General features: G+C 44.0%; 2 protein-coding genes across 2 annotated transcripts in view; one reads left to right on the top strand and one right to left on the bottom strand.

The window, feature by feature from the left end:
* The window catches only part of LOC106604330 (teneurin-2), a 276,175-nt gene extending 239,443 nt beyond the window's left edge, over positions 1-36,732 (top strand). Inside the window, 14 exon segments of the mRNA XM_045717935.2 lie at positions 1,327-1,481; positions 2,884-2,985; positions 3,238-3,411; positions 3,648-4,288; positions 6,798-6,973; positions 16,637-16,872; positions 17,278-17,574; positions 18,287-18,844; positions 24,573-24,842; positions 25,167-25,577; positions 32,803-32,913; positions 33,199-33,466; positions 33,785-33,915; positions 35,839-36,732. Coding sequence (XP_045573891.2) covers positions 1,327-1,481; positions 2,884-2,985; positions 3,238-3,411; positions 3,648-4,288; positions 6,798-6,973; positions 16,637-16,872; positions 17,278-17,574; positions 18,287-18,844; positions 24,573-24,842; positions 25,167-25,577; positions 32,803-32,913; positions 33,199-33,466; positions 33,785-33,915; positions 35,839-36,576 — 4,268 coding nt within the window. The 3' untranslated portion in view covers positions 36,577-36,732.
* Positions 36,733-45,281: 8,549 nt separating this feature from the next.
* LOC106604334 (uncharacterized) lies at positions 45,282-63,508 on the bottom strand. The gene is made up of 3 exons (XM_014198872.3): positions 63,342-63,508; positions 53,259-53,609; positions 45,282-45,953 (listed from the first exon to the last, which is right to left on the bottom strand). Exons 2-3 carry the CDS (start codon positions 53,587-53,589, stop codon positions 45,850-45,852), a joined length of 435 nt encoding a protein of 144 aa, XP_014054347.1. The 5' UTR covers positions 53,590-53,609; positions 63,342-63,508; the 3' UTR covers positions 45,282-45,849.
* Positions 63,509-72,089: the final 8,581 nt, after the last annotated feature.

Genomic DNA, 72,089 nt, shown 5'->3' with positions numbered 1-72,089 from the left:
GATGTTTTTCATCAGCAGGGACTGGAAAACTGGTCAGATTGAAGGAATGATGGATGGTGCTAAATACAGGGAAATTCTTGAGGGAAACCTGTTACAGTCTTCCAGAGATTTGAGACTGGGACGGAGGTTCACCTTCCAGCAGGACAATGACCCTAAGCATACTGCTAAAGCAATAGTCGAGTGGTTTAAGGGGAAATATTTAGATGTCTTGGAATGGCAGAGTCAAAGCCCAGACCTCAATCCAATCTGTACATCGGTCTGTATATCGGTCTGTATATCAGTCTGTATATCGGTCTGTATATCGGTCTGTATATCGGTCTGTATATCGGTCTGTCTGCCTGTCTGTCTGCCTGTCTGTCTGTGTGTGTGTACATCATAGTTATATTTAGGGTGGTGTGTTTTCAAGACAATACACAACTGTCTGTCTACTTATCTGTCTGTCTGCCTGCTATGGACAGATTGACACCACTGACACACAACACAACTGTCTGTCTGTCTGTCTGTCTGTCTGTCTGTCTGTCTGTCTGTCTGTCTGTCTGTCTGTCTGTCTGTCTGTCTGTCTGTCTGTCTGTCTGTCTGTCTGTCTGTCTGTCTGTCTATCAGCTATGGACAGAGTGACACCACTGACGGGTGAAATGGGAGCAGGAGATAAATGCATCATATCAGTCTTTACTTTCCAAAGACATTTGATCAACTTGCTGGTGAACAGAAAGTAGAAAATGCAAGGACACAGGGTTACCCTGAGGGACTTTGGAAAGTAATGGCAAACAGAAAGTAGAAAATGCAAGGACACAGGGTTACCCTGAGGGACTTTGGAAAGTAATGGCAAACAGAAAGTAGAAAATGCAAGGACACAGGGTTACCCTGAGGGACTTTGGAAAGTAATGGCAAACAGAAAGTAGAAAATACAAGGACACAGGGTTACCCTGAGGGACTTTGGAAAGTAATGGCAAACAGAAAGTAGAAAATGCAAGGACACAGGGTTACCCTGAGGGACTTTGGAAAGTAATGTTACAAGGTCAATACTCATCATCACATAACTTACTAATTACCAAGTTGTTCCATCTTATAAAATAACATTTATTGGCCTAATGTATTTATTTTGTACCCACTTATGTATTAAGGTGAATTAAAACGTCCTCCTTCCCCCTCCCAGGTATTGCTGTGGATAAGATTGGTCTGATGCAGTGTGTGTGTGTGTGTGTGTGTGTGTGTGTGTGTGTGTGTGTGTGTGTGTGTGTGTGTTGTGTGTGTGTGTGTGTGTGTGTGTGTGTGTGTGTGTGTGTGTGTGTGTGTGTGTGTGTGTGTGTGTGTGTCTCTCTCCAGGTATTGCTGTGGATAAGAATGGTCTGATGTATTTTGTGGATGCCACTATGATCCGTAAGGTTGACCAAAACGGGATCATCTCCACTCTACTGGGCTCCAACGACCTGACCGCAGTACGACCACTCAGCTGTGACACTAGCATGGACGTCAGCCAGGTAGGGAGAGAGGGAGGGAGGAACTTTATTTGGTTGGAGCCAAAAATATGTAAGTGTCCATTTAAATCAGTTTGGAACGTTGAAAACAGGTTGAAAACAACCTGATCTGGTTTACATGCAATGAACGCTTTGTTTTCGGTCTCCTGTAAAATTCTGAAAATACACTACATTACCAAAGGTATGTGGACACCTGCTCGTCGAACATCTCCTAACAAAATCATAGGCATTAATATGAGTTGGTCCCCCCTTTGCTGCTATAACAGCCTCCACTCTTCTGGGAAGGCTTTCCACTAGATGTTGGAACATTGCTGTGGGGACTTGCTTCCATTCAGCCACAAGAGCATTAGTGAGGTCGGGCACTGATGTTGGGCGATTAGACCTGGCTCGCAGTCGACGTTCCAATTCATCCCAAAGGTGTTCGATGGGGTTGAGGTCAGGGCTCTGAGCAGGCCAGTCAAGTTCTTCCACACTGATCTCGACAAACCGTTTCTGTATCGACCTCACTTTGTGTCCAGGGGAATTGTCATACTGAAACAAACTGTTGCCACAAAGTTGGAAGCACAGAGTCATCTAAAATGTAATTGTATGGTGTAGCGTTAAAATTTTCCTTCACTGGAACTAAGGGGCCTAGCCCAAACCATGAAACAGCCCCAGACCATTATTCCTCCTCCACCAAACTTTACAGTTGGTGCTATGCATTCGGGCAGGTAGCCTTCTCCTGGCATCCGCCAAACCCAGATTTGTCCATCTAGACTGCCAGATGGTGAAGCATGATTCATCACTCCAGAGTACGTGTTTCCACTGTTCCAGAGTTCAATGGTGGCAAGCTTTACACCACTCCAGCCAACGCTTGGCATTGTGCATGGTGATTTTAGGCTTGTGTGCAGCTGGTCGGCCATATAAACCCATTTCATGAAGCTCCAGATTAATAGTTATTGTGCTGAAGTTGCTTCCAGAGGCAGTTTGAAACTCAGTAGTGATGTTGCAACCGAGGAAAGCTCTACGCGCTTCAGTACTTGGCGGTCCCGTTCTGTAAGCTTGTGTGGCCTACCACTTCACAGCTGAGCCGTTGTTGCTCCTAGACGTTTCCATTTCACAATAACTGCACTTACAGTTGACCGGGGCAGCTCTAGCAGGACAGAAATTTGACAAACTGACTTGTTAGAAAGGTGGCATCCTATGACATTGCCACGTTGAAAGTCACTGAGCTCTTCAGTAAGGCCCTTCTACTGCAAATGTTTGTCTATGGAGATTGCATGGCTGTGCGATTGATTTTATACACCTGTCGGCAATGAGTGTGAGTGAAATAGCCGAATCCACTAATTTGCAGTGGTGTCCACATACTTTTTGTTATGTCGCTTTTGTGATCAACCCTGGATTTGTTTGTTATTTTGCTTATCAGGTGCGTCTGGAGTGGCCTACAGATCTGGCAGTAAACCCCATGGATAACTCTCTGTATGTACTGGAGAACAACGTTGTACTGCGCATCACTGAGAACCACCAAGTGAGCTTTGCTTCCATATCAATTATTGCCATATAAGCAGTTATTACGATTAAACAACTGTCGTAATATAATCAGTTATCACGATATAATCAATTATCACAATACAAGCAGTTATCACGATATAAGCAATTATCACGATATAATCAGTTATTGCAATACAAGAGGTTATCGTGACTTAAACAAAATCATGATGCTATTATCATATATGTATTATTTTAATATCTGTATCTTAAATAACATTATTTCCCCCAGGTGAGCATCATAGCAGGACGGCCCATGCATTGTCAGGTTCCAGGTATAGACTACAGCCTGAGTAAGCTTGCCATCCACGCTGCGTTGGAGAGCGCTACAGCCATCGCCCTGTCTTACACCGGAGTTCTCTACATCGCTGAGACGGACGAGAAGAAAATCAACCGCGTCAGACAGGTACAACACCTTTGTTGTTAAACATTAAAAAGTAGCTTTACCTTACTGCATTGTTGGGTTTGGAGTTTGCAAGAAAGACATTTAATTGTACTTGTGCACGTGACATTAAAACTTGAAACTTCACTTTTCTGTCCTCCATCTCTTTTCTAAAACATTCTGTCTTTCCTCTTCCTTGTCTCATCTCTGTCATTCTCTCTCTCTCGTTTGTTGTCTTTCCCCCCTTCCCTCTCTCTCAGGTATCCACTAATGGCGAGATGTCTCTGCTGGCCGGCGCCACGTCAGACTGCGACTGCAAGAATGATGTCAACTGCAACTGTTTCTACGGCGACGACGGCTACGCGCCCGACTCCGGCCTCAACTCCCCCGCCTCGCTCGCCGTCTCACCCGACGGAACGCTTTTCATTGCCGATCTTAACAACATACGCATCAGAGCCGTACGAGCCAATCGACCCGGCCCGTCAGCCTCGGGGGCGGGATCAGGATCGATGATGGGACAATACGAAGTTGCGTCGCCACGGGAACAGGAGCTCTACGTGTTCAACGGTGATGGTCAACATCTACAGACCGTGAGTCTGGTCACAGGAGAACCGTTATATAACTTCACCTACGGGCCAGACAGAGAGCTAGCCATGGTGGTGGACAACTGCAACAACACTGTCAGGGTGAGAAGGGAGGGTCTGGGCCAGGGGGGGAGTTCTGGCCTCCTCAGACTGGTGTTACTGCCAGAGAACCAGGTGGTGACCCTGGGTCTGGACCCTGCTGGGGGGTTGAGGAGTGTCTCAACCCAGGGACAAGAGGTGGCCCTACTGGGGTACTCTGAGAGTACAGGACTACTGGCCACCAAGGCCGACGAGACCGGATGGACCACCTTCTACCAGTGAGTGGGATGTGAGGGTGGGGTGTTTTTATGCATCTGTCAAAAGCGGACACTTCAGCAGCACTCAGGGTCACATATTAGCTGCATTGCCTGGCACACATCGAGCTAGGATTTGTTTACAGTCCACTGCTGCCCCCTGGAGTTAACTTCTGTCACACAAGTGTCTGCTTCAGTCAGAGCTAACAGAACTGACAGGTGTTAGAGGTCCATAGAGGTTTGCTTTTGTCACTGCACACACACCCATACACACACTTTCTGCTGAGACCTGCCATGTTAAGAGAAATCCACGGAGACCAGCTATTCCCAGCTCCTCTGTACAAGTAAGCTGTGAGAGGAGAGGAGAGGAGAGGAGAGGAGAGGAGAGGACTGAAAATGACAACTCTGAAATCACATTAATTAAGGACTATTTTGTCACTAGTTATCCCTATCTTCCCAGGTGGGACAGTGAGAAGTAACCTCTATATGTCTCTCTCCTCCAGGTATGACAGTGAGTAGTAACCTCTATATGTCTCTCTCCTCCAGGTGGGACAGTGAGAAGTAACCTCTATATGTCTCTCTCCTCCAGGTATGACAGTGAGAAGTAACCTCTATATGTCTCTCTCCTCCAGGTGGGACAGTGAGAAGTAACCTCTATATGTCTCACTCCTCCAGGTATGACAGTGAGAAGTAACCTCTATATGTCTCTCTCCTCCAGGTGGGACAGTGAGAAGTAACCTCTATATGTCTCACTCCTCCAGGTATGACAGTGAGAAGTAACCTCTATATGTCTCTCTCCTCCAGGTATGACAGTGAGAAGTAACCTCTATATGTCTCTCTCCTCCAGGTGGGACAGTGAGAAGTAACCTCTATATGTCTCTCTCCTCCAGGTGGGACAGTGAGAAGTAACCTCTATATGTCTCTCTCCTCCAGGTGGGACAGTGAGAAGTAACCTCTATATGTCTCTCTCCTCCAGGTATGACAGTGAGAAGTAACCTCTATATGTCTCACTCCTCCAGGTGGGACAGTGAGAAGTAACCTCTATATGTCTCTCTCCTCCAGGTATGACAGTGAGAAGTAACCTCTATATGTCTCTCTCCTCCAGGTGGGACAGTGAGAAGTAACCTCTATATGTCTCACTCCTCCAGGTGGGACAGTGAGAAGTAACCTCTATATGTCTCTCTCCTCCAGGTATGACAGTGAGAAGTAACCTCTATATGTCTCTCTCCTCCAGGTATGACAGTGAGAAGTAACCTCTATATGTCTCTCTCCTCCAGGTATGACAGTGAGAAGTAACCTCTATATGTCTCTCTCCTCCAGGTATGACAGTGAGAAGTAACCTCTATATGTCTCTCTCCTCCAGGTATGACAGTGAGAAGTAACCTCTATATGTCTCTCTTCTCCAGGTGGGACAGTGAGAAGTAACCTCTATATGTCTCACTCCTCCAGGTATGGCAGTGAGAAGTAACCTCTATATGTCTCTCTCCTCCAGGTATGACAGTGAGAAGTAACCTCTATATGTCTCTCTCCTCCAGGTGGGACAGTGAGAAGTAACCTCTATATGTCTCACTCCTCCAGGTGGGACAGTGAGAAGTAACCTCTATATGTCTCTCTCCTCCAGGTATGACAGTGAGAAGTAACCTCTATATGTCTCTCTCCTCCAGGTATGACAGTGAGAAGTAACCTCTATATGTCTCTCTCCTCCAGGTGGGACAGTGAGAAGTAACCTCTATATGTCTCTCTCCTCCAGGTATGACAGTGAGAAGTAACCTCTATATGTCTCACTCCTCCAGGTATGGCAGTGAGAAGTAACCTCTATATGTCTCACTCCTCCAGGTATGACAGTGAGAAGTAACCTCTATATGTCTCTCTCCTCCAGGTATGACAGTGAGAAGTAACCTCTATATGTCTCTCTCCTCCAGGTGGGACAGTGAGAAGTAACCTCTATATGTCTCTCTCCTCCAGGTATGACAGTGAGAAGTAACCTCTATATGTCTCTCTCCTCCAGGTATGACAGTGAGAAGTAACCTCTATATGTCTCTCTCCTCCAGGTATGACAGTGAGAAGTAACCTCTATATGTCTCTCTCCTCCAGGTGGGACAGTGAGAAGTAACCTCTATATGTCTCTCTCCTCCAGGTGGGACAGTGAGAAGTAACCTCTATATGTCTCTCTCCTCCAGGTATGACAGTGAGAAGTAACCTCTATATGTCTCACTCCTCCAGGTATGACAGTGAGAAGTAACCTCTATATGTCTCTCTCCTCCAGGTATGACAGTGAGAAGTAACCTCTATATGTCTCTCTCCTCCAGGTGGGACAGTGAGAAGTAACCTCTATATGTCTCTCTCCTCCAGGTATGACAGTGAGAAGTAATCTCTATATGTCTCCTCCAGGTATGACAGTGAGAAGTAACCTCTATATGTCTCTCTCCTCCAGGTATGACAGTGAGAAGTAACCTCTATATGTCTCTCTCCTCCAGGTATGACAGTGAGGGTCGTCTGGCCAATGTAACCTCTATATGTCTCTCTCCTCCAGGTATGACAGTGAGGGTCGTCTGACCAATGTAACCTATCCTACTGGCATGGTGACCAGTCTGCACCGGGAGATAGAACGTTCCATCAACATTGACATAGAGAGCTCCAGCAGAGACGATGACGTCACCGTTATCACCAACCTGTCCTCTGTGGAGGCCTCATACACCGTGGTGCAAGGTGGGACATACACACACATGCATACACACACATGCATACACACACCCCACAGTTTAAGGGACACACACACATACACACACACCATGGTTCAAAGTGAGATACATCATATTAGTATCAAATCAAATGTATTTATTTATTTGTTTGTCACATGTGCCGAATACAAAAAGTATAGACCTTACTGTGAAATGCTTACTTACAAGCCCTTTACCAACAGTGCAGTTCAAGAAGAGTTAAGAAAATATTTACCAAATAGACTAAAGTAAAAAATAATAATAATAAGTAACACAATAAGAATGACAATAACGAGGCTATATACAGGGGGCACCGGTACCGAGTCAGTGTGTGGAGGTACAGGTTAGTTGAGGTAATTTGTACATGTAGGTGGGGGTGAAGTGACTATGCATAGATAATACACAGTGAGTAGCAGCAGTGTAAAAAAGGGAGGGGGGGTCAATGTAAATTGTCCGGTGGTGATTTGTATGAATTGTTCAGCAGTCTAATGGCTTGGGGGTTGAAGCTGTTGAGGAGCCTTTTGGTCCTAGACTTGGCGCTCCGGTACCGCTTGCCGTGCGGTAGCAGAGAGAACAGTCTATGACTTGGGTGACTGGAGTCTCTGACAATTTTCTGGGCTTTCCTCTGACACCGCCTAAAATATAGGTCCTGGATGGCTGGAAGCTTGGCCCCAGTGATGTGCTGGGCCATACGCACTACCCTCTGTAGCGCCTTACGGTCAGATGCCGAGCAGTTGCCATACCAGCAGGTGATGCAACCAGTCAGGATGCTCTCAATGGTGCAGCTGTAGAACCTTTTGAGGATCTGGGGACCCATGCCAAATCTTTTCAGTCTCCTGAGGGGGAAAATGTTGTGTTGTGTCCTCTTCACGACTGTCTTGGTAAGTCTGGACCATGATAGTGAAAACCACGGTCAAGCTGTAACTTCAAGCTGTAACAACGTTCCAATTAGACTACAGACTGCTGTGTTAAGTCAGCAATGTCTCAGAGTATTAATGGTTGTCTATCTATACAGAGCTCCACTCCAGGGTAGTAATTGGAGAGAAGTTATTCATCTAGTGGGAACAACAAGAGTTATCTAAGGCGTGTGTGTGTGTGTGTGTGTGTGTGTGTGTGTGTGTGTGTGTGTGTGGGTAAATGTTTGGTTCTGAATGAAAGTTGAAAATACGTATTTTTCAGGCGTTGAACATACAGTTCCAGTCAAAAGTTTGGACACACCTACTCATTCAAGGGTTTTTCTTTATTTTTACTATTTTCTACATTGTAGAATAGTAGTGAAGACATCAAAACTATGAATTAACACATATGGAGTCATGAAGTGGCCTCCCTGTGGCTCAGTTGGTAGAGTATGGTGTTTGCAACACCAGGGTTGTGGGTTTGATTCCCACGGGGGGGCAGCATGGGGGGAAAAAAAATAAAAATGTATGAAATGAATTGAAATGTATGCATTCACTACTGTAAGTCGCTCCGGATAAGAGCGTCTGCTAAAATGATGTAAATGTAATGAAGTAACCAAGAGCCACCCTTTGCCTTAATGACAGCTTTGCACACTCTTGGCATTCTCTCAAACAGCTTCATGAGGAATGCTTTTCAACAGTCTTGTAGGAGTTCCCACATATGCTGAGCACTTGTTGGCTGCTTTTCCTTCACCCTGCTGTTCAACTCATCCCAAACCATCTCAATTGGGTTGAGGTCATGTGATTGTGGAGGCCAGGTCATCTGATGCAGGACTCCATCACTCTCCTTGGTCAAATAGCCCTTACACAGCCTGGAGGTATGTTTTGGGTCATTGTCCTGTTGAAAAACAAATGATAGTGCCACTAAGCGCAAACCAGATGGGATGGAGTATCGCTGCAGAATGCTGTGCTAGCCATGCTGGTTAAGTGTGCCTTGAATACTAAATAAATTACTGACAGTGTCCCCAGCAAAGCACCATCACACCTCCTCCTCCACCACTTCACGGTGGGAACCACACATGCAGAGATCATCCGTTCACCTAGTTTGAACCAAAAAACTCAAATTTGGACTCATCAGACCAAAGGACAGATTTTCACTGGTCTAATATCCATTGTTCGTGTTTCTTGGCCCAAGCCAGTCTCCTCTTCTTATTGGTGTCCTTTAGTGGTGGTTTCTTTGCAGCAATTTGACCATGAAGGCCTGATTCACACAGTCTCCTCTGAACAGTTGATGTTGAGATGTCTGTTACTTGAACTCTGTGAAGCATTTATTTGGGCTGTAATCTGAGGCTGGTAACTCTAATGAACTTATCCTCTGCAGCAGAGGTAACTCTGGGTCTTCCTTTCCTGTGGCGGTCCTCATGAGAGCCAGTTTCATCATAGCGCTTGATGGTTTTTGTGACTGCACTTGAATAATCTTGACATAGTTCTTGACATTTTCCAGATTGACTGACCTTCATGTCTTAAAGTAATGATGGACTGTCCTTTCTCTTTGCTTATTTGAGCTGTTCTTGCCATAATATGGACTTGGTCTTTTACCAAATAGGGCTATCTTCTGTATACCACCCCTACCTTGTCACAACACAACTGATTGGCTCAAATGCATTAAGAAGTAAAGGAATTCCAGAAATAACGTTTAACAAGGTACACCTGTTAATTGAAATGCATTCCAGGTGACTGCCTCATAAAGCTGGTTGAGAGAATGCCAAGATTGTGCAAAGCTGTCATCAAGGCAAAGGGTGGCTACTTTGAAGAATCTGAAATATAAAATATATTTTGATTTGTTTAATGAACACTTTTTTGGTTACTACATTATTCCATATTTGTTATTTCATAGTTGTAATGTCTTCACTATTATTCTAAAATGTAAAAAATAAAGAAAAACCCTGGAATGAGTAGGTGTACGTTTGACTAGTACTGTATATATTTTCTAGACAATGAAATCAGGTTGATTTTTGGTTCTGAATAAAAGTTGACAATATGTCATTTTTAGATGTCTATGTTTGGGCCAAATCAAGGATGGTCCTGACTGGACGAAGTCTGAACCAAACATAGACGTCTATGATTGGTGTCATGGGCGTCGTAAGGATAGGACCAAGGCGCAGCGTGTAAAGTGCTAATACTTAATTTATTTGATGAAAACTCTTAAACAAAATAAACAAATGATGAAAAACAGTTCCATAAGGTGCACAGGCTATACAGAAAATGACCATCCACAAAACACAAGTGAAACAAACCCCAACTAAATTTGGCCTCCAATTAGAGGGAACGACAACCAGCTGCCTCTAATTGGAGGTCCTACCAAAACCCCAACATAGAAATAGAAAACTAGATTTAAACATAGAAATAGAACCTAAACCAAAAACACCGAAACACACAAAACAAACACCCCCTGCCACGCCCTGACCAAACTGCAATGACAAATAACCCCTTTTACTGGTCAGGACGTGACAATTGGTTCAGATTTGATCCGGACTGAACCAAAAAACAGACGGAAATCAGGGCCGGTCCAGATTGCACCAAAAAAATGATTCCTTTCCAGACAGGACCAAAACAAAAATGTCCAAAAGGAGTCAGCATCGGTCCGTGCTTACTGAGGTATAGCCAACAGCAGGGATGTGCAATTCCAGTCCTCTGGGGCCAGAGTGGTGTCAGGCCCACCATTTGTAAAACAGGCTGTTGTAATGGCTTTTTTAGTCCTGATTCCTGTGACTAATCAATTTGGCTATTTAAGCTGTGAGTATCAGCTACCCAACTTTATCCAGAGGAGTGCTCCTGAGCCTATTTGCAATGTGTTTACACAGTGGGAAATACAGAAGTATGTTCTATTTCACTATGATCAGCTCCTAAAAAATGTACAGATACAAACTTCAAACCGCTGATCATGATCGTTTAGACCACGGGATGAAACTCCTGGACAGTAGCCTGATTATCCATATTGTCAATTTTACTTTGAACTGTCCTGTTTTTATTATATGCTGTTTAACATGTTAGCACATTTTTTTTATTTGGGTGCCATTTAGGTTAGGCCATTTGATCAGAGAAACCTGCATGGTGCAAAAAGTGTCTCTCATTACATGATCATACATTTTATCTCCAGTCTGTAGGCTATAGAAAAGGTTGCATTCTCTTTTGTACCATAATGCTATATCTGTTATAATTTATGTCAGTGGTGGAAAAAGTACCCAATTGTCATACTTGAGTAAAAGTAAAGATACCTTAATAGAAAATGACTCAAGTAAAAGTGAAAGTCACCCAGTAAAACACTTTAGTAAAAGTCTAAATGTATTTGGTTTTAAATATACGTCAGTATCAAAAGTAAATGTAATTGCTAAAATATACTTAAGTATCAAAAGTAAAAAATTCCTTATATTAAGCAAACCAGACTGCACCATTTTCTTGTTTTTTTTTCATTTACAGACAGCCAGTGGCACACTAGAACACTTAGACATCATTTACAGACAGCCAGTGGCACACTACAACACTTAGACATAATTTACAGACAGCCAGTGGCACACTACAACACTTAGACATTATTTACAGACAGCCAGTGGCACACTACAACACTTAGACATAATTTACAGACAGCCAGTGGCACACTACAACACTTAGACATTATTTACAGACAGCCAGTGGCACACTACAACACTTAGACATTATTTACAGACAGCCAGTGGCACACTACAACACTTAGACATTATTTACAGACAGCCAGTGGCACACTACAACACTTAGACATAATTTACAGACAGCCAGTGGCACACTACAACACTTAGACATTATTTACAGACAGCCAGTGGCACACTACAACACTTAGACATCATTTACAGACAGCCAGTGGCACACTACAACACTTAGACATTATTTACAGACAGCCAGTGGCACACTAGAACACTTAGACATCATTTACAGACAGCCAGTGGCACACTACAACACTTAGACATCATTTACAGACAGCCAGTGGCACACTACAACACTTAGACATCATTTACAGACAGCCAGTGGCACACTACAACACTTAGCCATAATTTACAGACAGCCAGTGGCACACTACAACACTTAGACATCATTTACAGACAGCCAGTGGCACACTACAACACTTAGACATCATTTACAGACAGCCAGTGGCACACTACAACACTTAGACATCATTTACAGACAGCCAGTGGCACACTACAACACTTAGACATCATTTACAGACAGCCAGTGGCACACTACAACACTTAGACATCATTTACAAACTAAGCATTTGATTTGTAGTGAGTCCGCTAGATCAGAGGCAGTAGGGATGACCAGGGATTTTCTCTTGACAAGTCTGTGAACTGGACCCTTGTCCTGTCCTGCTAAGCATTCAAAATGTAGTTAAAATTACATAATTTTCTTTAGGAATGTAGTAAAGTAAAATTATTCAAAAACATAAATAGTAAAGTACAGATACAAAAAAACGACTTAAGTAGTAGTACTTTAAAGTATTTTTAATCAAGTACTTTACACCACTGATTTATTTTAGATCTTTTTTTGACGGGACGTTGGTGGAGCTTCGCAGCGATGTGTCTCTCCCACAGCTCCTTGGAGAGGCGCGCTGGGACAAGACAGTCACTGCCTTTGACAAAGTCGGCACTGCTTATTACAGGGCGGCATCAGCGCTCACCTAAAAAGCCCATATGCCACTGGTTGAAAGAAATTGTCATTGTTGTCGGGCAGAATTCTGTGAAGTTTTATGTGTTGTTGGTGACTTGGTCAGTCAATCTGCCGCAATAGGCTCAGCCTAATCCTGCCTAGTGAGCGGGCTGGCCTTGTCTCTATCTTTGTGTGTCTCTGTGTGTGTGCGTGTGTCTCTGTGTGTGTACGTGTGTGTCTCTGTGTGTGTGCGTGTGTCTCTGTGTGCGTGTGTGTGTATGTTTGTGCGTGTCTGTGTGTCTGTCTGTGTGTGTCTGTCTGTGTGTGTTACATGTATTACAGCACAGTGTTCTGGTCTGCTGTGCTGAGACACTGGTTTTAACAGCTTGCTTTGCTCCCCCCTCTCTCTTTCTCTTTCTCGCTTTCTCTCTCTCGCTCTCTCTTTCTCTCACCTTTCTTTCTCTCTCTCATCTCTCTCTCTCTCTTTATCTCTCACCTCTCACTCTCTCTCTCTACCTCCCGCTCATCTCTTTCTCTTCCTCCCTCTCACCTCTCCCTCTCTCTCTACCCCCCTCTCTATATATATATATATATTCACTTCAATTCAAGGGACTTTATTGGCATGGGGAACATATGTTAACATTACCAAAGCAAGTGAAGTAGATAATATACAAAAGTGAAATAAACAATAAAAATGAACAGTAAACATTACACTCACAGAAGTTCCAAAAGAATAAAGACATTACAAATGTCATATTATGTATATATACAGTTTTGTAACGATGTACAAAAGGGAAAATAAATAAGCATAAATATGGGTTGTATTTAAAATGGTGTTTGTTCTTCACTGGTTGACCTTTTCTTGTGGTAACAGGTCACAAACCGTGCTGCTGTGGATGGCACACTTTGGTATTTCACTCAGTAGATATGGGAGTTTATCAAAATCGGGTTTGTTTCCAAATTCTTTGTGGATACGTGGAATCTGAGGGAAATATGTGTCTCTAATATGGTCATACATTGGACAGGAGGTTAGGAAGTGCAGCTCAGTTTCCACCTCATTTTGTGGGCAGTGTGCACATAGCCTGTCTTCTCTTGAGAGCCAGGTCTGCCTATGGCGGCCTTTCTCAATAGCAAGGCTATACTCACTGACTCTGTACATAGTCAAAGCTTTCCTTAAATTTGGGTCAGTCACAGTGGTCAGGTATTCTGCCACTGTGTAGTCTCTGTTTAGGACCAAATAGCATTCTAGTTTTCCCTGTTTTTTTGTTAATTCTTTCCAATGTCTCAAGTAATTATCTTTTTGTTTTCTCGTGATTTGGTTGGGTATAATTGTGTTGCTGTCCTGGGGCTCAGTGGGGTCTGTTTGTGTTTGTGAACAGAGCCCCAGGACCAGCTTGCTTAGGGGACTCTTCTCCAGGTTCATCTCTCTGTAGGTGATGGCTTTGTTATGGAAGGTTTGGGAATCGCTTCCTTTTAGGTGGTTGTAGAATTTAACAGCTCTTTTCTGGATTTTGATAATTAGCAGGTATCGGCCTAATTCTGCTCTGCATGCATTATTTGGTGTTCTATGTTGTACATGGAGGATATTTTTGCAGAATTCTCATGCAGAGTCTCAATTTGTTGTTTGTCCCATTTTGTGGATTCTTGGTTGGTGAGCGGACCCCAGACCTCACAACCATAAAGGGCAATCTGTTCTATAACTGATTCAAGTATTTTTTGCCAGATCCTAATTGGTATGTCAAATGTTATGTTCCTTTTGATGGCATAGAAGGCTCTTCTTGCCTTGTCTCTCAGATCGTTAACAGCTTTGTGGAAATTACCTGTGGCGCTGATGTTTAGGCCGAGGTATGTATAGTTTTTTGTGTGCTATAGGGCAATGGTGTCTGGATGGAATTTGTATTTGTGGGCCTGGCGACTGGACCTTTTTTGGAACAACATTATTTTTATCTTACTGAGATTTACCGTCAGGGCCCAGGTCTGGCAGAATCTGTGCAGAAGATCTAGGTGCTGCTGTAGGCCCTCCTTGGTTGGTGACAGAAGCACCAGATCATCAGCAAACAGAAGACATTTGACTTCAGATTCTAGTAGGGTGAGGCAGGGTGCTACAGAATTTTCTAGTACCCTCGCCAATTCATTGATATATATGTTGAATAAGGTGGTGCTTACGCTGTATCCCTGTCTTACCCCATGGCCCTGTGCGAAGAAATGTGTGTTTTTTTGCCAATTTTAACCGCACACTTGTTGTTTGTGTACATGGATTTTTTAAAGTCGTATGTTTTTCCCCCAACACCACTTTCCATCAATTTGTATAGCAGACCCTCATGCCAAATTGAGTCCAACGCTTTTTGGAAATCAACAAAGCATGAGAAGACTTTGCCTTTGTTTTGGTTTGTTTGTTTGTCAATTAGGGTGTGCAGGGTGAATACGTGGTCTGTCGTACGATAATTTGGTAAAAAGCAAATTTGACATTTGCTCAGCACATTGTTTTCACTGAGGATATGTACGAGTCTGCTGGTAATGATAATGCAAAGGATTTTCCCAAGGTTGCTGTTGACGCATATCCCAAGGAAGTTATTGGGGTCAAATTTGTCTCCACTTTTGTGGATTGGGGTGATAAGTCCTTGGTTCCAAATATTGGGGAAGATGCCAGAGCTAACGATGATGTTAAAGAGTTTTACTATAGCTAATTGGAATTTTTGTCTATATATTTGATAATTTCATTGATGATACCATCAACACCACAGGTATTTTTGGGTTAGAGGGTTTTTATTTTGTCCTGTAGTTCATTCAATGTAATTGGAGAATCCAGTGGGTTCTGGTAGTCTTTAATAGTTGATTCTAAGATTTGTATTTGATCATGTAAATGTTTTTGCTGTTTGTTCTTTGTTATAGAGCCAAAAAGATTGGAGAAGTGGTTTACCCATACATCTCCATTTTTGATAGATCATTCTTCGTGTTGTTTGTTTAGTGTTTTCCAATTTTCCCAGAAGTGTTTAGTCTATGGATTCTTCAACTACATTGAGCTGATTTCTGACGTGCTGTTCCTTCTTTTTCCGTAGTGTGTTTCTGTATTGTCTCCCTCTCATCTCTCTCTCTCTCCATTTTCATCACAAATACATTTTTCAGATAGAGAGAGGGTAGTCTACTGCAGAGTTGACAGAAAGCCATCTCTGTGTGTTTGAAGTGTTGGTAAAACGCTGCCTGGAGGTTTATAACAAATTGGCTTTATGGATTATTGCCGTTTATGGTGGTGGCTCAAAGGCTGTGTGTGTGTATGTGTGTCTGTATGTTTGCGTGCATGCATGTGTGTGTGTGCGTGTGAATTTCCACTTTCGCTTGTGTGTGTGTGCATGCAACAGTGCGTGTGCATGATCCCCTGCCTTTTTCAAATGAAATAAAAGACTCTTCCGCTGCGTCGGCCAGACAATCACTGTTATCTTATCTTCAATCACGTTGTTATCAGGCTGCTGTTCTTTATGCCTCCGATAGAGAAGAAGAATGGGCCCTCAATCCCCCTGTCGCTTTCCAGAGGCTACGCCACATCAGACACTATCTTTCCAGAGGCTACGCCACATCAGACACTGTCTTTCCAGAGGCTACGCCACATCAGACACTGTCTTTCCAGAGGCTACGCCACATCAGACACTGTCTTTCCAGAGGCTACGCCACATCAGACACTGTCTTTCCAGAGGCTACGCCACATCAGACACTGTTTTGTGTATATGTTTGTGGGTGATAGAAATGCTGAAATGACAGAGTGACAGATTATTCATTTAGCAAGGTTGCAAGCTGTTCTATAAACCAGACGCAGATTTACTTATATTATGGTTCACTCTGAGTGTGGAGTTTGCTGATCAGAAACGATACTGACAAGTTGCCAAACAAATCATACAACAAATTGTTCTTTTTTTTGTTCAGGGAAGGAATTCTGCTTGTGAAGGGCAACAGAAATCCATTTCAATTTAATCTGCGACTTGATCTTTTTTCAGCATATAAACATAACACAGGAAGATGCCAGCAGAGGAGCCAAATCATATAACTCCCTTCTCTCTCCTTGTCCGCATCGCCCCCTACAGACCAGGTGAGGAACAGCTACCAACTGTGTAACAACGGCACCCTGCGGGTGATGTATGCCAATGGGATGGGTATCAGCTTCCACACTGAGCCCCACATCCTGGCCGGGTCGGTCAGTCCTACAATCGGCCGTAGGAACATCACACTACCCACTGACAACGGACTCAACTCCATCGAGTGGCGGCTCCGCAAGGAACAGACCAAGGGGAAGGTCACTGTTTTTGGCAGGAAGCTGAGGGTGAGCTGAGATAACCTCACTTCCTTTCTGTGTGTAATTTAGTCATTAGAGATGACATCACTTACTCAGTCTACAGAGATTATATCACTGACTGTGTAAAGATGACGTCACTTACTGTGTGTAGAGATGACATCACTGACTCTGCCTACAGAGATGACATCACTGACTATGTGTAAAGATGACATCACTCACTCTGCCTACAGAGATGACATCACTTACTCTGTGTAGAGGTGACATCACTGACTCTGTGTAGAGATGACATCACTGACTCTGTGTAGAGATGACATCACTGACTGTGTAGAGATGACATCACTGACTGTGTAGAGATGACATCACTGTCTCTGCCTACAGAGATGACATCACTGACTCTGCCTACAGAGATGACATCACTCTATCTTCTTCCAGGCACATGGTCGTAACCTCCTCTCCATCGACTTCGACCGCAACACTCGGACGGAGAAGATCTATGACGACCACCGCAAGTTCACGCTCCGCATCATGTACGACGCGCAGGGCCGGCCCGCCATGTGGTTGCCTAGCAGCAGCCTGGCAGTGGTGAACGTGTCGTACTCGACCACGGGTCAGCTGGTGGGGCTGCAGAGGGGCAGTATGAGCGAGAGGACAGAGTTTGACCCTCAGGGACGTATTCTGTCACGGTCGTTCATAGACGGCAAGGTGTGGAGCTATAGTTACCTGGATAAGGTGAGGACATATTACTGTCTGGTACTGCTACTATTACTGGTACTGGTACTGCTAATGGTAGTGGTACTGCTACTGGTACTGCTAATGGTACTGCTAATGTTACTGATACTGCTACTGGTACTGCTACTATTACTGGTACTGGTACTGCTACTATTACTGGTACTGGTACTGCTACTATTACTGGTACTGGTACTATTACTGGTACTGGTACTGGTACTATTACTGGTACTGGTACTGCTACTATTACTGGTACTGCTACTATTACAGGTACTGGTACTATTACTGGTACTGTTACTATTACTAGTACTGCTAATGGTACTCTACTGCTACTGTTACTGCTACTGTTACTGGTACTGCTACTGCTACTGTTACTGCTACTGTTATTGGTACTGTTACTGCTACTGTTACTGGTACTGGTACTGCTACTGCTACTGTTATTGGTACTGCTACTGCTACTGTTACTGGTACTGGTACTGCTACTGTTACTGGTACTGGTACTGCTACTGTTATTGGTACTTGTACTGTTGATCTTATCTGTGTGGAGCTATAGCTACCTAGATAAAGTGAAGCACCTGTGAGACATTACTTACTGTACAGGCAGCAGGAATAGCAATGACAAGCTGATTGAGAGAAGTGAAAAGTGCATAAAATGATGCTAGTGATGATGACTTATGTTTCCTCTCCACTTCTCTCCCTCCTTCTCTCTCTCCAGTCCATGGTCCTTCTCCTGCAGAGCCAGAGACAGTACATATTTGAGTTTGACACCTCGGGGCGCATAACAGCCGTCACCATGCCTAGTGTAGCCCGCCACACCATGTTCACCCACGTCTCTATCGGTTACATCCGCAACACCTACAACCCTCCAGAGAGCAACGCCTCCATCATCCACGACTTCAGCGAAGACGGCCGCCCCAAGGCCACCCACTACCTCGGCACCGGCCGACGTGTCCTCTACAAGTACGGCAAGCTGGCCAAGCTAGCTGAAATCCTCTACGACAGCACCACGGTGACGTTTGGTTATGACGAGACGGCTGGGGTTCTGAAGATGGTGAACTTACAGAGCGGCGGGTTCTCCTGTACGATACGTTACCGTAAGATGGGTCCGCTGATCGACAAGCAGATCTACCGGTTCAGTGAGGAGGGGATGGTGAATGCTAGGTTTGATTACACGTACCACGACAACAGCTTCCGTATCGCTAGTATGAAGCCAGTCATCAGTGAGACTCCTCTGCCTGTGGACCTCTACCGCTATGACGAGATCTCTGGAAAGGTGGGTAGATGACTACACTACTAACCCTAACCCTAGCTCCACCCACAACCCTAACCCTAGCCTCAACCCTAACCCTAACTTCAGACCGGTCGGATGTACAACAGGTCAGAAAGTTGCAATAGGCCCATGCAACCCAAGGTTTGATACCAGCATAAACAGATGCACCCTTAACCTCTTGGGGCTAGGTGGGACGCTAGCGTGCCACCCGTGGTGCACTCCATCAACAGCAGGTGCATTTCAAGAGCGGCAAATTTGAATCCAAATAAATGTCAAAATTCAAATTTTTCAAAAATACAACTATGTTACACCATTTGAAAGATAAACATCTCCTTAATCTAACCACGTTTTACGATTTCAAAAAGGTTTTACGGCGAAAGCATAAATTTAGAGTATGTTAGGACAGTACATTTACAAGAGTTGTGTGTAATGTTTTGTCAAGTCAAAGACAGGGTCACCAAAACCATAAAACCAGCTAAAATGATGCACTAACCTTTTACAATCTCCATCAGATGACACTCCTAGGACATTATGTTAGACAATGCATGCATTTTTAGTTCTATCAAGTTCATTTTTATATCCAAAAACAGCGTTTTACTATGGCATTGATGTTGAGGAAATCGTTTCCCTCCAATAACCGGCAGTCAAGTCAGCGTCAGAAATTAAATAATTAAAATTAGAAAACATTGTTAAAATATTATATTGTCATTTAAAGAATTATAGATTTACATCTCTTGAACGCAATCAACTTGCCAGATTTAAAAATAACCTTACTGGGAAATCACACTTTGCAATAATCTGAGCACTGCGCCCAGAAAAATACGCGTTGCGATACAGACTAGACGTCATGTTGGGGAGATCTAAAATCGAAAATACTATGTAAATAATCCATTACCTTTGATTCTCTTCATCAGATGTCACTTCCAGGTATCACAGGTCCATAACGAATGTAGTTTTGTTCAAAAAAGCTCATCATTTATGTCCAAAAATCTCCGTCTCGTTAGCACATGATGTAAGCCAGCCGGACTTCTCGTCATGAACGAGGGGAAAAAATATATTTCCGTTCGTTCAAACATGTCAAACGTTGTATAGCATAAATCATTAGGGCCTTTTTTAACCAGAACATGAATAATATTCAAGGTGGACGAATGCATACTCTTTTATAACGTATTGGAACGAGGGTACCCAACATGAAGTAGCGCGCCAGGTGTCTAATGGGACATCACCGTTCCATGGCTCTTGTTCGGTCAGATCTCCCTCCAGAAGACTCAAAACACTTTGTAAAGGCTGGTGACATCTAGTGGAAGCAATAGGAAGTGCCAAAATATTCCTAAACCCCTGTGTTTTTCAATGGGATAGGTTTAAAGTCAATACAACACATCAGGTATCCACTTCCTGTCAGAAAATGTCTCAGGGTTTTGCCTGCCAAATGAGTTCTGTTATACTCACAGACACCATTCAAACAGTTTTGGAAACTTTAGAGTGTTTTCTATCCATATATAATAAGTATATGCATATTCTAGTTACTGGGTAGGATTAGTAACCAGATTAAATCGGGTACATTTTTTTTATCCAGACGTGCAAATGCTGCCCCCTAGACCCAACAGGTTAAACCTAACCTTCAACCCTAACCCTAACTTCAACCCTAGCCTCAACCCTAACCCTAAACCTAGCATCAGGTCCATATCTTGGTTTAACCCTAACCCTAGCTTCAACTCTAACCCTAACTTCAACCACAGCCCTTACCCTAACCCTGTCCACATCCCAGTTTAACTCTAACCTTAAGCCTCAAGATTAACCCTAGCTTAATGTCCACACCCCAGTTTAACCCTAACCTTAACCTCAACCCTAACCCTAACTCTAGCTTCCTTTCCACGTCACAGTTTATTCCTAGCTCTAGCCTCAATCTTAACCCTAACTCCAGCCACAACCCAAACCCTAACACTAGCTCCAGCATCAACCCTAACACTAGCTCCAGCATCAACCCTAACACTAGCTCCAGCCACAACCCTAACACTAGCTCCAGCTCCAGCCACAACCCTAACACTAGCTCCAGCTCCAGCCACAACCCTAACACTAGCTCGAGTTCCAGCCACAACCCTAACACTAGCTCCAGCCATAACCCTAACACTAGCTCCAGTCTCAAACCTAGCTCCAGCTCCAGCCATAACCCTAACACTAGCTCCAGCTCCAGCATCAACCCTAACACTAGCTCCAGCTCCAGCCACAACCCTAACACTAGCTCCAGCCACAACCCTAACACTAGCTCCAGCCATAACCCTAACACTAGCTCCAGTCTCAAACCTAGCTCCAGCTCCAGCCATAACCCTAACACTAGCTCCAGCATCAACCCTAACACTATCTCCAGCTCCAGCATCAACCCTAACACTAGCTCCAGCCATAACCCTAACACTAGCTCCAGCTCCAGCATCAACCCTAACACTAGCTCCAGCCATAACCCTAACACTAGCTCCAGCCATAACCCTAACACTAGCTCCAGCTTCAAACCTAGCTCCAGCTCCAGCATCAACCCTAACACTAGCTCCAGCATCAACTCTAACACTAGCTCCAGCTCCAGCCACAACCCTAACACTAGCTCCAGCCACAACCCTAACACTAGCTCCAGCTCCAGCATCAACCCTAACACTAGCTCCAGCTCCAGCTCCAGCCACAACCCTAACACTAGCTCCAGCTCCAGCCACAACCCTAACACTAGCTCCAGCATCAACCCTAACACTAGCTCCAGCATCAAGCCTAACAATAGCTCCAGCCACAACCCTAACACTAGCTCCAGCCACAACCCTAACACTAGCTCCAGCATCAACCCTAACACTAGCTCCAGCATCCACCCTAACACTAGCTCCAGCCACAACCCTAACACTAGCTCCAGCTCCAGCCACAACCCTAACACTAGCTCCAGCTCCAGCCACAACCCTAACACTAGCTCCAGCTCCAGCCACAACCCTAACACTAGCTCCAGTCTCAAACCTAGCTCCAGCTCCAGCCATAACCCTAACACTAGCTCCAGCTCCAGCCACAACCCTAACACTAGCTCCAGCTCCAGCCACAACCCTAACACTAACTCCAGCCACAACCCTAACACTAGCTCCAGCCATAACCCTAACACTAGCTCCAGCTCCAGCATCAACCCTAACACTAGCTCCAGCTCCAGCATCAACCCTAACACTAGCTCCAGCATCAACCCTAACACTAGCTCCAGCCTCAAGCCTAACACTAGCTCCAGCATCAACCCTAACACTAGCTCCAGCTCCAGCCATAACCCTAACACTAGCTCCAGCATCAACCCTAAAACTAGCTCCAGCTCCAGCCACAACCCTAACACTAGCTCCAGCCACAACCCTAACACTAGCTCCAGCATCAACACTAACACTAGCTCCAGCTCCAGCCACAACCCTAACACTAGCTCCAGCCACAACCCTAACAATAGCTCCAGCCACAACCCTAACACTAGCTCCAGCCTCAAGCCTAACACTAGCTCCAGCTCCAGCCATAACCCTAACACTAGCTCCAGCTCCAGCCACAACCCTAACACTAGCTCCAGCCACAACCCTAACACTAGCTCCAGCCACAACCCTAACACTAGCTCCAGCCACAACCCTAACACTAGCTCCAGCCACAACCCTAACGCTAGCTCCAGCCTCAAACCTAGCTCCAGCTCCAGCCAGAACCCTAACACTAGCTCCAGCCACAACCCTAACACTAGCTCCAGCCACAACCCTAACACTAGCTCCAGCTCCAGCCACAATCCTAACACTAGCTCCAGCCACAACCCTAACACTAGCTCCAGCCACAACCCTAACACTAGCTCCAGCCACAACCCTAACACTAGCTCCAGCCTCAAATCCTAGCTCCAGCCACAACCCTAACACTAGCTCCAGCCATAACCCTAACACTAGCTCCAGCCATAACCCTAACACTAGCTCCAGCCACAACCCTAACACTAACTCCAGCCACAACCCTAACACTAGCTCCAGCCACAACCCTAACACTAGCTCCAGCCATAACCCTAACACTAGCTCCAGCCATAACCCTAACACTAGCTCCAGCCACAACCCTAACACTAACTCCAGCCACAACCCTAACCCTAACACTAGCTCCAGCTCCAGCCACAACCCTAACACTAGCTCCAGCCTCAAACCTAGCTCCAGCTCCAGCCACAACCCTAACACCAGCTCCAGCCACAACCCTAACACTAGCTCCAGCCACAACCCTAACACTAGCTCCAGCTACAACCCTAACACTAGCTCCAGCCTCAACCCTAACACTTAGCTCCAGCCACAACCCTAACACTAGCTCCAGTCTCAAACCTAGCTCCAGCTCCAGCCAGAACCCTAACACTAGCTCCAGCTCCAGCCACAACCCTAACACTAGCTCCAGCTCCAGCCACAACCCTAACACTAGCTCCAGCCACAACCCTAACACTAGCTCCAGCCACAACCCTAACACTAGCTCCAGCCACAACCCTAACACTAGCTCCAGCCTCAAACCTAGCTCCAGCTCCAGCCACAACCCTAACACTAGCTCCAGCCACAACCCTAACACTAGCTCCAGCCACAACCCTAACACTAGCTCCAGCCTCAAATCCTAGCTCCAGCCACATCCCTAACACTAGCTCCAGCCATAACCCTAACACTAGCTCCAGCTCCAGCCACAACCCTAACACTAGCTCCAGCTCCAGCTCCAGCCACAACCCTAACACTAGCTCCAGCTCCAGCCACAACACTAGCTCCAGCCACAACCCTAACACTAGCTCCAGCTCCAGCCACAACCCTAACACTAGCTCCAGCTCCAGCCACAACCCTAACACTAGCTCCAGCCACAACCCTAACACTAGCTCCAGCATCAACCCTAACACTAGCTCCAGCTCCAGCTCCAGCCACAACCCTAACACTAGCTCCAGCTCCAGCCACAACACTAGCTCCAGCCACAACCCTAACACTAGCTCCAGCTCCAGCCACAACCCTAACACTAGCTCCAGCTCCAGCCACAACCCTAACACTAGCTCCAGCCACAACCCTAACACTAGCTCCAGCATCAACCCTAACACTAGCTCCAGCCACAACCCTAACACTAGCTCCAGCCACAACCCTAACACTAGCTCCAGCCTCAAGCCTAACACTAGCTCCAGCTCCAGCCAAAACCTAACACTAGCTCCAACTCCAGCCTCAACCCTAACACTAGCTCCCCAGCCTCAAGCCTAGCTCCAGCTCCAGCCTCAACACTAGCTCCAGCTTCAATCTCAACCCTAACACTTGCTCCAGCCTCAAACCTTTTTTTGTGGTGCTCCCGAGTGGCGCAGCGGTCTAAGGCACTGCATCTCAGTGCTAGAGGCATCACTACAGACCCTGGTTTGATTCCAGTCTATATCACAACCGGCTGTGATTGGGAGTCCCATAGGGCAGCGCACAATTGGCCCAGTGTCGTCCGGGTTAAGGTTTGGCCAGGGTAGGCCGTCATTGTAAGTAAGAATTTGTTCTTTACTGACTTGCCTAGTTAAATAAAGGTGAAATAAAAATTTAATAAAAACCCCAACCCTAGCTTCAACCTCAACCCTAATTCAAACTCAACCCTAACCCTAACAACCAAACCCCTTGCAGGATGTCAGTTACAGTTGATAGATTGAGCATAAATCACCTATACTGGATTAAAGTGGGACCTAGACCCTCTGTACAATATTTTACTTAACTCTTAACTCTTATCTTGGCTACAGGTGGAACACTTTGGGAAGTTTGGTGTGATCTACTATGACATCAACCAGATCATAACCACGGCTGTGATGACCCTCAGCAAGCACTTTGACACCCACGGGCGCATCAAGGAGGTGCAGTACGAGATCTTCAGGTCTCTGATGTACTGGATGACAGTGCAGTACGACAGTATGGGACGCGTGGTGAAGAGAGAGCTGAAGATAGGACCGTACGCCAACACAACACAGTACCGCTATGAGTATGACGGGGACGGACAGCTCAGCGGGGTGAAGGTAGGAGATTTGACGTTACCAGTGAGATACTAGTCCTGCAGTAGTTGAGCACCAAATCACAATCCTAGAAGATTACTACAGAAACTTTAGCCTTGATTAAATGCTGTTGTTCTTTGCAAATACACACAGTATGGTATTCCTTTTCACTTTACACTTCACTTTTTGATTTTCCTATGTTGACTTACCTGACTTAAGCCCTTGGCTTCTATAAGGAGCATGGGCCATTGATTCTGCTACGCACCTGTGTTATTAAAGAGTTGACTTATTAAAGAGTTGACTTCAGGTGTGTTTTTAAAGAGTTATTTTCATTGTCTATGCCTCCAGGTGAATGACTGGTCCACGTGGCGCTACAGCTACGACCTGAACGGTAACCTGCACCTCCTCAACCCCGGGAACAGCGCCCGCCTCACGCCGCTCCGCTACGATCTCCGAGACCGCATCACGCGCCTGGGCGACGTGCAATACCATCTGGATGAGGATGGCTTCCTGAGCCAGCGAGGCTCGGATGTCTTTGACTACAACTCCAAGGGCCAGCTCCTCAGAGCATATAGCAAGCTACCGGGAGGCTGGAATGTCCAGTACCATTATGACGGACTGGGAAGGAGAGTGTCCACTCGGACCAGTCTGGGACAACACCTCCAGTTCTTTTACGCTGATCTGAACCACCCGGCTAGAGTCACACATATATTTAACCACTCCAGCTCAGATATCGCTTCACTGTACTATGACTTGCAGGTAGGCTACCAAATTGTTAGGGAAAAGTGTGTTCATCTACAGGCTACATGTGATAAATACTGTTCATCGTGATTGTGTTATAATTTTGTTATTGTTGTGATATAATCATGTTTTTGTGATGCTATCGTTACGTTATGGTGACGTGACTGTCTGTGAGTTATGGTGATGTGACCAGGGCTTAATTTGTCAATCGTGAGGTGCCGGAACAAAAAGTGAGCATTAGAGAGGGGTGACCTGGGGAGTTCTGAGGTACCAGAACACATGAGAAAAAAATCACTTCATAATAAAGCATTGCATGCATATCATCACATTTGCGTAGTGGCATAGAGCAGTAGAGTAGGCACTTACAGAACTTGCACACATGGGAAACATTTTTAGTAGCTTACAGTCCAGAAAAATGTTGGCCTTTTATAAACGCATTTCATGCAATTCTACTTAATTTTAGATGACTGGAGACTGTAGCAGAATCTTTTTTAATACCACACAAATTAGAAAAATGGCAGGCTACTTTGACACCGACAAAAACGACCTTGTCTTGAATTGGCTTTTGGTAGCCAAAAACGACCTTGTCTTGAATAGGCTTTTGGTAGCCTACAGCACAGTCTTTTCAGCAGGAGCCCTAACACTAGCTTTGCTTCCCAACCTGTTTTCCCTCGATTGTATTTGAAATATTGCGAAAGGCTTGCTTTGTCTGCGTGGTATTTTTTCACTGACAGATTTGTATTTCAATTTATCAGGGATGTTGCAGTTCCTCATTCTAGTGTGGCAGACCAGAGGGTTTGATCAAGACGTTAGCCCTGTCGAGGAGGGGGCGGTCGTCAGTGCGATGTACGTCTCCCTTCTCGATAGGGTATCCGCTTTCCCATGCTTCGCCTCTGACCTGTGCACAACAGAAAAAGAGAAGCGAGGAAGTGACAAGAACCACCTTGTGACTCGATCGTTTGTGTCCTTTCCCGTGGCCATCTAGACCAGGGGAGAATGGTCTGTGACCATGATGAAGTGGGTGCCCAACAGGTAATACTTAAGAGTGTCTAGCCCTGTGCTCCCATATCGCAGTCTGCACCAGCATCGGTACCTGGAAATTGGGAGTCATGAGAATCGCATGGGAGCACAGGACTTCCTTCAGTTGCATAAATGCCACTTCGGGCTCATCCGACCACTTCACTGTTTCCGGGAGGCGGGCCCTGGTCAGATCAGTAAGGGGGAGGCTATAGCCGCAAAGTTGGGGATAAACCGGCTATCGTATCCCACCAACCCCAGGAAGGACTTTACCTGTGCCTTGGTGCAAACCGCCTAGACCTTCCTCTCCTGGGGCTTGACGTTCCCCCGTACGATCAAATACCCCAGGTATTCCACCTCCTCGAACCCCAGCTTGCATTTCTTAGATTCGCTGTCAACCTGGCTTCCCTGAGCGCGTCCAGTACAGCCTGGAGGTGATCTTCCCAACCTTGGCTGTGGATGATGATGTCATCCAAATAGGCCGCTGTGTACTGTTGGTGGGGTCGGATGACTTGGTCCATCAGGCGCTGGAACGTGGGCGGGGCTCCATGGAGACCAAACAGGAGGACCCGGTATTGGTATAAGCCGTCCTGTGTCGAATGCCGTCTTCTCCCGGGAGGAGGCTGCCAAGGGTACCTGCCAATATCCCTTGGTCAGGTCCAGGGTGCTGATGAACCGGGCCTTTCCCAATCGGTCGATGAGCTCATCCAACCTCGGCATGGGGTAGGCGTTGAACAAACTGATGTCGTTCACCCCCCGGAAGTCATTGCAGAAACGCAGACTACTGTCCAGTTTGGGCACCAACACGATGGGGCTGCACCATGCGCAGCGGGACTCCTCGATGACTCCCCGCCTCCGCATAGCCTCCACCTCCTGCTTCACAGCCTTTCTTCGGGCCTCGGGGATCCGGTATGGCCTCTTTCATACCATTTCTCCGGCCTGGGTGCGGATGTATTGTTCAATGAGGGTCGTTCGGCCCGACTTCTCGGAAAACACGGCGGTGTTCTGATCGAAGAGCTCCTGGAGCGCTTGCTTCTGAGCCGGTCTAAGGTCCTCATTGCTCGGGACCAGTCGACGTTCCGGGTTTTGACCACAACGCGGCCAAGGCTGTCCTCACAGTCCACCTTTTCTATAGGTTCATGTGGTAAATCTGTTGGGGTTTCCGTCTCCCCGGCTGCCGTACGCAGTCATTTATGGGTCCCAGCTTCTCTGTCATCGTACGTGCCATGTTCACAGGAAGTTACTTTCTGTGGTGGAGATTAAAACTAGCACCTTGTTACCCACATGGAACTCTTGGGGTTGGGTACCCCAAATGTAGACCTTGGCTTGGGTGCACTGGGCCTTCTCTATATGTTCCCTTACCACTGGCTATATGTCTGTCATACACTCCCTCATCGACTCCACGTGTTCCACCACGCTGCGTAAGGGGGTCGGCTGGGCTTCCCACACCTCCTTGGCGAGATCCAGTAGGTCGTGTGGTCTCCTCCCATAGAGGAGTTCAAAAGGGGAAAACCCAGTGGAGGCCTGTGGCACTTCTTGGATTGAGAACATTAGGTGGGGTAGTAGCTGGTCCCAGTTCTTCCCGTCCCGCTCGATGACCTTCCACAGCATTTGTTTGATCGTCTTATTGAACCTTTCGATGAGCCCATCCCTCTGCGGGTGAAAGACGGATGTCCGGATCTGCTTTGTCTGTAGGAGAGCACACAAATCTTTCATTAGACGGGACATGAACTTGGTACCTTGGTCGGTCAGGATCTCGTTTGGGATGCCCACCCGGATGAAGAGGTGGAAAAACTCGCGGGCGATTCCCTTGGAGACTGCTGCCTTAACCTCTCTTGGGCAGGTGACACACTATTCAACAGCCAGTGAAAAATCAGAGCGCCAAATTCAAAACAAGAAAATGTCATAATTCAAAGTTCTCAAACATACAACTATTTGCCACCATTTTAAAGGTACACTTCTCCTTAATGTAACCACATTGTCCGATTTCAAAAAGGCTTTACGGCGAAAGCATAAAGTTAGATTATGTTAGGACAGGTACAACACAAGAAAAACCACACAGCCATTTTCCAAGCAGTAGAGGGGTCACAAATACCAGAAATTCAGCTAAAATTAAGCACTAACCTTTGACGATCTTCATCAGATGACACTCCTAGGACTCAATGTTAGACAATACATGTATGTTTTGTTCGATAAAGTTCATATTTATATCCAAAAACAGCATTTTACATTGGCGCATGATGTTCAGAAAATATTTTGCCTCCAATACTGCCGGTGAATCAGCACAACAATTTACAAAAATACTCATCATAAACGCTGATAAAATATTAAACTGTTATTCAAAGAATTATAGATAACCATCTCCTTTATGCAACCGCTGTGACAGATTTCAAAAAAGCTTTACGGGGAAAGCAAACTTTGCAATAATCTGAGTACAGCACTCAGAAACATACACCAGGCAATAAAGATACCCGCCATTTTGGAGTCATCTAAAATCATAAATAGCATTATAAATATTCACTTACCTTTGATGATCTTCATCAGAAGGCACTTCCAGAAATCCCAGGTCCACAATAAATGTTGTTTTGTTCGATAAAGTCCATAATTTATGTCCAAATACCTCCTTGTTGTTTGCGCGTTCAGTAAGCTACTCCAAATGTAGGAAGCGCGCCCAAATTTCACGACTAAAAGTAAAAAAAGTTATATTTACGTTCGTAGAAACATGTCAAACATTGTATAGCATCAATCTTTAGGGCCTTTTTAACATAAAACTTCAATAATATTCCAACCGGACGATTCCAATGTCTTGAAAAACGTTTTGGAACACCTCATCACGTGAACACGCGCCACAAAACTCATGTCATTTTCTGAGTCACCAACTTCCCGGCCTTCTTGTTCGCTCTCTGTTCACTGAAAAAGCCTGAAACTAGGTTCTAAAGACTGTTGACTTCTAGTTGAAGCCTTCGGAAGTGCAAAATGAACCCTAAGTCACTGTGTGTTAGATAGGCAATGACTTGAAAAGACTACAAGGACCAGATTTCCCACTTTCTGGTTGGATTTTTCTCAGGTTTTTGCCTGCCATATGAGTTCTGTTATACTCACAGACATCATTCAAACAGTTTTAGAAACTTCAGAGTGTTTTCTATCCAAATCTACTAATAATATGCATATTCTAGTTCCTGGGCCCAAGTAGTAGGCCGTTTAATTTGGGTACGTTTTTCATCCGGCCATGAAAATACTGCCCCTACCCAAGAGAGGTTAAGGGAAATGGCTTCAGGATATCGGGTGGCATAATCTAGTATACCATGATATACTGGGACGTTTTTACCAGGGGGCCCACTATGTCCATGTTGATGCGTTCAAACAGCACTCCAATGATCAGTAGGGGAACCAGCAGGTTCTGGAAGTGTGCTTTTGGGGCGGTGATTTGACACTCCGGGCAGCTGCGGCAATTGACTTCCATGGCCTACCTCATCCTGGAACAGCGGAACCGGGCGGTGATCCTTTCCCAGGTCTTCTCCATTCCCAGGTGCGCCCCAACAACTGGGTGTGGGCCAGCTGAATAATGGTTCCGACGTACCGACGGGGCAGCAACAGCACCTCTCAGACTTCCCCCTTTTCGTGCGACACCTGATACAACAGATTATTTTTTATTTGGAAATGGGGGTATCGCCAGTCACTCACCCCCGGAAGAAGCTGGCCATCCACTGCTATCACTTTCCACTAAACGGTCCCACTGAGCAGTCCCAAACTGTCCCCTCAGAGGGCTCAGGGCAGTTGTCTTGCCGGGTCCCTCGAAATCGAGGAGGGGGAGTATAGGGGTCCTCCGGTTGTTCACCAGGTGTGGATGGTTCTGGCGCCCCCTCGGACCCCGACTCTGGGTCTGTCGACACGCGGTTGGCAACCGCATGCTTCCGGGCCGCGCAGGCGATGGTCCACCTCTGCTCTCGTCGGTCGCCAGCTCTTACTTTTTTCCCCAGCTCGTGCCTCCACAATGCTGAGAACATCGGACAATCTCATCCCACGAGGAGGGGTACCGACAACTCAGGTACGGCACCCACCACCATCTGGCAGCTCCCTTGTGGCGTCACGATGGTGGCCTGCCCAGTCGAATACCTCTTGGTTTCACCGTGGACACAGGAGACGGACATCTCCTCACCACGGTCAGTCGGATGGGCCAGCAGGCATGCTTGTACGAGCGTTACCACACTCCCGGAATCCAACAGAGCCTGGGTGTCACGACTGTCGACTTTCACGGGGACCATGGGTGCTGGTGGTTCGCTGTGGGTCCAACAGGAGGTGAAGTAGTTTACTGCATTGCCCGACTCATCTCCGGGGCCTCGACTCCTCTCGACTCGGGCAATTTCATGCAAGGTGTCCCCTGGCGCTACACTCAAAACACCTCCTTTAGTCTTCTCCCCTGGCTGTCTCTCCGTAGGTCTGCAGTCCTTTAGCCCGGCTGACTGTTGGATTGTACGGTGGTGGGGTCGTCCTTCCATGTCCTCCGACAGCTCCCGGACTTGGCCTGCATCCCCTTCAGCAGGGCCTCGGTATTCTGGTGCGGCTCCCAAGAGATCCTCCAAGGTCTGGGGTGTGTGTAGGCTCGCTGCCCTCTTCATGTCGCGAGGTAGTGCCTGTAAGAAGTGATCCATGACCAATTTATGTCGATAACGGGGAGGGTGGCTACGTCGGTTAGGAGCCATGCCCTGGTGATGCGCAGTAGGTCGCTCATCTGTGCTCGGGAGGAAGATTCATGGACAAGTTGGGCCCGATGGGCTAGGCTGTACCCCGTGGCGGCTGAGTACCTCCCTCTTGAGACAGTCGTAGTTAGCCACCTGTTCGGTGTTTAGGTAATAATACACATTTTGGGTGTCTCCGGACAGGAACGGGGCCAGCAGACTTGCCAACTTTGCCTTGGAAAATCCTTCCCGTAGTGCTATCCGTTTGAACGTGCAGAGGTAGGTCTCGATGTCCTCATCCTCCGTTAGCTTGATTAGAAACGGATTGGGATTCGGTCTGTGTTTCTCCTCACAGCTTCCTGATTTCCTCAAGCATGTAGACATTCTGTAGACACTGTTCTTCCAGCGTTCGTTCCTGAATGTCCTGTGGCGCTTGTTGGGCCCGAACGAACTGAGCTATCAACTCATCAATGCTGATACTACCTAAACGTCAACCCTGGTCTGACCACGTTGTCAGATTTGCCCTCAATCTCCACCACTTGTGGCAGACCAGGGGGTTTGATCAAGATGTTTACACAGATTAGACACAAGTGTGATACCTCAGTTTCAAGGGTGTTTATTTAAAACATTAAAGAAAAAGAAAGAAACCAGTCTCCTCCAAGAGACCTCTTCTGGATTACCGCGTTCTGGGCTCCAGGGAAAGCTGTCTCCTCTGGGGTAGAACACCGAGCCCTTTGGTTCTAGTAGACCGTGAGGACATCTATCCAGTAGATGTAACCTCTTACTACCTCCAACCCTCCCGTGTGCTGCCCTCCTGACAGCTTTATGGGACCTGTACGGCTGGTGATCAATCAGCCCCTTGATTACTCACCAGCCTCAAATCAGCCTGAATTAGTCCTGGCCGGAGGACACGTCGAGACCTGGCACATCCAGCAGAGGGAGCCACAGACGCGTAATGTAGACTCTGTCTGTCACCAGGCCTCGACTAGTCTCCCCCTGGTGGCTTGTCCGCGGTACACCACACTAGCTATGTGAGAGGTACTGGCGCACTTCTCACACAGCCACGGCCACGCGTTGGTCTGAAACATAGGTTACAATGTTGCACAAACCATAAATCCGGGCCGGCCCAAACCAAATCAACTCTTAGAATATTAGGTCCGGGCTTAAAATCAACTGTTTCACATCACGTTTTTTGTGGGGGCAAGAGAATTAATAAAGATGCAACTCAAATAAACTTTGATCACTTTTATTAGAATGTTTACATGCAAAAAGTTTAAATAATTTTTCATGCCAGGAGAGGTACCGGATCCGGCCAAATAGATTCCGGAACAAAACAGTCCAAAATGAAAAGGTGCTGGATCCTGTTCTGGCAGGATCCGACTCAAATTAAGCACTGGACGTAACTGTCTGTGAATTATGGTGACGTAACTGTCTGTGAGTTATGGTGACGTAACTGTCTGTGAGTTATGGTGATGTGACTGCCTGTGAGTTATGGTGACATGACTGTCTGTGAGTTATGATGTAAAACCCGTACTGCTTCCCCTCAGGGCCATCTGTTTGCTATGGAGGTGAGTAGTGGAGAGGAGTATTACATCGCCTCAGACAACACAGGAACACCACTGGCTGTCTTCAGCAGCAATGGACAAATGATCAAACAGGTAATCATGATGACAGTAATAAAAATACTATTAATGATTATTATTTTTGTTGCATGATTGTTAAATATCTCAAGGCCCGTTATCCACATGTTTAGATAAGAAAAGATAAATTGGTACTTGATGTCCAGAGAGGTAAATTTGATTGTTCAAATTAAAAATACAAAAACTGACCAAGTAACCCAACTTTGTCTTTCCTAATTGCCCCAGAGGGGATAAACTTGTAGTGAATTGAAGTGAAAGATGAATTGAAGTGAAACATGCGCCTGTGTTTGCTGTGACCTCCAGGTGCAGTACACAGCGTACGGGGAGGTGTACCTGGACTCCAACCCAGAGTTCCAGCTGGTGGTTGGGTTCCATGGCGGTCTCTATGACACCCTGACCAAGCTGGTCCACTTCACCCAGAGGGACTATGACGTCCTGGCAGGCCGTTGGACCTCGCCAGACTATGCCAGCTGGCCCAAGATCGGCAAGGACCCTGCACCCTTCAACCTGTACATGTTCAAGAACAACAACCCTCTCAGCGATTTGTTGGACATCAAGAACTACGTCACAGGTAGAGCGTCTTTGGATCCTTGAAAGCGCTTTATAAAACACATGCATTATCGTTATTACAGGTAAAGGAGAGAGAGCTGAGTGGGGGCGTTGTGTTATCATTGTCACTGTGTATTGTAGTTCTCTTTATTTGTCATTTAGATTCGAAGATCATCCCAAAAAATACATACAATATTTTACTACACTTAAAATATGTTCCCTAATACTACGCAGATTATTATAGCATTTTCAAACTTCTTAACATTTTCTAATATTTCTATGACTTGCTAGCTAGCATTATTAAAAATATTTTTTTTACTATGTTGTCTTTGCTCCCCAGACGTGAAGAGTTGGCTGGTGATGTTTGGTTTCCAGCTCAGTAACATTATTCCAGGGTTCCCCCGTCACACCCTCTACTTCGTGGAACCTCCCTTCGAGTTGCAGGCCAGCAAGGACTGTGAAAACGGACAGGTGAGAAGGCCTGGGACAGCCAACAGCTCCATTGCACTGATTCTACAGTGACGGAAAAAAGTATTTGATCCCCTGCTGATTTTGTACGTTTGCCCACTGACAAAGAAATTATCAGTCTATAATTTTAATGGTAGGTTTATTTGAACAGTGAGAGACAGAATAACAACGAAAAAATCCTGAAAAACACATGTCAAAAATGTTATAAAATGATTTGCATTTTAATGAGGGAAATAAGTATTTGACCCCTCTGCAAAACATGACTTAGTACTTGGTGGCAAAACCCTTGTTGGCAATCACAGAGGTCAGACGTTTCTTGTAGTTGGCCACCAGGTTTGCACACATCTCAGGAGGGATTTTGTCCCGCTCCTCTTTGCAGATCTTCTCCAAGTCATTAAGGTTTCGAGGCTGACGTTTGGCAACTCGAACCTTCAGCTCCCTCCACAGATTTTCTATGGGATTAAGGTCTGGAGACTGGCTAGGCCACTCCAGGACCTTAATGTGCTTCTTCTTGAACCACTCCTTTGTTGCCTTGGCCGTGTGTTTTGGCTCATTGTCATGCTGGAATACCCATCCACGACCCATTTTCAATGCCCTGGCTGAGGGAAGGAGGTTCTCACCCAAGATTTGACGACGGTACATGGCCCCGTCCATCGTCCCTTTGATGCGGTGAAGTTGTCCTGTCCCCTTAGCAGAAAAACACCCCCAAAGCATAATGTTTCCACCTCCATGTTTGACGGTGGGGATGGTTTTCTTGGGGTCATAGGCAGCATTCCTCCTCCTCCAAACACGGCGAGTTGAGTTGATGCCAAAGAGCTCCATTTTGGTCTCATCTGACCACAACAGTTTCACCAGTTGTCCTCTGAATCATTCAGATGTTCATTGGCAAACTTCAGACGGGCATGATTATGTGCTTTCTTGAGCAGGGGGACCTTGCGGGTGCTGCAGGATTTCAGTCCTTCACGGCGTAGTGTGTTACCAATTGTTCTCTTGGTGACTATGGTCCCAGCTGCCTTGAGATCATTGACAAGATCCTCCCGTGTAGTTCTGGGCTGATTCCTCACCGTTCTCATGATCATTGCAACTCCACGAGGTGAGATCTTGCATGGAGCCCCAGGCCGAGAGAGATTGACAGTTCTTTTGTGTTCTCTTCCATTTGCAAATAATCGCACCAAAAGTTGTCACCTTCTCACCAAGCTGCTTGGCGATGGTCTTGTAGCCCATTCCAGCCTTGTGTAGGTCTACAATCTTGTCCCTGACATCCTTGGAGAGCTCTTTGGTCTTGGCCATGGTGGAGAGTTTGGAATCTGATTGATTGATTGATTCTGTGGACAGGTGTCTTTTATACAGGTAACAAACTGAGATTAGGAGCACTCCCTTTAAGAGTGTGCTCCTAATCTCAGCTCGTTACCTGTATAAAAGACACCTGGGAGCCAGAAATCATTCTGACTGAGAGGGGGTCAAATACTTATTTCCCTCATTAAAATGCAAATCAATTTACAACATTTTTGACATGCGTTTTTCTGGATTTTTTTGTTGTTATTCTGTCTCTCACTGTTCAAATAAATCTACCATTAAAATTATAGACTGATCATTTCTTTGTCAGTGGGCAAACTTACAAAATCAGCAGGGGATCAAATACTTTTTTCCCTCACTGTATGTTAACCAGAATCTGACATTTTCGGCCTGTGAGCTAAATGAGGCCTGCTATTACAGAACAATGGTCCTCTATCTTCCTCTGAGAGCCGGGTGAGACATTGAAGATACTGTGGGATCACTAATATGAACCTTCAATGATTACAGTGAAATCTGGACATTAATAGATGAGAATAACTGTAAACCAGACAGTATAAGTGTATCCTCGTCTGCATTCTTCTGCTTTACCATTGACTTTTTACCCCTCTTCTACCCCTCTCTCTCCTGTAGCTGATAACGGGGGTGCAGCAGGCAGCGGAGCGCCACAACCAGGCCTTCATGGCCCTGGAGGGACGGCTCCTTAACAAGGACCCCCACGACCGCCGCGACAAGCCCGGACACTGGTTCGGCACATCAACACCCATCATCGGCCGGGGAGTGATGCTAGCGCTGAAGGAAGGACATGTGGTGGCGGCAGTTAGCTCCATGGCAACCGACGACAGCCGGAAAGTGTCCTTAGTCCTCAATGGCGCCATCTATCTGGATGGAACGCACTACACGCAGGCCGGACATGACTGTCACTTCTTCGTTAAAGTCGGTTCGGCCGATAGTGATTTACTGGCGCTGGGGCTGACCAACGGACGCAAGGCGCTGGAGAGCGGGATCAACGTGACTGTGAGCGGGAGGTCGCGGCGCGGCGCCACAGTGGAGTTTTCGGTGCCGTCGTTAGCCCTCAGCGTGCGGTATGGGCTAGCACTGGACGTGGTGGATGAGGAGAGGGTGAGGCTGCTGGAACTAGCCCGGCAGAGGGCCCTGGCTGGGGCCTGGCTGAGGGAGCGGCAGAGGGCCAAGGATGGGAAGGAGGGGAGCCGGCTGTGGACGGAGGGAGAGAAGCAGCAGCTGCTGACCGCGGGGAGGGTACAGGGGTATGACGGGTATTATGTTTTACCCGTGGAACAGTACCCAGAACTGGCTGACAGCAGCACCAACATCCAGTTCCTGAGACAGAACGAGATGGGCAAGAGGTAACAGCACTCCTGGACTGGGATGGAGGACTTGCTGACTCTTTCTCTCTCACTGACTCTCCTCCCCTTCTCCTCCTCATCCCTTTCATCTTCTCACCCTAGTTACTAGTTCCTTCCTCTCTTCGCTCCCCCCCCCCCCCACCTTCTCCCCCTTTCCTCTCCAACCCCGCAGAAAATAAACCAACAAATGAGGTTTCTCACTGAACGCTGCAGGGACTTTTGAAAAGAAGAATATACTCAACTTTTTTTGTTGTTACTTTTACTGCCAAGGGCAAAACATCTAACATTTAGACAGAAGTTTATTTAATTTGTTGTTGAAAACAAACTGTGGAGAAAGGCACTCGTGAACCTTGAAAAACAAACTGTTGCTTAATAACTAAGATTCCCGTTTTTAAAAAAGAAATCGATATTTTCACCCATATTTTTGGGGACTTTGAGGGCGTAATGACAGACTCTGAACTGATGGTGGCGCTGTGTTGTGCTGGGTGCTCTGGTAAGGGCCTGCACCTGAAATTAACTTGTAGATCAAAGGGACCAATAGGGAGGCAGAGCCACCACAGGGCCCAGCGAATCACAACACTGATCAGAAGAGATCAGCAACAAGCACCGCAGCGTCACGTAAACGGAGTAAAACTACTAGTCATCAGTCTCAGGCCTCCATTTGTCCACAAAACTGTTCTCAGCTATTGCAGCAACATATCCTAGCAACCAATACTCACACCACTGAGATCCTTTAACTCATAAAGACTTCAAACAAAAGAAAACAAACTTTTTAGACACAAAGTTCGAGGGAGAAAAAAAATATTGTGAAAATGTATCAGAATGTGTCCATATGTGTCAGACTACTACACTACAGTTCAGACTACTATACTACAGTTCAGACTACTATACTACAGTTCAGACTACTACACTACAGTTCAGACTACTATACTACAGTTCAGACTACTATACTACAGTTCAGACTACAACACTACAGTTCAGACTACAATACTACAGTTCAGACTACTATACTACAGTTCAGACTACAACACTACAGTTCAGACTACTATACTACAGTTTAGACTATTACAGTACAGTTCAGACTACTATACTACAATTCAGACTATTACAGTACAGTTCAGACTACAACACTACAGTTCAGACTACTATACTACAGTTCAGACTATTACACTACAGTTCAGACTACTATGCTACAGTTCAGACTACTATACTACAGTTCAGACTACTATACTACAGTTCAGACTACAGTTCAGACTACAACACTAAAGTTCAGACTACTATACTACAGTTCAGACTACTATACTACAGTTCAGACTACTACACTACAGTTCAGACTACTACACTACAGTTCAGACTACAGTTCAGACTACTACACTACAGTTCAGACTACTACACTACAGTTCAGACTACTATACTACAGTTCAGACTACTACACTACAGTTCAGACTACTACACTACAGTTCAGACTACTACACTACAGTTCAGACTACTATACTACAGTTCAGACTACTACACTACAGTTCAGACTACTACACTACAGTTCAGACTACTACACTACAGTTCAGACTACTATACTACAGTTCAGACTACTACACTACAGTTCAGACTACTACACTACAGTTCAGACTACTACACTACAGTTCAGACTACTATACTACAGTTCAGACTACTACACTACAGTTCAGACTACAGTTCAGACTACTACACTACAGTTCAGACTACTATACTACAGTTCAGACTACAGTTCAGACTACTACACTACAGTTCAGACTACTATAGTACAGTTCAGACTACTATACTACAGTTCAGGGTGTTACGTATAGTAGCGGTAGAAGCAGTAGTTGTGTATGTTTCAGTCGCAGTACAATTGTGAAACTTTCACCAAGGCACTTCTGTACAGAAACAATCTAAAAACACCTACCATACACTAAGTCCAGAATACATACAGAACTAGTATTATCAAAAGTTATTTATATTATTTTATTATTTGTACATGTATTTATTATTCGTAGTACTAAATGACAATCATGAAGGGAGTCACTAGTTTTATCGAAGAGGACTTTACGTTTATTTTATTTTGTAAACTATGTAAGAAATGTTCAATATGTTTTTTTTTTGTATTCATTTAAACATTTGCTCCCAGAGCAAATAATAGTCACACTCCAAAATAATGGTTTATGTAAGAAAGTGTTTACAAAAAATAAAAAAAATAATTATAATTTAAATGAAGTCTTTAAAACTGTGAACCTGTTTTTTGGAAATATATCTGGATGTACAGTGTATAGACTTACCTTTATGCAGCAGCAGCACAGTAGAATATTGTTCAGAATATCCAGTTTTAAATTTCTATTGAGGAAGTGGCTTGTAATGTGCTAACCTTTAGCTGGTATTACCTACTCTAGAGTTGTGTGACTCTAATCATATCTATTATCCCAATATCTACAATATCAATCCCCAGTTTGTTGTTTTCCACTGTTATTGGTTTTGTTTTGATGCAGAGATATTGCTGTTCTAGATCCCAAAAAGCGTAGAAGCGGATTGATTCATGTCACTGTGAAGAGGCTCGTTCAGTACTGGATGTCATAATGTACCAAATCAGTATTATTGATTTATTAATAATAATAATAATAATAACAACAAGGAAGGAATAACAATGATTCTTATACACTGAAAAGAGACTCTTCTGAGAAACTTATCAATAAAAAGTAATTGTTTACTTCATTCATTGGCGTCAAGTTTTATTTTCCTCTTTACTGGGGGCCCATACTTGCAAACATGATCAAATAAAATGTTATTGGTCACATACACGTGATTAGCAGATGTTATTGCAGGTGTAGCGAAATGCTTGTGCTTCTAGCTCCGACAGTGCAGTAATATCTAACAAGTAACATCTAAAAAATTACACAACATATACCCAATACACACAAATCTAGTAGGAATGAATTAAGACTATATACACATATGGACAAGCGATGTCAGAGCAGAACATACTAAAATACAGTAGAATAGTATAGAATACAGTATATATTTATGAGATGAGTAATGCAAGATATGTAAGCATTATTAAGTGAATGAGATAGCGTAGAATGGTATAGAAAACAGTATATACACATGAGATGAGTAATGCCAGATGTAAACATTAAGTGACTAAGATACCGTAGAATAGTATAGAATAGAGTTGAAGTCGGAAATTTACATACACTTTAGCCAAATACATTTAAACTCAGTTTTTCACAATTCCTGACATTTAATCCTAGTAAAAATTCCCTGTCTTAGGTCAGTTAGGATCACCACTTTATTTTAAGAATGTGAAATGTCAGCTTAATAGTAGAGAATTATTTATTTCAGCTTTTATTTCTTTCATCACATTCCCAGTGGGTCAGAAGTTTACATACACAGAATTAGTATTTGGTAGCATTGCCTTTAAATTGTTTAACTTGGGTCAAACGTTTCAGGTAGCCTTCCACAAGCTTCCCACAATAAGTTGGGTGAACTTTGGCCCATTCCTCCTGACAGAGCGGGTGTAACTGAGTCAGGTTTCTAGGCCTCCTTGCTTTAGGATTGAGGTTAAGGCTTTGTGATGGCCACTCCGATACCTTGACTTTGTTGTCCTTAAGCTATTTTGCCACAACTTTGGAAGTATGCTTGCTTCAATAAAGGTCATTTGTAAAGTGACTATGCATAGATAATAAACAGCGAGTAGCAGCAGAGTGTCAATGTAAATATGTAAATAATCAGGGTGGCCATTTCATTAATCAGCAGTCTTATGGCTTGGGGGTAGAAGCTGTTAAGGAGCTTTTTGGTCCTAATCTTGGCGCTCAATTTTTTGGGCCTTCCTCTGACGCCTAGTATATAGGTCCTGGATGTCAGGAAGCTTCGTCCCAGAGATATACTGGGCCGTATGCTCTAGCCTCTGTAGCGCCTTACAGTCAGATGCCGAGCAGTTACCATACCAGGTGGTGATGCAGACGGTCATGATGCTCTCGCTGGTGCAGCTGTAGAACTTTTTGAGGATCTGGGGACCCATAGCAAATCTTTTCAGTCTCCTGAGGGGGAAAGGGTGTTGTCATGCCCTCTTCACAACTGTCTTGGTGTGTTTGGACCATGATAGTGATGAGCTTTGTGGGTACTATGGTGTTGAACGCTGAGCTGTAGTCAATGAACAGCATTCTCACATAGGTGTTCCTTTTGTCCATGTGAAAAAGGCAAGTGTGGAATGCGATTGAGATTGCGTCATCTGTGGATCTGTTGGGGCGGTATGCGAATTGGAGTGGGTCTAGGGTTTCCGGCATGATGGCGTTGATGTGAGCTATGACAAGCCTTTCAAAGCTCATCATGGCTACCGACGTTAATCAATTAGGCAGGTTACCTTTGCTTTCTTGGCACAGGGACTATGGTGGTCTGTTTGAAACATGTAGGTATTACAGACTCAGTCAGGGGCAGGTTGAAAATGTCAGTGAAGACACTTGTCTGTTGGTCCGCGCATGCTTTGAGTACACGTCCTGGTAATCCGTCTGGTCACGTGGCTTTGTGAATGTTGACCTGTTTAAAAGTCTTGCTCACATCGGCTACAGAGAGCATGATCACACAGTCGGCCGGAACAGCTGGTGCTCTCACGCTTGCTTCAGTGTTGCTTGCCTCAAAGCGAGCATAAAAGGCATTTAGCTCGTCTGGTAGGCTCGCGTCACTGGGCAGCTTGCAGCTAGGTTTCCCTTTGTAGTCCGTAATAGTTTTCAAGCCCTAACCACATCTGACAAGCGTCAGAGCCGGTGTGGTAGGATTCAATCTTAGTCCTGTATTGACACTTTGCCTGTTTGATGGTTCGTCTGAGGGCATAGCAAGATTTCTTATAAGCGTCCGGATTAGTGTCCCGCTCCTTGAAAGCGGCAGCTCTAGTCTTTAGCTCGATGCGGATATTTCCTGTAATCCATGGCTTCTGGTTGGGATATGAACGTACGGTCACTGTGGGGACGACGTCATCGATGCACTTATTGATGAAGCCGGTGAATGAGGTGGTATACTCATCAATGCCATTGGATGAATCCTGGAACATATTCCAGTCTGTGCTAGCAAAACAGTCCTGTAGCGTAGCATCCGCGTCATCTGACCACTTCCGTATTGAGCGAGTCATTGGTACTTCCTGCTTTAGTTTTTGCTTGTAAGCAGGAATCAAGAGAATAGAATTATGGTCAGATTTGCAAAATGGAGGGTGAGGGAGAGCTTTGTATGAATCTCTGTGTGTGGAGTAACGGTGGTCTAGCTTTTTTCTTCCTCTGGTTGCACATGCTGGTAGAAATGAGGGAAAACGGATTTCAGTTTGCCTGCATTAAACTCACCGGCCACTAGGAGCGCCACTTCTGGATGAGCATTTTCTTGTTTGCTTATGGCCTTATACAGCTCGTTGAGTGCGGTCTTAGTGTCAGCATCTGTTTGTGGTAAATAGACGGCTACGAATAATACAGATGAGAACTCTTGGTAGATAGTGTGATCTACAGCTTATCATGAGGTATTCTACCTCAGGCGAGCAATACCTCGAGACTTCTTTAATATTAGACATCGCGCACCAGCAGTTACTGACACACACCGCCGCCCCTTGTCTTACCAGAGGTAACTGCTCTGTCCTGCCGATGCACAGAGAAGCCAGCCAGCTCTATATTATCCATGTCGTCATTTATCCTCATCCTCATCTACTGCTGTAGTCTAAATCACGGTGGTTACACAAGACTCGCCAGTCAAGGTCACAGCAGCCCAGTGTGACTCCCCAGCCAAGGTCACAGCAGCCCAGTGTGACTCCCCAGCCAAGGTCACAGCAGCCCAGTGTGACTCCCCAGCCAAGGTCGCAGCAGCCCAGTGTGACTCCCCAGCCAAGGTCACAGCAGCCCAGTGTGACTCCCCAGCCAAGGTCAAAGCTGCCCAGTGTGACTCCCCAGTCAAGGTCGCAGCAGCCCAGTGTGACTCCCCAGCCAAGGTCGCAGCAGCCCAGTGTGACTCCCCAGCCAAGGTCGCAGCAGCCCAGTGTGACTCCCCAGCCAAGGTCAAAGCTGCCCAGTGTGACTCCCCAGTCAAGGTCGCAGCAGCCCAGTGTGACTCCCCAGCCAAGGTCACAGCAGCCCAGTGTGACTCCCCAGCCAAGGTCGCAGCAGTCCAGTGGTATAAATAGACTCAGATCTATCCTGGAACCAATTACTAACCATAGAGATCTATAACACACTCAACCTCTGCTACAGCAAGCACAGTAAAACACACAGACACACCCACAACTGACTAACTGAACACAGACCAGAGTGAAAGACACCAGACAATGTTGACTGTTTTGGGAGTAATTTATTCTTAACGCAAGATTCTCATGTTAGGCAAAGGCATCTACATAACAAACATTCACTTTTTTATGTTTCATGTTCTCTCCTTCAAGGAATGAGAATATTAAAAATAACATAGCAATCAAATCATAATTTCTAGATCCTGGAAGAGTAACAGGAAAAAAACATTGCAAGCATTGAACAATATTACATGTAATCAAACATTCAAATATTTATTGTCATCGTCTTTAAAAAAAAAATGCATTCAATGCCAGCTCATAGGATTCATCCTAAGACAAACAGGAAACCACAGTAGCTGTTGTGCAAACATAACGGAGAGGACAGTTCAAGCTTCAGCATGGTACAGCGGGGGGTCAGGGGGTTGGCAAGGGGCACTGCAGCTTACTGGCATGTAGTGGTCTAGGTAGCCATGACGGATATGGTGTAGAGAGTCATTTGTTAGGGTGGTATAGGGTTTAGGGAATATGGGGTGGTATGACTAGAGGTTTGTTTGGGAGGAGGGAGGCAGGAGAAGTACCTTACAGAGGTAAGATGTTAAAGTGCCCAGGAGAGAGAGAGAGTGCATGGTGCGTGTGTTCGTTTGTGTATCATCTACAGTAGAACGCCTGAGATATGAGTGCATATTGTGTGTGTGGTGTTTGAGAATGAATTTGTGTTCCACAAGAAGCAACATCTACAGTACAGTGCCTGAGATTTAGGGAACATATAGTAGCTAAACTGCTACAGAGGGGTTAAGTCAGGTGTAGGAGCACTATGATAGATGCATAGAGGTTATCATATAATGCTACCATGGTTCAGGAGGTACAGGGGTTCCGGCTGGACGTTTGGGACGGACAACAGGAGTTCAAGGGGTAAGGCTGATAGTTAGGGGGAGAGAGAATGATTAAGGTGGACTAACAGGAAGTAAGGCCAGATGGAGGGACAGTGTAACAGGTAGGTCGGGGTAAGATGAGGGGCTTTTTAAAAAGTTGCTTATTTTCCCATAACCCTACCACAACTCGCCTAATTGAAGTAAACTAATGGACAACGATACTTAGGCTTCTACTTCCTGCCTATACATACTATATACAATTTATGGACAATATATTTTACATTAGCATCCCAGCCTTCAGCTACACTCAACCCCACCTATCTATCTCTGAAGACCATTTGATTTTGATTTTTGGCTGCCATATATATTTCCACTGTGCTGTTGCAGAAAAGCTCTGAAACTTTCAATTCTCATAGTTTCTACAGATTGTAAATTAAATTAAAAAAATGTGCTAAGTGTATTATTATATTATTGATCGATTGACTATGACTTTTCAAATCACTCAGTATTGCTATCTGCAGTGTTAGTTCTAGGTAAATGTTGTAATTCTTCATCCATTCCTGAACCTGTGACCAAAAACAAGCTACATATGGACAGTACCAAAATAAATGATCTAATGATTCTGTCTCTTCACAGCAAAATCTGCAGACCTGGGAAGATTATATCCCCATATCTATAACATTCTATTGGTTGCAAGAATTGTGTATAATAATTTAAATTGAAAAACTCTACGTTTAGAATCTGGCGTCGTTTTGTGTATCAGTTCATAAACCAGGTACTATAGAATCGGAACATCAAAAATCTCCCAACTATTTTGCAACCTGTATGGTGCAGCTATCCATTTTTTGGTGCTTAAATGAAACTGGCATACTTTTTTTTATTTATCACAATTTTCTTTAACCAATTTTGGTCTTTAACGCAGGGCCAACAGTCAAGTTCCTTACCTTCTCCCCTTTCCACAATGCTGCAATCAGTTGGTTGTAATTTTGGATAGAGCAGACATTTCTATATTTTTTTGTTAACTGCATGTGTGACATAATTCCACCAGTCCTATTTATGATATAATTTCCAAAGATTATACCATTTTTAAACCTTTTTTTTCTTTTTTCTCTCATCTGCTCGAGAACCAGTTCAGATTTATGTATAGTGTTTGTATGACTGAAGTCTTTAGTGAGAGGTCCAATCCTTTTTTATTTAATAATTTCTGCCCTTCAAATTCATATTCATTATATAAATAGGCCCGTTTAAGTTTGTCTGGCTTGCCATTCAAAATAAGGTGAAATTTTTTTGCTCATATAATTTCAAAAAACAAGTCATTAGGTAAATACGTGAACTGGAATATGACAAAATAATTAAATCAGGGTAATTTTTCCACAAATAAACAGATGTTGTCCTTTCCATGGTAGCAAAATCGTATCTAATTTGGCTAACTTTCTATAAATATTTATTGTAGCGAGATCATTTCTTTCTTTTGGGATATGTATACCAAGTATGTCCACTACATCGTCAGACCATGTTATTGGTAAACTACACGGTAATGTAAAAGTTGTCTTTTTTAGTGATCCAATACGTAATATGGAGCATTTATCATTCTGGTTTTAATCCAGAGGTAAGAAAAATTATCTACATCCTCTAGGAGGCTGTGCAGGGATCCAAATTGCGTATTTAAAAGAAAACATGAATGATCAGCGTACAATGACACCTTTGTTTTTAAGCCCAGGAATTCTAGCCCCTTGATATTATAGGATCTGATTTCAATAGCTAACATGTCGATGGCCATAATAAATAGATATGCCGATAGTGGACAACCTTGATTTACTCCTCTTGACAATTTAATACTTCCTGAGAAGTAGCCAATATTTACTATTTTACACCTGGGGTTACTATACATAACTTTAAGCCATTGTATAAGACACTCTCCAAAATTAAAATAGTCCAGGCATTTACATATAAATTCTAGTTGTACTTTATCAAAGGCCTTTTCAAAGTCCGCTATAAATACCAGGCCTGGTTTCCCAGATTTTCATAGTGTTCTATTGCTTCCAGTACTTGTTTTCTATTACAGATGAGAGGGACTTTGGGTTAAGGGTTAGGAGGTAAAGGGTAAGGGTCAAAGCAGGTAAGGGTAAATGTCAGGGGTCAGAGGTTATGTGAGCATGTCCCACAAGCAGCAGCAGCAGAGAGCCGTCCAACAGGCAGTCAGACATGTGTCTCCTGAATCATCTCTCCTTCTCTCCTCCACCACGTACACTAGAGGAAGGGAGGGATGGGGAAAGAGAGAGGTAGACATTCATTTATTAAAGTTAAACCTTTACAACTAGCAGTAAAAAAAATATGTTTTATTGTCACATACACCAGATAGGTGCAATGAAATTAGGGTTATTAGCCCTGCTCAAGGGCACAGACAGATTTTTCATCATGTCGGCTTGGGTACTCAAACCAGCGACCTTTTGGTTACTGGCCAAACGCTCTAACCACTAGGCTACCTGCCGCCCTTGGAATACACATACTTGGAATACACAAGTCACACACACTTAGCCCTAACAACATACTCTTCTTGTTATCGTTGGTATATTTGCTGTTAATCATTAATGTGCACACACACACACACCTTACAAAGGCTGCCATCTGGAGTGAGTCAGGTCAGCTATGTGTTACCTGAGTGGCAAGGTACTACCCTAGTACAAAAAGGGACTGCTCTTTAGCAACAGTTGCCAGGCAGTAAGTTTGCTGTGTTCATAACCAAGTGGGAAGGTGGTATTTACCAAATACAACTGGAAAGAAAAGACTTGAAAGGAAAGGGGATACCTAGTCAGTTGTCCAACTGAATGTATTCAACTGAAACGTGTATTCGGCATTTAACCCAACCCCTCTGAATCAGAGAGGTGCAGAGGGCTGCCTTAACCTACGTCCACGTCTTCGGATGGCCCCCCCAACTGGTAATTACGAGTGGAAAACTAATTTATCATGCAGGGCTCTGACGTCACCTACTAAGGAAAGGACCTTGATAAGAGCATTTTTGGCAGTTTAATGCAGAAACCATTTATAAAAAGCAATCTATTTATATGGTTTTGGAACACTATACTTTGTTTACAAGCATGATACTGTAGCTATACTTTTTTTTGTTTATGGTTTAGGCCGCTTGTTGGCAATTAGCCAATCAGCATTTCTCAACAAGTTCAAAGGTGACCCGATTCAGGAAACTAGGCGTATGTCGCAAGTCACGACTTCACAGGAGAGCCTTTTGAACTTTTTTTATGAATTTTTTATCAAAATGAATTTTTTGGCAAATGCCTTCTTGAACATGTGAACTTTCATGTGCCTTAGAATCAAATGTATTTCATCCATGTATACAGTGTGGCATACGGCAGGGAGAGATGAGGGGAGTGGTAATTGAGGGGAGATATCTGGCAGCCGGTTGGCTCCACCCCCTGGCCTTATATGGACTTCCTGCCCCAACGAGGCAAGGCTGTCGCTCGTTAAGCCAGGGAGTGCTTGGGGATAAAGGAGGCAGCAGCCTGCACAAAGGGGCAGAGCAGGAGAGAACCAAGAGTGTTATGAAGAGTGAGAGAATACCTGTTGTGACCTGGACTGCTTCGTTTGTAAATTGTTGGAGTTTGCCCCTGGCTATTTTCAAAAGGGGAAAAAATATATTTGTGCTGTCTTGTTTAAGGAATTTGGAATGATTTCTACTTTTACTGGATGTGGCTGGGGGTTACAGCATTTATTTCACATGACCCATCAATTTAGACAAGTAACATTTAGCTGGAATTGTTCCTTATTGTCGGCTACCACTTTTAGTCTTAATCTTTACTACACTACTCACTGTTTAGCGCACGACCTCACATATGAATCCTTAAAGAGACGGGCGGGGCTGGCTTAAGAGGGTGTGAACACAGGACTTGAGAAGGTACCAAAACTTTCAAAGGCCCTTTACAAGTTGATCTACTTTCCCATTGTTCCTCAATTGCAGTGTATGATATACCATTGTGTAGCGCCGAGTCTCTTATGTTTTTGCTACATGAGACTGATTTCAGCTGGTCAGTCACAAGTGAGTGAATGCATCCAACTGGTATTTACGACTTCACAACTGGTAAATTCCCACCTCCCACTTGGTTATGAATGTGGCAGTCCACTATTCACCACTGAGAAGGTATTATCCAGGTAAACAAATACAGGGCCTGATAAGTCTGGAAAGTTGCCTTTCTGTTTTAGACAACACCGCTTTAAATCATATGACAAGAACAAAAGCAGAAACTGATCTGGCTATCATGTGGTTAGCTACAACAACCTTCTCCTTTAAGAACACACAATGGCATGCTGATATAAAAGAACCGTATACAGTGCATTCGGAAAGTACTCAGACCCCTGGACTTTCTCCACGTTACAGCCTTTATTCTAAAATGGATTAAATAAAAGTATTCAATCTACACACAACACCCCATAATGACAGAGCAAAAACAGGTTTTTAGACGTTTTTGCAAATGAATAGAAAAAAAATACTATTTACATAAGTATTCAGACCATTTGCTATGAGACACAAAATTGAGCTCAGTTGCATCCTGTTTCCATTGATCATCCTTGAAATGTTTCTCTAACTTGATTGGAGTCCACCATGCGGTCGAAGGAATTGTCCACAGAGCTCTGAGACAGGATTGTGTCGAGGCACAGATCTGGGGAAAGGTACCAAAACATTTCTGCAGGATTGAAGGTCCCCAAGAACACAGTGTTCTCCATTTCTAAACTGGAAGAAGTTTAGAACCACCAAGACTCTTCCTAGAGCTAGCCGCCCGGCCAAACTGAACAATCGAGGGAGAAGGGCCTTGGTCAGGGAGGTGACCAAGAACCCGATGATCACACTGACCGAGCTCTAGAATTCCTCTCTGGAGATGGGAGAACCTTCCAGAAGAACAACCATCTCTACAGCACTCCACCTTTACGGTAGAGTGGCCAGAAGGAAGCCACTCCTCAGTAAAAGGCACATGACAGCCCGCTTGGAGTTAAAGACTCTCAGACCATAAGAAACAAGATTCTCTGTTCTGATGAAACCAAGATTGAACTCTTTGGCCTGAATGCAAAGTATCACATCTGGAGGAAACATGGCACCATCCCTACAGTGAAGCATGATGGTGGAATCATCATGCAGTGGGGATGTTTTCAGCAGCAGGGACTGTGAGACTAGTCAGGACCAAGGGAAAGACGAACGGAGCGAAGAACAGAGAGATCCTTGATGAAAACCTGCTCTAGAGTGCTCAGGATCTCAGACTGGGGCGAATGTTCCCCTTCCAACAGGACAACGACCCTAAGCACACAGCCAAGACAACACAGGAGTGGCTTCAAGACAAGTCTCTGAATGTCCTTGAGTGGCCCAGCCAGAACTCGGACTTAAACCCAATCGAACATCTCTGGAGAGACCTGAAAATAGCTGTGCAGCGACGCTCCCCACCCAACCTGACCGAACTTGAGGGGATCTGCAGAGAAGAATGGGAGAAACTCCCCAAATACAGATGTGTCAAGCTTGTAGCATCGTACCCAAGAAGACTCAAGGCTGTAATGGCTGCCAAAAGTGCTTCAACAAAGTACTGAGTAAATGGTTTGAATACTTAAAGTACCAGTCAAAGGTTTGGACACACCTACTCATTTAAGGGTTTTTCTTTATTTTACTATTTTCTACATGGTAGAATAATAGTGAAGACAGCAAAACTATGAAATAACACATACGGAATTATGTAGTAACCCCCAAAAAAGTGTTAAACTAATCAAAATATATTTTATATTTGAGATTATTCAAAGTAGCCACCCTTTGCCTAGATGACAGCTTTGCACACTTGCCATTCTCTCAACCAGCTTCATGAGGTAGTCACCTGGAATGCATTTCAATTAACAGGTGTGCCTTGTTAAAGGTCATTTGTGGAATTTCTTTCCTTCTTAATGTGTTTGAGCCAATCAGTTGTGTTGTGACAAGGTAGGGGTGGTATACAGAAGATGGTCCATATTTTACCAAATAGGGCTAAGTCCATATTATGGCAAGAACAGCTCAAATAAGCAAAGAACAACAGTCAATCATTATTTCAAGACAAAGGTCAGTCAATCCGGAACATTTCAATAACTTTTTTCTTCAACTGCAGTCACAAAAACCATCAAGCACTATGATTAAAACATTTATTTAATCAATTTTAGAATAAGACTAATGTAATAAAAGGTGGGAAAATCCAGGGATCTGAATACTTTCTGAATGCACCATATGTATGTATATTTATTTATTTATGTATATATATTTTTTCAAACTTATTTTACTATGCCAATATGTGTTTGTTGTCAATGTTAGGCGTCAACTGGTGGCAGTTGTAAAAGAAGTCTATAGTTGTATGTGTTGCAGAGAAAATAGTGCCATTGTTGATTAGATGCATTTTTCAATAATTCGGCTTTTCTCTTGAACCATATGGTCTGTCTACTAGAAACTCATGGACAATTTGGATCCAGATATAAAACATGTATACTATATATGAATACTTTCTTTTTTAAAAGCTATTCAAGTATGAATTACCAAAGTTATGATAGATTCTATTCATTACCTAAATTACTGAAGATTCTGGCAACTTTGGTAAATTACCAGTAGCTTTGCAACCCCAGATAGAACTGTCTGACCCACTGGTTCCCAAATGTTTCACAATTTAAATGATTCCCCTAGTCAAGGGCCTGAACTAGGTGAACTAGCTCACCTGATTCCCCTAGTCAAGGGCCTGAACTAGGTGAACTAGCTCACCTGATTCCCCTAGTCAAGGGCCTGAACTAGGTGAACTAGCTCACCTGATTCCCCTAGTCAAGGGCCTGAACTAGGTGAACTAGCTCAGTGCTAGTGACGCCGCTAGCACTGAGATGCAGTGCCTTAGACCGCTGAACCAGGGTCTGTAGTGACGCCTCTAGCACTGAGATGCAGTGCCTTGGACCGCTGAACCAGGGTCTGTAGTGACGCCACTAGCACTGAGATGCAGTGCCTTAGACCGCTGAACCAGGGTCTGTAGTGACGCCTCTAGCACTGAGATGCAGTGCCTTAGACCGCTGAACCAGGGTCTGTTGTGATGCCTCTAGCACTGAGATGCAGTGCCTTAGACCGCTGCGCCACTCAGGAGCCCCCAATAGATCAAATACATGGAACGGCTGGGGATCCCAGGGGAGACATTGTTCCCAAAGCACCTCCAGCGTCTTTGCATTCAGAGAAGTCAAGGTAGGGCTGACACCATTTAGTCGACTAGTCGATTATTTGGTCGAGAGATTTCTTTAGTCAAGCACAAGACACCCGTCTGATTTACGCCCGTCTCAGTGGACTAATCCATTGTGGAGGCCACGGGGATGGGACAGTCCATCACTCTAAGACATGTGATACTGACATATGGTTATATTATGTAAAAATAATGGTGCAATACTAATAAATCTAATATTATAACAAATGTGCTTTTCCCCGCATTGGATACGGTCACTGTCCACTGTTCTGAAAGAATCTTCAGTACGCCGTGGAATTGCCACCTTTACCTATGTGCATAATACCAAAGTTAACCAGCATATTGGGATTGAGAACAATGTGGCGGAGGAAACCCCCATTTAATTAGGTCTATAATCAACTGTTAAATGTGCCTGGCTTTATAAATCATCCATATACATACAAACATCTCCAGAAATAAGACATATCTTGCTTCTGTTGCCTGTTTGACTGTGTGTTTAATAACTTACTGATTCCGTGAGCACCAAGCCTCATGCAGCAGAAAATTGTTGGATAAAGACATTTCACAGATTTGGCTGTTTTAATCTTTGCTCTGCTGTAATAAAGGCTTTACAATTATTTTTGTTAGAACAGACTGGTATTACTTAGAATTAGATTTGTTTACACTGTTTCAAACAGGCAGAACAATGATATTGTAATCTAACAGCACCTGTTTGTCACACATAATATACACACAGCTCTCACTCCTATAGCCTCCTTTTTCTTGATCTCCTTATTGTTATTATTACTATTATTATGATAATAAGTCATGTCATTAGTGGTCTTTGTATGGTATCCTTGTATAACCACCATCGAACTGTAGGCATCCTGTTTAGTCTTAATACTGTAACTTACTTAGGCCTATATTTCAATATATAGGCTACTGTATCAATCAAACATTAATTCGTTATTGCCATCACACATCATATGAGACATTCATGCTTTGAAATGCAATCAAGCATTTTAGTTTTAAATTAAATAACAAAGGGAGCTTTGAATAATTAGCCTAAACAATAAACCGCAATTGACGATGTAACTGTTTTTAGTCTGCTGTAATAAAGGCTTTATATAATCTTTTTTTCATTAAAATAGACTGGTACACTTGTTCCAAATGAAAAAAACAAAATATATAAATATAATATTGTAATCTAACAGCAACTGTTTGGCACACATAACTCACACAGTGCTTGCTCATATACCCTCCTTTATCTGGATCTGCAGTAGTTTCCACAACTAAGTCAAATGTCTTCCACACATCTGACTTCCTCTTTCCCTCCTGAGCAACCAGTAAACTTTCACCCATTTCAAGTTTTTATTTCACGTCCTCTGCATCCATTTTGCTGTCGTTTGTCATAACCAATTTATTGATGTGATTATGATAGGCTATAGGCCCCATTGGTCACATGCATGTGATGCTTACATGTTTCATGTAAAGAGAGCAAGGGTTGAGGGAATGTTTTTTTTAAAACAAATTTGGGATTTCGGTAACTTATTGTGCTGTGGTGCCTTTTCGCTGCAGTAGGGAGGAGAGCGAGACAACGTTTGCCAGTCACATAGGCACTCACTATCATTTTTTTAACACAGTGTGACCATCAGGCTCTGAGTAATTTGTGCGTCTGAATTATTGAATCAAACAGTGTTCTTAAAGCTTCAGACAAGCTCAGTGCATATGTAGTTGATTTTATTCAAAACACATAGGGTGTCTGTCTACATCCTGAAAAATAAGTTTCAACATTTCGACGACTCTCGGTTGACCAACATTTTTATTTTTTCAGGGGACAGCCCTAAGTCAAGGCAAACAATATCCTTCCCTTTCCTTCTCCCTGTATTCTTCATCCCCTCTCTCTCCTCCTCACCCCTCTCCTCTCCTTATCCCTGTATTCTTCATCCCCTCTCTCTCCTCCTCACCCCTCTCCTCTCCTTATCCCTGTATTCTTCATCCCCTCTCTCTCCTCCTCACCCCTCTCCTCTCCTTATCCCTGTATTCTTCATCCCCTCTCTCTCCTCCTCACCCCTCTCCTCTCCTTATCCCTGTATTCTTCCTCCCCCCTCTCCTCCTCACCCGTCCTCTCCTTCTCCCTGCATTCTTCATCCCCTCTTCTCCTTATCCCTGTATTCTTCCTCCCCTCACCCCTGTCCTCTCCTTCTCCCTGTATTCCTTCTCCCGGTATTCTTCCTCCCCTCTCTCCTCCTCACCCCTCCTTCTCCCGCTTCTTTTCCTCCCCTCACCCCTCTTCCACTCTCCTCATTCTGCCTCTTCCTCTTCCACTCTCCTCATTCTGCCTCCCTCTCACCTGTGTTTTTAGGTGCCTCTCCATACATGGGTCCTGGGGGTGATCCTCCCTGCCATCCAAACTGGGGCTGTCCAGGGTAGCCCTCCTGGTAGGGGCCTGCTTGTCCCTGGCCGGGGTAGGGTCCAGGAGGTCCCCCGGGGCCAGCAGGGTAGCCTGGGTTTTGAGGAGGGAATCCTCCAGGTTGCTCCATGTTTACGGGGTAACCCTGGGGAGGGTATCCCTGCTGGGGGTAACCCTGCTGAGGGTAACCCTGCTGGGGGTAACCCTGCTGGGGGTAACCCTGCTGGGGGTAACCAGGGGCCTGGTACGGAGGAGGCTGCTCAAAATTCATCTGCTAGACAACAGAGACACCTGTAGAAAGAGAGGGAGGGAGGGAGAGGAAGAGAGGGACGGATGGGGAGAGGAAGAGAGATGTTTAATGTTTATTCTAATGTGTAAACACAATTCCTTTTGTATTGCTCCTATAATGAAGCCAATAAAGCTATGTTGAATGTAACTGAACAGAGAGGAGGAAGGAGCATTTAGGGAAAAAAAAGAGAGATTGGAGGAGAGGGACAAACAAATGTATTGTTGCAGTTTCACAGCCCTGCAGAGAGTCAACACAGGCTGGAGATAACAGTAGACAAGTGTGTGAGAGAAAGCCCCTAGGAGTCCCTTTAGCCAGGAGTCCCTTTAGCCAGTGCTTGTCATGGTAAGGGAATACCCCCCTGAAATGGTCAAAATGAATGTGATCTTATTGGCACCGTACGAAACATATACACGATGTACAATACCACTCAATTGGACGCCGTTTCATTCAAAACATATTGCAAATGTCATATGGCAAATGCCAAGTGTCACACAGCAAAAATCCAATAGATGTCGAGCGTGCTCCACCATAATTTTTTATATTGCAAATGCACATCAAGTCAAGACCCAAGGGTCAAATTTTGAAAATTTGAAAAAAATAAAATAAAATTGAGATTGCGTCATCTATGGATCTGTTGGGGCGGTATGCAAATTGGAGGTGGTATGCAAATTGGTACACCAGTTGTAGTTGATCGAGGTAAACCCCTCCCCCCTCAATTTCCCCGACTCTACTGCCTTGTCCGCCCGGTGAATCTATCGCGTTCCGAGAGCCCCGTTGGTAAAAAACCTGCACGGTCATCCTCTTATTATCAAGTGACTGTAGAATGGAAGGAAGAGGTGGACAGTTTTCCCTTCGTCTTCATCTCACCAGGATCCCCCGTCTCTAGCCTCTGTAACGCCGGAGTTTCCTCTTGGGTTGAAATTACTGAGAGAGCCCAGGGCAGATGAGTGGAAGTGGAAGCTGGAATTGGTTTAAGTAACAGCCAATGTGATGTTCAAGAGTTTGTGTTGGTTGTAAGAAATAACAGCAGATACATTGTGAAAATAAGACAACAACATAACATCTTGATCCCTAGTTGTCATTGTACAATGTCACTGTTGTATGACCGTTTTCCTTGTGTAGGTCAAACGCATGGCCACATGCTTCTAGTTGTATTTCTAGAAATGTCCATCATACCAGAGAAGTCTGTCAGCTAGCGGTTTCAACCCTTCTATGAGGAAGTGCTTCCACACACGTACGTCCAACCTATACATTTGCTAGCACCCTAAAGGAAGTAGTAAAGTACAAAGAGACGAGTACTGCATATCTTTCTCATGACATCATACAAAGCCTGAGTGCATTGTGACTCACACCCCTGAACCTGAGATGGAGTGGCCTAACCTCTCTGCCCTCTATCCAGCTAACAATGGACTCACGGCAAGAAGAGACTAAACACACAGTCAATAATTCACACTTTAAAATTAGGAAGCAGCTACTGGCTGTGACCACTAGCCGTGTGTGTGTGTGTGTGTGTGTGTGTGTGTGTGTGTGTGTGTGTGTGTGTGTGTGTGTGTGTGAGAGAGTGAGTGAGTGAGTGAGTGAGTGAGTGAGTGAGTGAGTGAGTGAGTGAGTGAGTGAGTGAGTGAGTGAGTGAGTGAGTGAGTGAGTGAGTGAGTGAGTGAGTGAGTGAGACACAGACAGACAGACAGACAGACAGACAGACAGACAGACAGACAGACAGACAGACAGACAGACAGACAGACAGACAGACAGACAGACAGACAGACAGACAGACAGACAGACAGACAGACAGACAGACAGATTGATGTACAGACAGACAGACAGACAGACAGACAGACAGACAGAGAGAGAGAGAGAGGAGAGAGCAAGAGGGAGTTAGAGAGCAAGCGAGAGGACTCAAGAAATCCAGTCGTTGTAACAAGGTAGACGTACATGTAGAGCATTCTGCTGGTTTAGATTCTAGGCCAGAAGACCATTAAGCCTACGTTGGGTCTGTTTAGTAGTGAAACACTGCCCCTCCCCCATCAGCTGGGAATACCACAGCACAACAAACTGCAGGACAGAAGGAAAGTGGGCCAGTGAGGCGTTGTCCCTCCATCCCCCATTCTTCTGTCCCTCCATCGTTCGCTGGGCTATATTCACAGTGTTTACTGTAAACATCTAAAGCCGAGCTAACTTCTTTCTCATCTATCTCTATCTTTCTCAACCTCCCTCAACAATCAGAGCATTGTATAGAGAACATCACGTGACCCAAATCACCTGACCCATCTTTCCAAATGCCTCTTCACAACATAATTCCTCTCATCAAGACAACCCTTCTACCATAGGGGTCGTTTGTTTTGCGGTACCATGTTACATAGTAAGATTAAACATTGGTTGAACACAGTGAGATTGTAGACTCCTAAATTGATAGCTGTAAAATCACCTAAACAAACTGCACTAACACTGAACTAAAATATAAAACATAACATGTAAAGTGTTGGGACCATGTTTCATGAGCTGAAATAAAAGATCCCAGAAAATGTCCATACGCCCAAAAAGCTTATTTCTCTCAAATTGTGCTCCTTTGCCAAGACAATCCATCCACCTGACAGGTGTGGCATATCAAGAAGCTAATTGAACAGTATAATCATTACACATGTGCACCTTGTGCTGGGGACAATAAAAGGCCACTAAAATGTGCAGTTTTGTCATACAACACAATGCCACAGATGTCTCAAGTTGAGGGAGTGTACAATTGGCATGTTGACTGCAGTAATGCCCACCAGTTCTGTTGCCAGATAATTTAATGTTAATTTCTCTACCATAAGCCGCCTCCAACGTCGTTTTAGACAATTTGGCAGAAAGTCCAACCGGCCTCGCAAATGTAAGCTCAGTCCAGGACCACCACATCTGGCTTCGTCACCTGCGGGATCGTCTGAGACCAGCCACGCAGACAGCTGATGAAACTGTAGGTCTGCACAAACTGTCAGAAGCGTCTCAGGGAAGCTCATCTGCATGCTCATCGTCCTCGCCAGGGTCTTGACCTTCGATGGCCACTGACACGCTGGAGAAGTGTGATCTTTACGGATGAATCCCGGTTTCAACTGTACCGGGCAGATGGAGTGTGTTTGGTACCGTGTGGGCGAGCAGTTTGCTGATGTCAACATTGTGAACAGAGTGCCGCATGGAGGCGGTGGGGTTATGGTATGGACAGGTATAAGCTACGGACAACAAACACAACTGCATTTTATAAATGGCAATCTGAATGCACAGAGCTACTGTGATGAGTTTTGAGGCACATTGTTGTGCCGTTCATCCACCGCCATCACCTCATGTTTCAGCCTAATAATACACGACCCCCTGTCACAAGGATCTGTACACAATTCCTGGAAGCTGAACATGTCCCAGGTCTTCCATGGCCTACATACTCACCAGACATTGAGCATGTTTGGAATGCTCTGGATCAACACGTACGACAGCGTGTTCCAGTTCCAGTTCCAGCCAATATCCAGGAACTTCACACGGCCATTGAAGAGGAGTGGGGCAACATTCCACAGGCCACTATTAACAGCCTGATCAACACTATGCAAAGGAGATGTGTCGCCCTGCATGAGGCAAATGGTGATTATGCCACATACTGACTGGTTCTGATCCACGCACCAACCTTCTTTTAAAGTTTCTGGGACCAACAGATGCATATATGTATTCCCAGTCATGTGAAACCCATAGATTAGGGCCCAATTTATTTATTTCAATTGACTCATTTCCTTATATGAACTAACTGTAACTCAGTAAAATCTTTGACATTGTTGCATGTTCTTATATATTTTTGTTCAGTGTAGCTACTTCACATGCTGATATTGATTTTGGTATTATTGTGTGTTGTTACGTTTACTAGCTAGATACCTAGCTAGTGCCAAAAAGCACCTGGACCACCTTTGGAGACGTGCCTTTTGTTAAGTAAAGTCTGTGATAAGAGGTTCTAGGGAGGCTGGACTGGGTGATACTACTAAGAGCATGTTAGAAGACCACACTACAAGTCCCAAATTGAGACAGGTCAGATTGAAAGAGAAACAAGTCATGTTTCCTACAAAGTTTTAACAGAACATAATTTGACTTCCTCTAATCTGTGTGTTGTGAGTCGGCCTAATCGTCCTCTAATCTGTGTGTTGTGAGTCGGCCTAATCGTCCTCTAATCTGTGTGTTGTGAGTCGGCCTAATCGTCCTCTAATCTGTGTGTTGTGAGTCGGCCTAATCGTCCTCTAATCTGTGTGTTGTAAATCGGCCTAATCGTCCTCTAATCTGTGTGTTGTGGGTCGGCCTAATCGTCCTCTAATCTGTGTGTTGTAAATCAGCCTAATCTTCTCCTGCTGGCTGCTGCAAAAATGAAAAATCTCCACACATATTCTGTGTGTGTGCGCGTCTTGATTTTACTTGAAGGGTTATGAAATGATGACCAAACATGTCACCTGTACACACTTAACAGATGGCAGGTGAGGTAGTTGAGTAACCATGGTTACTCTCCTGAGCTGTGAGGAACAGATGCTCCTGTGGATTCTCAATGACTACCTTCACTAACGCTAAAACCCCATTCACACACAGCGTTACCCTGGAGAACATTTGGTCCTGGGACCCTAAGTACACACTGTGGCATTCTAGTTACACAACCTCCTCTCCTCCCCATAACGGACTGGTTTATCAGAAATGTTTGCTAACCTAACCTTCCTCTTCCTGTCCTAGGTACAGTTCAGTTGTGTTTGAGCTCTAGTGTGTGTCCGACAGTTTGTCATTGATGGAAAAAGGCTTCCAGTGTCGAGGCATTGTACTGACCCATGACTGACACTGTTTCCACAACACACACACAGGCAGAGAGAAACGGCATCGTCACCGTCTCTCTCCACCTCTCTCACACAGCCTAGTGCAACAGTATAAATGTTAGTAGCAATGATTGTTGAGCAAAATCATACTGCACCACAACAAAGAAGTAGGGCTGTCAACCAAAGGTATTCTACTGAATTCAAACATCACTAAAACTACAGCTGATCTGTAAGTCTAGCTAACTCAGGAGACAGGTAGCATCACAAAAACTACAGCTGATCTGTAAGCCTAGCTAACTCAGGAGACAGGTAACATCACTAAAACTACAGCTGATCTGTAAGCCTAGCTAACTCAGGAGACAGGTAGCATCACTAAAACTACAGCTGATCTGTAAGCCTAGCTAACTCAGGAGACAGGTAGCATCACTAAAACTACAGCTGATCTGTAACCCTAGCTAACTCAGGAGACAGGTAACATCACTAAAACTACAGCTGATCTGTAAGCCTAGCTAACTCAGGAGACAGGTAGATAGAACAACAAGACACATCTCCTCACAGAAACTAGCATCTAGAACAACAAGACACATCTACTCACAGAAACTAGCATCTAGAACAACAAGACACATCTACTCACAGAAACTAGCATCTAGAACAACAAGACACATCTACTCACAGAAACTAGCATCTAGAACAACAAGACACATCTCCTCACAGAAACTAGCATCTAGAACAACAAGACACATCTCCTCACAGAAACTAGCATCTAGAACAACAAGACACATCTCCTCACAGAAACTAGCATCTAGAACAACAAGACACATCTCCTCACAGAAACTAGCATCTAGAACAACAAGACACATCTACTCACAGAAACTAGCATCTAGAACAACAAGACACATCTACTCACAGAAACTAGCATCTAGAACAACAAGACACATCTCCTCACAGAAACTAGCATCTAGAACAACAAGACACATCTACTCACAGAAACTAGCATCTAGAACAACAAGACACATCTACTCACAGAAACTAGCATCTAGAACAACAAGACACATCTCCTCACAGAAACTAGCATCTAGAACAACAAGACACATCTCCTCACAGAAACTAGCATCTAGAACAACAAGACACATCTCCTCACAGAAACTAGCATCTAGAACAACAAGACACATCTCCTCACAGAAACTAGCATCTAGAACAACAAGACACATCTACTCACAGAAACTAGCATCTAGAACAACAAGACACATCTACTCACAGAAACTAGCATCTAGAACAACAAGACACATCTACTCACAGAAACTAGCATCTAGAACAACAAGACACATCTCCTCACAGAAACTAGCATCTAGAACAACAAGACACATCTCCTCACAGAAACTAGCATCTAGAACAACAAGACACATCTCCTCACAGAAACTAGCATCTAGAACAACAAGACACATCTACTCACAGAAACTAGCATCTAGAACAACAAGACACATCTACTCACAGAAACTAGCATCTAGAACAACAAGACACATCTACTCACAGAAACTAGCATCTAGAACAACAAGACACATCTCCTCACAGAAACTAGCATCTAGAACAACAAGACACATCTCCTCACAGAAACTAGCATCTAGAACAACAAGACACATCTACTCACAGAAACTAGCATCTAGAACAACAAGACACATCTCCTCACAGAAACTAGCATCTAGAACAACAAGACACATCTACTCACAGAAACTAGCATCTAGAACAACAAGACACATCTACTCACAGAAACTAGCATCTAGAACAACAAGACACATCTACTCACAGAAACTAGCATCTAGAACAACAAGACACATCTCCTCACAGAAACTAGCATCTAGAACAACAAGACACATCTCCTCACAGAAACTAGCATCTAGAACAACAAGACACATCTCCTCACAGAAACTAGCATCTAGAACAACAAGACACATCTCCTCACAGAAACTAGCATCTAGAACAACAAGACACATCTCCTCACAGAAACTAGCATCTAGAACAACAAGACACATCTCCTCACAGAAACTAGCATCTAGAACAACAAGACACATCTCCTCACAGAAACTAGCATCTAGAACAACAAGACACATCTCCTCACAGAAACTAGCATCTAGAACAACAAGACACATCTCCTCACAGAAACTAGCATCTAGAACAACAAGACACATCTACTCACAGAAACTAGCATCTAGAACAACAAGACACATCTACTCACAGAAACTAGCATCTAGAACAACAAGACACATCTCCTCACAGAAACTAGCATCTAGAACAACAAGACACATCTCCTCACAGAAACTAGCATCTAGAACAACAAGACACATCTCCTCACAGAAACTAGCATCTAGAACAACAAGACACATCTACTCACAGAAACTAGCATCTAGAACAACAAGACACATCTCCTCACAGAAACTAGCATCTAGAACAACAAGACACATCTACTCACAGAAACTAGCATCTAGAACAACAAGACACATCTACTCACAGAAACTAGCATCTAGAACAACAAGACACATCTCCTCACAGAAACTAGCATCTAGAACAACAAGACACATCTACTCACAGAAACTAGCATCTAGAACAACAAGACACATGGCCCTTCTGACCTCTTTCTCCTTGATCCGTATTATAGTCTTCAGGCAAAACAGACCTCACCTGTACCTGGCTGTACCGGTCGCCTTTACAGAAGTATCACTTCATGACTTAGTAGTGGTACAAACAGCTAGGCCTTCAGTTGTATAGTCAGGGGTCTCTCCCACAGGGTCTTTGTACAATGTATGGTCCCAGTTTTACACTGAGAGTGAGGGTATGGTTCCAGTTTTACACTGAGAGTGAGGGTATGGTTCCAGTTGTACACTGAGAGTGAGGGTATGGTTCCAGTTGTACACTGAGAGTGAGGGAATAGATCCAGTTTTACACTGAGAGTGAGGGTATGGTTCCAGTTGTACACTGAGAGTGAGGGTATGGTTCCAGTTTTACACTGAGAGTGAGGGTATGGTTCCAGTATATGGTGAAAGAATGGAACATACTTCTCAAACACAATAAGATCCCAGTCCTAAATGAGTAAATGTCCAGGGTTATAACAGTCAACTAGGCCTATTAGAACCACAGCCAGCTGGGGCATAGATCATTCACCAAGAGATGACTGTTGAAATGGAAAGAACTGGGATGATATTTCAACATGGTGCAGTTGATCGTCTAAAACACTCCCTCAATTAGGTTTATTTTTCCTGCCACGTCCTTTATAGGCTACATTTATGAGGGGGATTTTTCTGTGTAAAATAGGCTATTAGGCTATTCTTCTTCTTCACTGGCGTCTCGTATAAGCCTACAGTATTGTTGTGGCGTCTCATATAAGCCTACAGTGTTGTGGCGTCTCATATAAGCCTACAGTGTTGTTGTGGCGTCTCATGTTAGCCTACAGTGTTGTTGTGGCATCTCATGTTAGCCTACAGTGTTGTTGTGGCATCTCATGTTAGCCTACAGTGTTGTTGTGGCATCTCATGTTAGCCTACAGTGTTGTTGTGGCATCTCATGTTAGCCTACAGTGTTGTTGCGGCGTCTCATGTTAGCCTACAGCGTTGTTGTGGCGTCTCGTATAAGCCTACAGTGTTGTTGTTGTGGTGTCTCGTATAAGCCTACAGTGTTGCGGCGTCTCATGTTAGCCTACAGTGTTGTTGCTGCATCTCATGTTAGCCTACAGTGTTGTTGCGGCATCTCATGTTAGCCTACAGTGTTGTTGTGGCGTCTCGTATAAGCCTACAGTGTTGTTGTGGCGTCTCGTATAAGCCTACAGTGTTGTTGTGGCGTCTCGTATAAGCCTACAGTGTTGTTGTGGCATCTCATGTTAGCCTACAGTGTTGTTGTGGCATCTCATGTTAGCCTACAGCGTTGTTGTGGCGTCTCGTATAAGTCTACAGTGTTGTTGTTGTGGTGTCTCGTATAAGCCTACAGTGTTGCGGCGTCTCATGTTAGCCTACAGTGTTGTTGCTGCATCTCATGTTAGCCTACAGTGTTGTTGCGGCATCTCATGTTAGCCTACAGTGTTGTTGTGGCGTCTCGTATAAGCCTACAGTGTTGTTGTGGCGTCTCGTATAAGCCTACAGTGTTGTTGTGGCGTCTCGTATAAGCCTACAGTGTTGTTGTGGCGTCTCATGTTAGCCTACAGTGTTGTTGTGGCATCTCATGTTAGCCTACAGTGTTGTTGTGGCGTCTCGTATAAGCCTACAGTGTTGTTGTGGCGTCTCATGTTAGCCTACAGTGTTGTTGTGGCGTCTCGTATAAGCCTACAGTGTTGTTGTGGCGTCTCGTATAAGCCTACAGTGTTGTTGTGGCGTCTCATGTTAGCCTACAGTGTTGTTGTGGCGTCTCGTATAAGCCTACAGTGTTGTTGTGGCGTCTCGTATAAGCCTACAGTGTTGTTGTGGCGTCTCGTATAAGCCTACAGTGTTGTTGTGGCGTCTCATGTTAGCCTACAGTGTTGTTGCATTGATGCCATATCAAAGGAACAAAATGACACTTAACTCGGATCTTTGGCTTTATTAACAACTAGCTACTAGATTTAAAAAAAACATCTACAGCATAGCATAAAGGCTAGATCAGTTGATTTGCTGCAATAGGCCACTTTCAAAATATTAGGCTACATAGAAATCAATATATCACGAATTCTATCATAACTAATAATGTCTGACACGACTATGTCCCTTTCTATTATGTAAAATGTATTGTTGGATACAACGTACCTGGAGAAAGAGGCCCAGCTGCGTGGTCGCCTCAATAAGACAAGGATGGAATACAACTAACACCTGCACAGGGCCAAAGCCCAAGAACAACCCTGTCGAGCTGCAATTTCCCAACAGGCCGCAACTTAGAGACAGGCAACGTTAACATATGGACCACAATATTATCACCTACCTTATGAGAAATGATATCCGTTATCAACAGAAAGTCCAACTCCTCTTTAAAAAAAAACAAGCTATTCGGCAGGATCTTTATTGCTTATTGCTTTTCTTCTAATTTTTTTTTACCGCACTGAACAACCAGCTCGTCTATAACTCAGTGCGCATCTCTCTGTTGTGTGGGGACCATGACGTCACCCGATGGTGGCGCGAGGGGTTTGCATAGAAAAAACATGTTCGAAACGGCATTACCCGCCTTTCACTGGTTGGCTGTGGTGAACGACCGATGTTTTCACGGACCAATCAGAGCGGAGAGCGGTGAGAGTCTGGTGAATGGGATTCATCGAAAGTGAAGACTACTGACCACCTGACTTGCTCGGTCATTAATTATACATCACAGAAAGATGTGACGAGATACACAGAAATAGGACATTGAATGAGTCTTATAAATTTAGCAAGCAATATTTATCAATATATTGTGTCTTCGATTAGATTGATTAGTATATTGTTTTATCATAAGATCTATCGGCTAACTGTAGAAAAATTACAATTGAACTAATACGGTCTACTTTACTTGCTTATAAACGTCCTAAAAAACAGACGTGAAATTGTGTTTATATTTATACTACTTCATAAATATATTAAAGATAAAACTAGTGTTTCATAGGCTACCACATCATAGGTCCTGACATGGCCCCTCACACACATAATACTGTATCTATAAATCAAACAATTTTATGTTTGTGATTAGGTTTTATGTAATGAACAACAGAGTAGCCAAGCCCCTAGCGTAGGCCACAGTACATTTCCATGACAGATGCAACTCCTTCTTCTCACCAGCAGAGGTCAGTGTCACTCAGCTGTGTGACAGGTGTGACATGTAAAGACTTAGAGCGCAAGTGCTGCTCTATCTCCGATGTCCCTAGCGTCGAATTGTGCACACACACACACACACACAAATACACACACACACACACACACACACACACTGGTAGGAGACAGCATCAGACAGACAGCTATGTGACATATGGCAGCTGTAAAAGGCAATAGCAAATTATAGCAGGCCCAGAAAGACTAGCCCACAGCCTCTTTCCCCTAGCACTATCTTTATTCTAGCTCCTAGCACATAACCCCCAGCCCAGGCCTAACACTATCTCTACTCTAGACCCTAACCCTTAGCACTATCTCTACTCTAGCCCCTATCCCCTAACACTATCTCTACTCTAGACCCTAATACCATCTCTACTCTAGACCCTAGCCCCAAACACCATCTCTACTCTAGACCCTAACCCTTAGCACTCTCTACTCAAGACCCTAGCCCCAAACACTATCTCTACTCTAGCCCCTAGTCCCATCTCTACTCTAGCCCCTAACACTATCTCTACTCTAGACCCTAACCCTTAACACCATCTCTACTCTAGACCCTAACCCTTAGCACTATCTCTACTCTAGCCCCTAACACTATCTCTACTGTAGACCCGTGCCCCAAACACTATCTCTACTCTAGATCCTAACCCTTAGCACTCTCTTCTAGCCCCATCTCTACTCTAGCCCCTAGCCCCATTTCTACTCTTGCCCCATCCCTACTCTAGCCCCTAGCCCCATCTCTACTCTAGCCCCATCTCTACTCTAGCCCCCCACTCTGCCCTCCACTCTAGCCCCCACTCTGCCCTCCACTCTAGCCCCATCTCTACTCTAGTCCCATCTCTACTCTAGTCCCATCTCTACTCTAGTCCCATCTCTATTCTAGCCCCATCTCTACTCTAGCCCCATCTCTACTCTAGCCCCATCTCTACTCTAGCCCCTGCTGTCTTTGGTCCATAGATACACAGGTGTTTTAATCCAAAGCCATAAATAGCACATTCACTAGATAACAGGTGGATTCATCTGCACCAGAGGTGAACACGTACTGTAATACTTTATGACAGAAGTGACATTGTATTCCATGAAACATACCATGACCCTTACCAGATCAACCCACATGACATACTGTATGAGAGCATTATAGAACATTATTAGAACATTACTGAAGCAATCCACCCTTTGGCTTGCTATTTAGTTTGTTCTTATTTAACCAGGAAAGCTCTCCTGCGAGGGCCACCTGTTCTTTCATGATAGTCAAACATCAATGGCCTACATACTGTATACTGAACAAAAATAAACGCAACATGTAACAATTTCAAAGATTTTACTGAGAGAGTTCAAAGTAGGAAATCAGTCAATTTAAATAAAATCATTAGGTCCTAATCTATGGATTTCACATGACTGGGAATACAGATATGTATCTGTTGGTCACAAACATCTTAAAAGGGAGGTAGGGGCGTGGATCAGAAAACCAGTCAGTATCTGGTGTGACCACCATTTGCCTCATGCAGTGGGACACATCTCCTTCGCATAGAGTTGATCAGGCTGTTGATTGTGGCCTGTGGAATGTTGTCCCACTCCTCTTCAATAGCTGTGCGAAGTTGCTGGATATTGGTGGGAACTGGAAGACATTGTCATACATGTCGATCCAGAGCATCCCAAACGTGCTCAATAGATTACATGTTTGGTGAGTGTGCAGGCATGGAATACAGTGCCTTCAGAAAGTATTCATGGAAGAACTGGGACATTTTCAGCTTCCAGGAATTGTGTCCAGATTCTTGTGACATGGAGCCGTGCATTATCATGCTGAAACATGAGGTGATGGCAGCGGATGAATGGCACGACAATGGGCCTCAGGATCTCGTCACAGTATCTCTGTGAATTCAAATTACCATCGATAAATTAAATTGTGTTCATTGTCCGTAGCTTATACCTGCCCATACCATAACCCCACCGCCACCATGCGGACACTCTGTTCACAACGTTGACATCATCAAACCGCTCGCCCACACTACGTCATACACGTGGTCTGCAGTTGTGAGGCTGGTTGGACGTATTGCCAAATTTTCTAAGATAAAGTTTGAGGTGGCTTATGGTAGAGAAATTAACATTCAATTATCTGGCAACAGCTCTGGTGGACATTCCTGCAGTCAGCATGCCAACTGCACATTTAACAGTGGCCTTTTATTGTCCCAAGCATAAGGTGCACCTGTGTAATGATCATGCTGTTTAATCAGCTTCTTAATATGCCACACCTGTCAGGTGGATGAAATATCTTGACAAATGACAAATGCTCACTAACTAGGATATAAAGAGATGTGTGCACAAAACTAGAGAAATAAGCTTTTTTATACATATGGAACGTTTCTGGGATCTTTTACTTCAGCTCATGAAACATGGGACCAACACTTTAAATGTTGAGTTTATATTTTTGTTCAGTGTAGTTTAGAAAATAATCAGCATTTCTTAATTAGTGTCAAGGTTTTTGACCCATTTTGCTTTGGATATCTGTGTTGCTCTGGTTTATTGCATGATGCAATGCAATTGCCTTGTCCGGATATAACTGATATTTGATCAATTTGATGGGAAAGATCCATATTTAGTTACCTTAGTGTCTGTCTCAGTAGTGTCTGTTCAAACCTAGTCTCTTCCCAAAGCTGCTGTATGAGACTGGGCAAGCAGGACTAATAAAACCCAAGCCTATCTATTTCTACCCAGGCAGACCCCGCTGCATCCCAAATGGAACCCTATTGCCTATATAGTTTACTACTTCTGAGGGCCCATAGGGCTCTGGTCAAAAGTAGGGCACTATGTAGGGAATAGGGTGCTATTTGGAATGAACCCTAGTGATCTGTTGGTCTGAAAGAGAAGGTGGGACAGCAGAGGAATCATGGAAGTAAAGTATTGAATACTCTTACAGGGAAACATGCTGGTGTATGGATGTGTGTGTGTGGGTCAGTGGGTCTGCTATTTGAGTAGCTGTTTATCCTGTCGCCAAGGCCACACAGCGGCATCAACATTGAGTGTGTGTGTCTGTGTCTATGCCTGTGTGTGCATGTCTGTTTATACTGAGAAGATGTACGAAAATAGCACATCGTCCCATCTGACTCTACAGGCAACCGGAGGAGGGTCGGGGTGTGGGGTGAAGGGGCAATGGGAAAGGTCAATGGGACAAGTTTTCTAGCGTTCAGAACATATTTGGTGTGTGTGTGTGTTTGGTGTGTGTGTGGTGTGTGGTGTATTTTGTGTTGTATGTGGAAATATGTATCTATTTATGGCATTGTCCACAACGTTCCCACTATTAACCCTGTACTGTAGAACAACACTATTAACGCTGTACTGTAGAACAACACTATTAACACTGTACTGTAGAACAACAACGTTCCCACTATTAACGCTGTACTGTAGAACACTATTAACACTGTACTGTAGAACTACAACTTTCCCACTATTAACGCTGTACTGTAGAACAACACTATTAACACTGTACTGTAGAACTACAACTTTCCCACTATTAACACTGTACTGTAGAACAACAACTTTCCCACTATTAACACTGTACTGTAGAACAACAACTTTCCCACTATTAACACTGTACTGTAGAACACTATTAACGCTGTACTGTAGAACACTATTAACACTGTACTGTAGAACTACAACTTTCCCACTATTAACACTGTACTGTAGAACAACAACTTTCCCAATATTAACGCTGAACTGTAGAACAACAACTTTCCCACTATTAACACTGTACTGTAGAACACTATTAACGCTGTACTGTAGAACAACAACTTTCCCACTATTAACGCTGTACTGTAGAACAACACTATTAATACTGTACTGTAGAACAACCCCCACTATTAACGCTGTACTGTAGAACAACAACTTTCCCACTATTAACGCTGTACTGTAGAACACTATTAATACTGTACTGTAGAACTACAACTTTCCCACTATTAACGCTGTACTGTAGAACAACAACTTTCCCACTATTAACGCTGTACTGTAGAACAACAACTTTCCCACTATTAACGCTGTACTGTAGAACAACAACTTTCCCACTATTAACACTGTACTGTAGAACAAAACTATTAACACTGTACTGTAGAACAAAACTATTAACGCTGTACTGTAGAACTACAACTTTCCCACTATTAACACTGTACTGTAGAACAACAACTTTCCCACTATTAACGCTGTACTGTAGAACAATAACTTTCCCACTATTAACACTGTACTGTAGAACTACAACTTTCCCACTATTAATGCTGTACTGTAAAACACTATTAATACTGTACTGTAGAACTACAACTTTCCCACTATTAACACTGTACTGTAGAACAACAACTTTCCCACTATTAACACTGTACTGTAGAACACTAACGCTGTACTGTAGAACTACAACTTTCCCACTATTAACACTGTACTGTAGAACTACAACTTTCCCAATATTAACGCTGTACTGTAGAACAACAACTTTCCCACTATTAACACTGAACTGTAGAACAACAACTTTCCCACTATTAACACTGTACTGTAGAACACTAACGCTGTACTGTAGAACTACAACTTTCCCACTATCAACACTGTACTGTAGAACTACAACTTTCCCACTATTAATGCTGTACTGTAGAACAACAACTTTCCCACTATTAACACTGTACTGTAGAACTACAACTTTCCCACTATTAACGATGTACTGTTGAACAAAACTATTAACGCTGTACTGTAGAACAACTTTCCCACTATTAACGCTGTACTGTAGAACTACAACTTTCCCACTATTAACGATGTACTGTTGAACAAAACTATTAACGCTGTACTGTAGAACAACAACTTTCCCACTATTAACACTGTACTGTAGAACACTATTAACGCTGTACTGTAGAACACTATTAACACTGTACTGTAGAACTACAACTTTCCCACTATTAACACTGTACTGTAGAACAACAACTTTCCCAATATTAACGCTGAACTGTAGAACAACAACTTTCCCACTATTAACACTGTACTGTAGAACACTATTAACGCTGTACTGTAGAACAACAACTTTCCCACTATTAACGCTGTACTGTAGAACAACACTATTAATACTGTACTGTAGAACAACAACTTTCCCACTATTAACGCTGTACTGTAGAACAACAACTTTCCCACTATTAACGCTGTACTGTAGAACACTATTAATACTGTACTGTAGAACTACAACTTTCCCACTATTAACGCTGTACTGTAGAACAACAACTTTCCCACTATTAACGCTGTACTGTAGAACAACAACTTTCCCACTATTAACGCTGTACTGTAGAACAACAACTTTCCCACTATTAACACTGTACTGTAGAACAAAACTATTAACACTGTACTGTAGAACAAAACTATTAACGCTGTACTGTAGAACTACAACTTTCCCACTATTAACACTGTACTGTAGAACAACAACTTTCCCACTATTAACGCTGTACTGTAGAACAATAACTTTCCCACTATTAACACTGTACTGTAGAACTACAACTTTCCCACTATTAATGCTGTACTGTAAAACACTATTAATACTGTACTGTAGAACTACAACTTTCCCACTATTAACACTGTACTGTAGAACAACAACTTTCCCACTATTAACACTGTACTGTAGAACACTAACGCTGTACTGTAGAACTACAACTTTCCCACTATTAACACTGTACTGTAGAACTACAACTTTCCCAATATTAACGCTGTACTGTAGAACAACAACTTTCCCACTATTAACACTGAACTGTAGAACAACAACTTTCCCACTATTAACACTGTACTGTAGAACACTAACGCTGTACTGTAGAACTACAACTTTCCCACTATCAACACTGTACTGTAGAACTACAACTTTCCCACTATTAATGCTGTACTGTAGAACAACAACTTTCCCACTATTAACACTGTACTGTAGAACTACAACTTTCCCACTATTAACGATGTACTGTTGAACAAAACTATTAACGCTGTACTGTAGAACAACTTTCCCACTATTAACGCTGTACTGTAGAACTACAACTTTCCCACTATTAACGATGTACTGTTGAACAAAACTATTAACGCTGTACTGTAGAACAACACTATTAACACTGTACTGTAGAACAACACTATTAACACTGTACTGTAGAACAACAACTTTCCCACTAACGCTGTACTGTAGAACACTATTAACGCTGTACTGTAGAACAACTTTCCCACTATTAACGCTGTACTGTAGAACACTATTAACACTGTACTGTAGAACTACAACTTTCCCACTATTAACGCTGTACTGTAGAACTACAACTTTCCCACTATTAACACTGTACTGTAGAACAACAACTTTCCCACTATTAACACTGTACTGTAGAACAACAACTTTCCCACTATTAACGCTGTACTGTAGAACCTTATCTTTCCCACTATTAACGCTGTACTGTAGAACAACACTATTAACGCTGTACTGTAGAACAACACTATTAACACTGTACTGTAGAACAACACTATTAACACTGTACTGTAGAACAACACTATTAACGCTGTACTGTAGAACAACACTATTAACGCTGTACTGTAGAACAACACTATTAACGCTGTACTGTAGAACAACACTATTAACGCTGTACTGTAGAACAACACTATTAACGCTGTACTGTAGAACAACACTATTAACGCTGTACTGTAGAACAACACTATTAACGCTGTACTGTAGAACAACACTATTAACGCTGTACTGTAGAACACTATTAACGCTGTACTGTAGAACAACACTATTAACGCTGTACTGTAGAACAACACTATTAACGCTGTACTGTAGAACAACACTATTAACGCTGTACTGTAGAACAACACTATTAACGCTGTACTGTAGAACAACACTATTAACACTGTACTGTAGAACAACACTATTAACGCTGTACTGTAGAACACTATTAACACTGTACTGTAGAACAACACTATTAACACTGTACTGTAGAACAACAACTTTCCCACTATTAACACTGTACTGTAGAACACTATTAACGCTGTACTGTAGAACAACAACTTTCCCACTATTAACACTGTACTGTAGAACTACAACTTTCCCACTATTAATGCTGTACTGTAGAACACTATTAATACTGTACTGTAGAACTACAACTTTCCCACTATTAACACTGTACTGTAGAACTACAACTTTCCCAATATTAACGCTGTACTGTAGAACAACTTTCCCACTATTAACACTGAACTGTAGAACACTATCAACACTGTACTGTAGAACTACAACTTTCCCACTATTAACGCTGTACTGTAGAACTACAACTTTCCCACTGTTAACGATGTACTGTTGAACAAAACTATTAACGCTGTACTGTAGAACAACACTATTAACACTGTACTGTAGAACAACACTATTAACACTGTACTGTAGAACAACAACTTTCCCACTAACGCTGTACTGTAGAACACTATTAACGCTGTACTGTAGAACAACTTTCCCACTATTAACACTGTACTGTAGAACTACAACTTTCCCACTATTAACGCTGTACTGTAGAACACTATTAACACTGTACTGTAGAACTACAACTTTCCCACTATTAACGCTGTACTGTAGAACACTATTAACACTGTACTGTAGAACTACAACTTTCCAACTATTAAAGCTGTACTGTAGAACTACAACTTTCCCACTATTAACACTGTACTGTAGAACAACAACTTTCCCACTATTAACACTGTACTGTAGAACTACAACTTTCCCACTATTAACGCTGTACTGTAGAACTACAACTTTCCCACTATTAACACTGTACTGTAGAACAACAACTTTCCCACTATTAACGCTGTACTGTAGAACCTTATCTTTCTCACTATTAACGCTGTACTGTAGAACAACACTATTAACGCTGTACTG

Source organism: Salmo salar, chromosome 05 (assembly GCF_965601325.2).
Source record: "Salmo salar chromosome 05, fSalSal1, whole genome shotgun sequence".
NCBI classification, from domain to species: domain Eukaryota; kingdom Metazoa; phylum Chordata; class Actinopteri; order Salmoniformes; family Salmonidae; genus Salmo; species Salmo salar.
The sequence above is the reverse complement of the archived record's forward strand: the minus strand, read 5'-3'. Positions and strand labels throughout refer to the sequence as shown.

What these genes read in the sequence shown, in the direction of transcription:
- LOC106604334 (XM_014198872.3), bottom strand. Translation starts at nt 53,589, where the DNA reads ATGAATTTTGAGCAGCCTCCTCCGTACCAGGCCCCTGGTTACCCCCAG. An exon ending in AGAGGCACCTAAAAACACAG is followed by an intron (nt 45,954 to 53,258) that starts GTGAGAGGGAGG and finishes CCCTTCCTCTAG; the next exon opens with TGTACGTGGTGGAGGAGAGA.